The 59,274-nt window shown below is 37.7% G+C and overlaps 1 protein-coding gene across 1 annotated transcript; it reads left to right on the forward strand.

The window, feature by feature from the left end:
* The first annotated feature begins 2,783 nt into the window (after positions 1 to 2,783).
* FRRS1 (ferric chelate reductase 1) lies at positions 2,784 to 54,919 on the forward strand. Its single transcript, XM_070364185.1, has 16 exons — positions 2,784 to 2,941; positions 15,761 to 15,956; positions 17,188 to 17,324; positions 18,587 to 18,681; positions 20,731 to 20,878; positions 24,164 to 24,346; positions 29,683 to 29,781; positions 30,915 to 31,062; positions 42,726 to 42,839; positions 44,401 to 44,513; positions 47,274 to 47,360; positions 51,828 to 51,925; positions 52,173 to 52,231; positions 53,364 to 53,505; positions 54,632 to 54,695; positions 54,779 to 54,919. Exons 2-16 carry the CDS (start codon positions 15,761 to 15,763, stop codon positions 54,869 to 54,871), a joined length of 1,776 nt encoding a protein of 591 aa, XP_070220286.1. The 5' UTR covers positions 2,784 to 2,941; the 3' UTR covers positions 54,872 to 54,919.
* The last annotated feature ends 4,355 nt before the right edge of the window (positions 54,920 to 59,274 follow it).

Here is a 59,274-nt window from a genome sequence, read left to right on the forward strand (position 1 = left end):
CCCTTCTCCAGGGGATCTTCCCAACCCAGGGATCGAACCCAGGTTTCCTGCATTGCAGGCAGATTCTTTACCAACTGACCTGTCAGGGAAACCCTTTATGGAATTGAGGCAGGGTCTAATCAATTGGAGATATTGTACCTGAATGTAATTTTTAATGACATGCTGACTGCAATAGGAAGATTTATATGTTTGGCCCATCCACCCTCATTCATACTTGGCAGTGGGACTCAGTATATGGAGAGTCAGTAGCTCTGGCTTAGATCCCTGTCGGCCACTTCTATCTGCCTGACTTTGGGCTATTTACTTAACCAGGCACAGCCTTAGCCTTCTCAGCTGCAGTATGTCCATGACAAATACCTTTTGCCTAGAGTCCTTGTGAGACTTAGATATAATTCATGTGCTTGTTCAAAATGGAAGCCTAATAGATGGTTATTATTGCTCATGCTATACTTTATTTGCCTTATTCATTCTCATATGAGTGTGCAGTGGGTTTTTCCAGTGATTGCACGATGTGTTGTATTGGGTTGCAACAGACTGAATGGAGAAGCAGGTATGAGAATCCAGCTGTCTTTTATTAACCCAGGCACAGAAGAAGTTTGTAAAAATTTAAACAATACTACTCTTCTCACTGAATTCTTATATTTGAAAAACACTTATAACAGCAAGAGGAAAAAATATTAAGAGTAAAAAAAAAATTGTATGTTATGAGTTCATTATTGTCATTTGTCCATAAATAAATATGTGGAATTTGTGAATAAGTATTTAAATATATCTCATTAAATTTTTTTAATACAATAGATATTGACAGATATCACCCCCATAACCAAACATCTCTTAGGGGCTGTAATGATTTTTAGGAGTTGCAAAAGGGTCCTGAAACCCCAAAATTTGAGAACTGCTAATTTAGAGACCTGAGAGTGGGATCCAATGGGCTGGTATCTACTTCTCAGAGTCCAGTGTCCATTGAAGACTCTAATAAATAGCGTTTCTTTTCTGGCAGCTGACAAGTAGCTCAAGAGGTGAGCTTCTGGGAGGGAATGATAAAGGGAATTAGGACTGGGGACTTTAAGGGAAATGATAAGCCTGGAAAGGGTGGTTTTAGATAGTGCTAAACCTCTCCATTCAGTTTTTTCTGCCATATCATACTGCTTTCTAAGATTGCTTTAGGATGAAAGATTGATAGCATATTCTAAGAATTATTTGTTTTATAGACTTTTTATCATGCTTTTGGCATGTAAAGTGTTCACTGGGGACTATTCCTGGAAAGAGTCTAATTATAACTAGAGAAAGTTACATCACCACTTGACCCTTAATATGGGAGTACTGAAGTTCAACTGACTCCATTTATGTTCATTCACGTTCCAAGCAGCTTTAGGATAGAAAATCAGAGTCTTCTTTATTTAAAGCTTCTCTCTAAAATCCTGTAGAGGGGGCTTTTGTTAATTTGTGGCAAGTTCCTAAAGATTAAAGTGATGGTGTTCTTTCCCTACTCTTTTCCCTTTTGAAAAAGTTTTAGAAAATTTACTAATGTGATTGCCAACTAGTGATCACAAGTCAAGGCATGTGTGACAGTCTGTTTTTCAGTCTGCACATACTAGTCATCGTCTGAAGTATTTACTATTGTCTTTTCCTAGCCCTGTTTTTTTTTTTTTTTTTTTTTGACAAAAAAATCTTGGCAAAACAAAGCCTAAAGTCTTTAAAAAGAAACAAAAACAAACAAAACTCCTGAATTCCAAGGTGTGCATGCTCAGCCTGAGTCTGTCCAACTCTTTGTGACCCCCATGGACTGTAGCCCACTAGGCAAGTCTGTCCATGGGATTATCCTGGCAAGAATACAGGAGTGGGTTGTCATTTCCACCTCCAGGCGATCTTCCCCCCCACCCAGGGATCCAACCTAGGACTCTTAAGTCTCATGCATTGACAGGTGGATTCTTTACCACTGAGCCTCATGGGAAGCCCCAAAGTAAAATTTGCGTAATAAAAGAATTATTTTGCATTATGTCACTTGCACTTTCAAAGGTGTCATTTTAATGCAGTCTGATTCTATTACACCTTTTGTAGTTAATTGCAATAGTCTGCTAATTATTGTTATTCCCTAGATAAGGTTGCCAGATAAACTAAGCTAAACTAAGCTAAGCTAAGTGAAAGTCGCTCAGTCATGTCCAACCATTTGTGACCCCATGGACTATACAGTCCATGGAATTCTCCAGGCTAGAATAGTGGCCTTCTCCAGGCAGTCTTCCCAACCCAGGGATGGAACCCAGGTCTCCCGCATTGCGCAGGCGGATTCTTTACCAGCTGAGCCACAAAGGAAGCCCAAGAATACTGGGGTGGGTAACCTATCCCTTCACCAGCGGATCTTCCCGACCCAGGAATCAAACCGGGGTCTCCTGCATTGCAGGCGGATTCTTTATCAACTGAGCAATTAGGGAAACTCTGTCAGATAAAATAGAAGGTAAATTTGAATTTTAGGGAAACAATGAATCATTTTTTAATATAAATGTGTCATCAATATTGCATAGGATAATGCTTATATTAATGAATGATTGGTTGTTTATATGAAATTTGAATTTAACATCCTATGCTTTATTTTGCTAAATTTGGCAACCCTTACCTAAGCACAAACAGGTTCTCTGTCTTTACTTAGCATTATACAGAGCAGGTTGTATTTCAAATGGTTTTATAGTTAAAGACAAAAATTTAATTTTCTCAGTGAAACAGTGATTAGTTGGTAATGGTAAAATTGTTTCTTTGTGTAGAACAGAGGGTTAATTCTCAGAAGCAGAGTCCTGAGACTAGTGCCGGTCTTGCAAATCCTGTTTTGCTGCTTAGTTTGGGAAACTCTCTTCTTATGGGTAAGCTGGCTCCACCCAGCTGCTGAGAAAGAGATACGAGTTGTTAACAAAACCGGAAGTTGGATAGGCTGCCTTTGCTTCTCAAGGTAAGTGTCTCCTGTTTTCTTTCTGCCAGAGCTTTTTGCAAGGCGCTTAAGAATTAATTCCAGCTCAGTGACTGTACTGAGAGAGCAGTTGCTTGTGCTGACCGAGGCTGTCGGATAGGCAGGATGGATGTCTTATTAACGAACTGTGTTCTGGAGCTTGTGAGCTTGTGTTGAGCTAATGAGTGTTCACTAGCGAGTTAGGTTAATAATATGTTCCATGACTTTGACTACAGAGCTTTAATCCCATGAGACATGTTTGGGATCATGAAAAGCACTGACTTTATTCATGCATCAGTGTTTTGCCCTTAATTTTTAGCAATGGAAGCTCCCTTTTTACTTAACCTAATGGCATCCTTTATTTGATTTTTAAAGTGTCTTTTAATTTAGCAATCTTAGCTCCCCCACCCCCAGCTCTGGTGTGCCTTTAGAATTTTAGAGAGGCTCTGGGGTGACTAGGTGTTACCTCTGCCTTTAATTTTTTTTTAATATCTTGTCGTGCTGTCCTAGGGGTAAAGGGGGGAGTTTTCAGTTTGTAAATGTATTATCAGAAATAATTCTTTATAAAGCTAAACTTTTACTTCAGATATTTTCTTCTTTCTCTGAATTAGAGAAAAGGTGGGAGAAAGCTTTGAATGTTTACTTGGATAGTGCAGAGGTGGGAGGCTAAAACTTGATCTGTTGATTTACTGAAGACAATGAGCTTGACTTTTTGAAGGACTTTTTTTTTTATTTTTTATTAAGGGGAAGAGTTCTACTAAGTCTTTTAATAAGCCAATATGTTGATTCTTTTTGCTGACCGTACCTTCTGTTTCACACCTGTCCGCTTAGGTAATGTCAGATTCTCTGGAAATCACACTGTTGCATTGCGTTGAATGCTGTTTTCAAGGTTGTCTGCTTAGTCATTGTGAAAGGAAATCAGGGAGTAGGATGCCTTTGCTTCCTTAAGACAAGTCAATCAGTTGTGGCAAAAAAAAAAAAATGCATTAACGTTTTTTATTAGCAAAAAACTACAGCTTATGGAGCCTCCCAGAAGAGACAAGTTATTAAAAGTTGGTGGAATTAGGCAGTATTCCAAGGAAGAAAGGATTTTATGGAAGATCTGGTTTGTGGTAGACACTGTGCTAAATGTTTCACAGATGTTATTATATTTAATCTTCACCAAGGCCCATGATGTTGGTATCATAGTCTAACAAAATAAGAAATTTTGCCCAGTGAGATTAAATAATTTGCCTAAGGTCAGTCACTAAGGAGGTGCCTGCTGGATTCAAACCTAGGTCTATGCGATTTCAGAGTCCTTACTACACACTGTCTCATAGGACAGAGTGGTTGATAGCATTTTAAATGGACCTTGAAAGAGGCGTGGAGGTTTTATGAAAACAAAACAAACAAAAAACAGTAAAAGTAATATAGAATATTTGAAAATTGAAAAAAAATTCTAAACATCTTACAGTTTATTTAATGTTTCTTTACAGTCTTCACATATGCATGTTTGTAGTCTATTTTAAAATTACAAAGCACTGCATGCTTAAAAAAATATACACAATTTAAAAAGGATTAAAAAGAAGTCCACTCCTCTTCCCATATTGAAAACACTTTCCTAGGGGGTAACCGCTATTGAGACTGGTTAAACGATGGTGTTTTTTCTTTTGTATGTAACTTAAGTATCCTTTTGTAGTATGTTTTTCATTCATCACTATGGCATGAGCATGTCTCCACCCAAGTGCATGTAGATTCATGTCTTAGGATTTTGTGAAAAAAGTTTATATTTGCAAAGCATTTAAAAGAATTCCTGCCTCCTAGAAAGCAGTCAGTAATTATTAGCTGTTATTCCTGTAATTATTTACTCTATTTCATTCTTTTAAATGGATACACAGTATTTTATTTTATATTTTATTAAAGTATAGTTGATTTACAATGATATGTTAATTTAAGTGTACAGGAAAGTGATTCAGTTATATTTATACACATATATATGTTTATATGTATCTATTCTTTTTCCTTATAGGTTATTACAAAAAATTGAGTATAGTTCTCTATGCTATATAGATATCCTTGTTGATTACTTAAGTTATACATAGTCGTAGGTACACATTATTTTAGAGTTTGGGGATAGCATAGAATAAGGGGCATCCCAGGTGACTCAGTGGTAAAGAATTCACCTGCCAATGCAGGAGACACAGAAGACACAGTTTCAATCCCTGGGTTGGGAAGATTCCCTGGAGAAGGAAATGGCAACCCACTCCAGTATTCTTGCCTGGGAAATCCTGTAGACAGAGGATGGGCCACAGTCCATGGGGTGGCAAATAGTTGGACATGACTGAGAGACCGAGCATGAGCATGCATAGCATAGAATATTTTTGTAAACACCTAAATTGTCTTAAATTTTTGTTATTACAAATAATCCTTGCATAACTGTGTGGACTTTTCTTTTTTAAAAATTGAAGTATAGTTGGCCTACAATATTATATTAGTTTCAAGTATACAACAGAGTAATTAGAATTTATATAAACTATACTCCATACAAAGTTTTAAAAAAAATATTGACTGTATTTCCTGTGCTGTTTGTTGTGTGGGGTTTTTTTGGTAGGATAAATTCCTAGAAGTGAAATTCCTCAAAGGTTAAACATATTCTAGTTCAGTAGGAGATTGTTACATTTCCTCCAAAACTATTGCAGTGATGTACACTCTTCACTGTATGAGAGCACTTACTTCTCCACATCCTTGCTTATATTGGATATTACTAGTCTTTTGCATTTTACATGAAATGATAGGCAACTTACTTTTTTTTTTTTTTTAACAGTGTTCAGATATTTTTGTATTTTTTTTTTTTTTTTTCCATTTAATGTATTTCTGTTTTTACATGGGTAGGAATTGGATGTGTAGCATAATGGAGGTCCCAGTTAGAAGACAGAACAAGTGTAGAAAGAAAGTGAAGTACTTGCTCCAGAATGGTACATTGTTGCTGGAGCATGGATTGGGTTAAATACACATTAAATGCATAGTGCTTTTGTCCTTAATTGAATAAGTCCTGAGAAGCTGTAGAAGGTTTTTGGAGAGAGGAGTGATGTAATGAGAATTGTGCCTTGGGGAAATGATCTTGTGGTGTTTTGTAGGACAGATTAGAATGGAGATGCAAAAACAAGGAGGCAATGGAAAGGATTTCACTAATCTGGGTGACAGGTAATGAAAGCTTTATGCTTGAAGGTGTTGTTGGAATGGAAAGCAGCAGACAGATATAATAGAATGAAAGGTAGAAGAGAGAAGCTGAAGGGATAAGTAGGCGAATGGAAGAGCAGAGGTGGAATCTGCTGAGCTTGTTTGGAAATTGGGGTCTCAAAGAGTGCTTGGAGTCAGATCTTGAGAATTTGGGGTTTCAAATCTGTTGACTAGAAATGTTTATAGGCCATCATCAAAATAGGAAAGTCAGATGCAAAAGCTAGTTTGGAGGAAAAAATAATGAATTTCATTTCAGAAAAAAATGAGCTTATGGTCATCCAAACAGAAATCTATAGATACTAGGAAATCTGAGTTGAAGCATTATGGAAATGTGGGATGGGGGCAATTGAAAGATTTGGGAATTATTCAGGGGTAATAACTGAGGCTATGGAAGGGATAGCCTGTAGAGAAATGCAGGGGTCAAGGGAAAAAGTCTTGGGGTGGATATCTTCCCAAGTGGCTTAGTGGTAAAGAATCTGCGTGCCAATGCAGGAACTACAGAGGACGTGGGTTCAATCCCTGGGTCAGGAAGATCCCCTGGAGAAGGAAATGGCAACCACTCCAGTATTTTTGCCTGAAAAATTCTAGGGACAGAGGAGCCTGGTGGGCTACAGTCCATGGGGTCGCAAAGAGTCGGACACGACTGAGCAGTCACACACTGTGTGTCCAATGACGATGACATCTTCATGTAAGAGAAAAAGCCTTCTGATGATGCTGTGATTAGGGGAATCAGAATTAGACTGGAGAGCTTCCGGTTCTTTTTCTTCAGTGGTTTTCCTTTGCCTTTTCTTTTACTTAAACTCTAAATTCTTTTTGACCATTTTAGGTTGTCATCACACCTGACAAATCTCAAATTGACTGTTAATGTGTCATTTTTTAAAATGCTCTTTGTTTTTTAGAACCTTTACTGAAAATGTCATAACTCCAATTGTTAATTTTAAAAAATTGTTTTTCTCTGTACTTCCTGCTGTGAAAATGGAGTCTGAAACATTTTTATCTGGGGAATTGGAAATACTTGACCTGGTTTTCAATTTCTCTAAAATTTGAGATTCAGTTATCAAAGTCAGTTTAACTCTTGATATGGAAGCTTTCTATGAAGGTGAAGTTAAATTACTAGCAAGAAGGGGAACACATTTTCTGAAATATTTCAAAAGGCTTGAACAAATTAAATGCAGATGAAAGAAACACATGGAAATCTCAATTGTTTAACCACAATGGTGTTCATCAGAAACTTAGCACATAATGGCAATATGGAAAGTGACTAGTGATAATAAATGATGACAATTATCATTTATTGATGGTGTTTTTAAGCATTAAACTAGTTGTTTTTATATCCATTGTTTCAGGGGCTTTTGTTTTATGAGAGACATCTCTACATTGCTTCTTAGACTCATATAGTAGACCCAACATTCTGAATAAAGTAGGCTAATTTCGATTTCTCATTTGTCATAATATGCCCCCACTCACATTGTTTGTTGTGAAATTTGGATTCTCACTGCACCTTCCAGATCCTCTCTCTCCAAGGAGGGAGCAAAGATTTGAAGTGAAGAGAATGCAAATGTTGGAGTTAGATTTGGATTCTAATCTTAAAAGTGTACAGGATTTTGTGTACATTTCCTGGTCTCAGTTTCTTCATCTCTAAACTGATGCTTGTTGTAAGGATTATATTAGATGTAGTCTCTACTAGTTTATCACCAAATATATGTTTCTTTGTCTTCTTTTTCACACTATGTCCCCTTTCTTCCCCCCTCTATAGTAAAACTAATCCTTTCCTTTCTTATTGCTATAGAAATTTCATTGCTTTCTGTGTATCTCTTGCGCTTAGTCTTATCTGATTTTGTCAGTCTCCTTATCCTTCTCTGGTTCTACCTACTTTTCTAAAACTCTTCATGCCTAGCTCTGCCACTGTAAGGTGAACACCTATGGGTATCTTTAACCCCGGTCCCTCTAGCTTTTGGTCATAGGCTTAACAGTTTTGCCCTAGCTCCTAGATGAAATCCTGAAATTACACATACTGTGTCCCAAAATTAATTTATCATTCACCTTGGAATTTCAATTTCATTTTTTAATGGAAGCATTATTAAAAAATGGTGCTTCTGTTTCTAGGCTAAAACATAAACAAAAACATGTTTAACTTATAAGCAAATTGAAAAATTTTATACTTATAACAAAGTAAAAGAAAATGATGCCATTGTAATTTTAATTAGTAAAATAAAAGCAATTTTGAATAAAAAGTAGTTATTAATTTTAAACATTATGGAATGTGCTTGATGGAAATTCTGAAAGGAGCATTCAAGTGCTTTAGGGATTGCAATGTCTTTATATTATGGTTACGATGAAATAAATATTCATATTTTATGCCAGAGAAGTGAAAGTGAAAATGTTAGTCACTCAGTCATGTCTAACTCTTTGTGACCCTATGGACAGTAGCCTGCCAGGCCCCTCTGTCCATGGAATTCTCCAGGCAAGAATACTGGAGTGAGTTGCCAGACAAGGAACATTTAAACATAAACTTTTTCTCTGCCCCTTTTGGCCACCTATCTCACCTCTAGTGTGCACTGTGCATTTGTATTATGGGTTAACCAGACAAATACCTCCTCAACAATAAAGATTGATTTTTCTTCTGGCACCAGTCATGCTACTCTTTTAAAGATAACATTCCTTTCTCAATCCAGTCAGGAGTTGATTACCCAAGGTTGATTACCTTGTACATGCAGACATCTTTAGTGAACTCAGACGATGAAGAATTCACCTGCAATGCAGGAGACCCAGGTTTGACCCCTGGGTTGGGAAAATCACCTGGAGAAGGGAATGGCTATCCACTCCAGTATTGCCTGGAGAATTCCATGGACAGAGGAGCCTGGTGGGCTATGGTCCATGGGGTCGCAAAGACACAACTGAGTGACTAACACTTTCACTTTTGTGTATGAAGCCAGTATATTATTTCTCCTAAAGACAGCGATTGATGTAAAACAAACTGGTCAGATGACCTGGGGAAATACTGGGTTGCACCTGATGAAAGTCTTTAGCTTAAATACTCACTGATGTCCTTATTTATGTTACTAGCTATATTATTTGTATTCTGCCTATTTTACATGATTATTGTTTTTTGCACTACCAAATGTGTCACTGACCTCAGGTAAATTCAGTGATGATTAGGAAACCTGAAATGATTGACCAACTATGTAGTACTATAAGCTCAACGATTATAACTAGTAGTGGGAAGAAGCAATGAAAAGGAACCATTTCTTGGACCATAACAGACTAGTAAGACAGGTGGTCTGGAGACTTTTGGCTACTGTTAACTGGGCTTAGTTCAGTAATAGCACATTGAGAGCCTATCAGTGAAATCTTTGCTGATCTGGGAATGAGCCTTCCTACTACTGGGGGGCAAATTTGTCACAAAATGCTTACTAAACCCTGGTTGAAGTTAAGATAGAAAGGGAAGGGATTGTAAAGAATGTTGCTCAACCTCGGAATCAAGTCATCAGCTGCTTCAGTCGCTGACCCATGGTATACCCTGAAAGAAGTTCACAGTGAAGATCAGCAGGAGGCACTCTGTGCTCTGGGGAAACTGGCAGGACAGGCCTGCAGACAGATTTTTCTAGGGGAGAATTTTATGAACCCAGTTTCTTTCATCTTCCCATACTTAGAGGAACACTAAAACCATTCACTAAGATATCTCCTCCTTGAGAAAAACAGTACATTTTACCAAGATGTGTACTTGATTGCACATACCCTCCTCTCTAAAAATCATGTAATACTGATCTCTCCCTTTACCTCTTTGGAACAGTTTTCAGATATCTAAGGAAAGCTAATTTACTAGCCATATTTATAGTTTTTGTTCAGGTTTACAAATGATATAATACAGAATCAGACTTTTTTTTCCATTGAATAAGTCCATCTCTATCTCCAAAATCCTCCTTGTGGCTTGGCTTATATACTTATATACTCTTCTATAGTTCTGAGAACTCTCCTTTTTTTTTTTTTTTTTAACTGAAATCCCTGATCCTCCTAAATTAGAACTTTCAAGACTGAACTTTAATGGTCTGGTCTTTATGTGCCGTGAAATAATGTTTTCAAATTGCAGGTTAGAGTCATTGGTAGATTATGAAATAACAATTCAGTTGGATGTAACCAGGGCTTCCCTGGTGGCTCAGTGGTAAAGAGCCTGCCTGCCAATGAGGAAACATGGATTCAATCCCTGGGTCAGGAAGATCCTCTGGAGAAAGAAATGGCAACCCACTCCAATATTCTTGCCTGGGAAATCTCATGGGCAGAGGAGCATGCAGGGCTATAGTCCATGGGGTTGCAAAAGAGTCGGACATGACTTAATGACTAAACAACAACAACAACAACAAGGATGTAACAGGACAAAAAAAAGGAAGGAATAGAAAATATATGAGTTTATCATGTGTGATACAAGTAAATGATGGCTCTTGAAATGTTTGTAAGGTCATAAAGATATTAACCTTGGGTGTGGTAAAAATATTAAAAATACCCACAAGATATAGCAAAAAATATATTTCCCCAAATTTTATATTTTTTATAGTAAACTCTTCTGGTTCGGTTTTTACTTTTTTGTGACTTTTCATAATTGAGAAAACCTTTTTACTTCACACCTATGCTTTAATTAAGACTCTCAGTGCCTGCACTTATTTCCTATTTGATGTGGAGTAGGTGTTACTGGCGACTTCCCACAGTTTTTTGTGTCTGGGTTAACTTTTGAACTCCTTTGATGCTTTCATTGAAAATAAATGACTGGTAATAAAAGCTAGAGCTTTAATGAAATATAACTAGGCTTGATTAGTTATTTGCTAGCTTACTCATCTCACATGGTTTTCAAAGACGTGCTTTCCTCCGTATTTATTTTTCTCACATGTTCTTAGAGTAACACAATTAAAAGATGTTTAATGACTGCTTTATTTAAAAGTATCCTTAATTAACACATAATAATTCTTCTTACATGTATTTTCAATTGATTTCTTCTCATTTTACCTGAATTTTACTTTGTTGTAATAAATATGTTGTCTTGATTAATCTCTGTAGTTCACAGTCACAATAATAATAATTACATATTCATCAGGTACAAGAGCTTAGTATTTAAATAATAAAGTTTATTTTCACGTGAGACGTATGTAGAGTGTGGTAAGTGTTAGCCGCTCTTTGCAACCCCATGAACTGTAGCCTGCTGGGCTCCTCTGTTCATGGAATTCTCCAGGCAGAAATGCTAGAGTGGGTAGCCAGTCCCTTCTCCAGGGGATCTTCCCGACCCAGGGATCAAACCCAGGTTTCCTGCACTCTAGACAGATTCTTTACTGCTGAGCCAACTGAGAAGCCCAGAGTATGTAAAGGCAGTCATTATACCTTTTTACTAAGTACCTGTCTTCCAGGCAAGAAAGAAAACTGTGTAAATCTCATCAGGTTTGGTAATTTTTCAGTTAGAGAATCAGGATAATCTCTCTTTTAAAGGAAGAGGTCTGTCGTCCTGGGATGACAAAATCCAAGCTCTGGTATCTTTTCTTTTGTTCTCTATATCATACTCATGGTAGAATGTGAATATTAAAAACCTGCAAAAATCATACAAAATTGGTGGGAGTTTTTCCAGTGCTTGAAGGGTGGTCTTGTAATATAATAGCTCATTATCCGCCTTCCACACTTTTAGCTTAAATGTTTCCATGTATAACTCTTTATTCTCTTTCATAACTATGCAGTCTTGTTAGCGTAGATTGGTTAATGAATTAACATTATTTTTAAAAAGTTGTTACTTAAATCATTAATTGGAAAATTGTCATCGCCCATTGGAATGAAAATAGACTTTACCTTGAATGGTCAGTATCTGACCAAGGACAAAGAAATTGCTGTTTTCTATTTCTCTGTCTGACCTTGTTATATTTTCCTAATGAATGACAGTAGTGAATGGTGTCTTAGTCACTTCCCTTTCTCATCTTGTACAGTGAGCTCTGATAATTCCCAGTATGCTTTTCCACTTTGCTTTCCTAAAATTGTAATGTTAGGATTGGACCTGGATTTATTCCAGTTCACTTATTGTGTTTTGCAAATGAAGAAACTGGAACAGAGATTAAATGAACTGATTGATGTTACTCAGCTACTAAATGCACGTGTGCTGTTGCTCAGTCATGTCTGACTCTTTGCGACCCCAGGGACTGTAGCCTGCCAGACTCCTCTGTCCATGGAATTTTCCAGGCAAGAATACTGGAGTGGGTTGCCATTTCCTCTTCCAGGAGATCTTCTCCACCAAGGGATCAAACCTGAGTCTCTTGGGTCTCCTGCACTGACAGGTGGATTCATAGCAGAGACTAAAAAATCTTGTTTCCACTTTCATCTGACACAAAATCAGTGACAAATAAATATTAGTTAAATCAAACTAACTATTCACTATAGTGAATATATTCACAATATTCACTGTATTCACAAACTTTTCATTGTACTATTCTTTAGGTGAGGCACATTTGTGCATTTAATTTTCATAATAACTTGGCCAAGATCACATGGTTAATATAATGACCTTGATCCTCTCCAGGAAATCTTGTATGGCCTTAAAAGCTGGTCTGTCCTAAAAAAGGATCTGGAAGCCATGTTTGAACATAAAATTTTTCTACTGCTCTAGCAGTTGTTTTCTTAAATATTGTTTCCTATAGTAATTAACTATTTTCAGAGTTACTGCAGAAGATGACCGTAGCCATGAAATTAACAGACTCTTGCTCCTTGGAAGGAAAGCTATGACCAACCTAGAGAGCATATTAAAAAGCAGAGACATTACTTTGCCAAAAAAGGTCCGTCTAGTCAAAGCTGTGGTTTTTCCAGTAGTCATGTATGGATGTGAGAGTTGGACCATAAAGAAAGCTGAGTGCCAAAGAATTGATGCTTTTGAACTGTGGTGTTGGAGAAGACTCTTGAGCATCCCTTGGACTGCAAGGAGATCAAACCAGTCAATTCTAAAGGAAATCAATCCTGAATATTCATTGGAAGGCCTGACGCTAAAGCTGAAACTCCAATACTTTGGCTACCTGATATGAAAAACTGACTCATAAGAAAAGACCCTGATGCTGGGAAAGATTGAAGACAGGAGGAGAAGGGGATGAGAGAAGATGAGGTGGCTCGATGGCATCACTGACTTGATGGACATCAAGTTTGAACTTGATGTCCATCCGAACATGTGAGTTTGAACAAGCTCTGGGAGTTGGTGATGGACAGAAAAGCCTGGTGTGCTGCAGTCCATGGGGTCGCAGAGTCGAACATGACTGAGCGACTGAACTGAACTGATTTTCAGAGTTATGCTTTTCCTCTGAGTCTACAGAGAAATCTTTGCTGTTGTTGTTTAGGTGCTAAGTCGTGTCTGACTCTTTGCAACCCCATGGACTGCAGCGCTTCAGGCTTCTCTGTCCTTCATTATCTCCCAGAGTTTGCTCAAATTCATATCCATTGAGTCAGTGATGCTACCTAACCATCTCATACTTTGCTGTCCCCTTCCCCTTTTGGCTTCAATCCTTCCCAGCGTCAGTGTCTTTTCCAGTGAGTCAGCTTGTCACTTCAGGTGGCCAAAGTATTGGAGCTTCAGCATCAGTCCTTCCAATGAATATTCAGGGATGATTTTCTTTAAGATTGACTGGGTTGCTCTCCTTGTGGTCCAAGAAGCTCTCAAGTGTCTTCTCCAGTGCCACAATTCCAAAGCGTAGATTCTTCAGCACTCAGGCTTCTTTATGGTCCAGCTCTCACATCTGTGCATGCCTATGGGAAAAACCATAGCTTTGTCTATTTGGACCTTTGTGGGCAAAGTGGTGTCTCTGCTTTTTAATATGCGGTCTAGGTATATGCTTCTCTTATGATACAGAATTTTTCAGAAGCTTTTGATTGGTTCATTTGTCCTTTTAGCTTATCTTCAAGTGAGAATAATTCTATCTAGCTTCAATGTGTGTAAAGGATAGGGGTATAGAATTGGTTGCCAGGCTACCTAGTTGGTTACCACTGGTGTAACATGTAGGGCCAGTTAAAGAGTGTAGCTCCACCACAATTTCTTGTGTCTAGTAGGAATTTCTGTAGCTTAGCTCTGGTCCAGTGTGTGGTTATAATTTACATGATTATAAAAGGATAATTTGTTCTAGTGATTGTAAGGGTGCTTTTATTTTATGACCAAAGTTACAGTATAGAAAGCTCCCATTTCTATGGAGAATGCACTGCCTCTTGAGCTCTTTTCATCTGTAGCCTGTCTACTCTGTGAACTTTGCTGCCCTATAACATTTCCTACCCATTTACCTCTGCTGTGCTGTGCTGTGCTTAGTCACTGAGTCATGTCTGACTCATTGGGATCCCATGGACTGCAGTCTGCCAGGCTCCTTTGTCCATGGGGATTCTGCAAGTAAGAATACTAGAGTGGGTTGCCATGCCCTCCTCTAGGGGATTTTCCCAATCCAGGGATTGACGCAGGACTCCCACATTACAGGCGGTTTCTTTTACTGACTGAGCCATCCAGGGAAGCCTAAGAATACTGGAGTGGGTAGCCTATCCCTTCTCCAGAGGATCTTCCTGACCCAGGAATCGAACAGGGTCTCCTGCATTGCAGGTGGATTCTTTACCAGCTGGGCTACCAGAGAAGCCCGCCTGTCTACCTCTAGTCTTATTAAATACTGTGATTTGCAGGTTCTGAATATATGCACAAAGTGACTGGTTGATGTGGACTAGACAAGGGTGGGACTAGTTTTCTGTTAAGCAGGTGGTAAGAGGCAGATAAATTGGATGAGAAAAGAAAATTTCGTTGGCTAAGGATTCAGAAGTACCTGGACTATTGTTTAGTTGCTAAGCTGTTTACTGCTCTTTTGCGACCCCATGGACTGTAGCCTGCCAGGCTCCTCTGTCCGTGGAATTTCCAAGGCAAGAATACTGGAGTGGGTTGCCATTTCCTTCTCCAGGAGATCTTCCCAACCCAGGGATTAGACCTGAGTCTCCTGCATTGGCAGGTGGATTCTTTCCCACTGAGTCACCAGGGAAGCCCATTTGAGCGATAGGTAATGGAAATACTGTCTCTTACAATTGTTGTTATCCTCAGTTTTCAGTGCTACAAATAAAACTGTCATTATGAGTAGCTTAATGGGAAGCTAGGAGAATTCATATCAAAGATTTATTCAGATTATGATATTTAAATTCAGAAGAAACAGTTCTTATTTGTTTAAATTTTCTAGTATGAAATGGAGCAAAACCTTTTGCTTTTACTGGATTATTTTATTATTTCCCGATCATGCTAACGAAAGCTTAACATTATCTTCCTTTTCAGACTTTTGGTTGCAGCTATTGTAGATTTTATTTAAATAGTTTTGAAAGGAGAGTTTTCGTTTCCTTATTTTTCAGGTAAGAAAGGAGGCTTAAGTGATTTACCTAAAGTTTCACAGTTAGTAATAAGAAAAGCTGAGATTCAAATCCAGGTCAAGCTTCATACATCACATTCTTTATATTATATACTTTTGAGAATGTGGTTAAATGATTATTGAAAGCAAATAGTTGTCTAGAACTTACTGTCCTGTGATATGAAAGCTCTTATATTTTAGTTACCTTTGAAAATAGTGTACTTTTAATCTTCTTTTTAAGATGACAGCTCCTGGATTTACCGTCAGTGCCTTCATCCTTCTGTTGCATGTTAGTTTTGTGGCTAATTATCCCAGTGGAAAAGTAACAAAGTCATGCGGTGGAATGATTCCTGAGCATGGTCATACCCCACAGTCTCATCCCGCTCACAACATTTCAGTGAGTCAGAAGACATTCAGGCCAGGAGATCGAATCAAAGGTATTGTGCTGCTATTAACAGTTTGCATTTTTCATTTTGCTTTTTTTTACTATACACTGAATCTTTATTACTGTTGGATTGATATAGTTTCATTTAATTTGTTCATCTGTTTCATAAGATACCATAATCTTACACTTCTCATTTTTGTGTTTAACTACTACTGAGGACTATATTATGTAAGCAGTATATTTACCATCCATTCAGACCGGGTTTTTTTTTTTTTGACCACACTATGAAACTTGCAGGGTCTTAGTTCCCCAACCAGCAATTGAACCCAGCCCTGCAGTGAAAGTGCTAGATGCTAACCACTGGACCTCTGGGGAATTCTGCAGAATAGGTTTTAAAATATTTTTGTCATTATTTAATATCTCTTCATTAACAGTACTATTTACTCAGTAGAAGAGGAAAATAACGCTGAAACTCCAGTACTTTGGCCACCTCATGCGAAGAGTTGACTCATTGGAAAAGACTCTGATGCTGGGAGGGATTGGGGGCAGGAGGAGAAGGGGATGACAGAGGATGAGATAGCTGGATGGCATCACTGACTCGACAGACATGAGTCTCAGTGAACTCCAGGAGTTGGTGATGGACAGCGAGGCCTGGCGTGCTGCGATTCATGGGGTCGCAAAGAGTTGGACACAACTGAGCGACTGATCTGATCTGATCTGATTAAACCCTTATCCTACTTAATATTGTATAGTTTCATATGTTTCCCTAATTCTTCTGGCACAAAGTAGGCTGAAACTTAAGGATGTATCTATAAGAGCATTTTACAAACTCCATTTTCTGCAATATTAGAAATGCAAAATATTAATAGATATTTTCTAACAAAAAGAGTTTATGGAAAAAATAAATTTAGAACACTTTATGGGTTACATGGATTCTATTTCTTAGAGCTTTATAGGATATAGTAGGTTGTTAAAACCCTGAGGGATCTGCAGTCAAGACACAAGTGTACTTTAAACCAGCATTTTTCAAGCTACTTTGGCCCCGTGAACCACACTCTGACCATAACCAACCTTTTCTTCCCTGTGGAATAGCTATTACACCTCATGGAATAATGTCCTGTGGAACATGGTTTAGAATTTCTTTGACTATGAGATGATTTCTACTGTTTTCTCTCCTAGAGTAGTTTTGTATATGTACACCTGATTTTGTGACATGTTTCCTCTAACAGTCTTTTTGGGGGATGTTGCTAAACTCCTAACTTACCTTTTTATTTGTTTCTCAGTTACTTTGTCAGGGCCACCATTTAAAGGCTTTCTCTTAGAAGCGCGTGACGCTGAGAATTTGAGTGGCCCTCCTGTTGGCTCCTTCACACTGATTGACAGTCATGTGTCACAGCTTCTGACCTGTGAAGACGTACAGGTTTGTGTTTAGTTTGAAACTGATTTCTATCAGTTTCCATGGGTCTTTTCACTGGAGTGGTGTTTGCAAGATAAACGATGACATTACCTATGTATTGCAGACATCTGAATAGAGTCACAATGAGCAAAGTTTCCACTTAATTTTTCTACTGGCAATATATTTTTATACATCAATATCCTAGAAAAGGTAGGCTCATAGTTTTGTTTATAGCTTTTGCTATTTTATCAAAATATTGTTTCTTACTGTACTGAATTTTGAAGGATGTTGATATTGAAGATAGAGTTCTAGAGTGAAACAGAGGTCTGGCTTTTGTAATTAATTAATTAATTAAATGAACATTTACTATACCAGGAACTTTCCTGCAAGGGATATGGTGATGAACAAGATTTGTTATTTGATGAGTTCAGAGCCTTACACATAAGCAAAGCATATGGACATATGCTATGTGACACATAAGCAGAACATATGGATATAGGACAGACACATTAGTAGAATAGTATGATGACTCAGATTAGAACCATACACAGGGTGGGTGAGAAGCATGGCAGAAGTGCCACACTGACTGTAGGGAATTGAGTGAGTGCATTTCAGAAGAGCTTATCTAAGCTAGACCTCAAAGGATGAGTATCCAGATAAATGAAAGTGGGAAATAAGATTGTTCAAGGGAAAGGAATTACTAGAAGATAATGCTACATATTTAGAGGCAGGAATTTTTCTTTTGGTGAATATTCTGCATTCTATTTGTATATATTAATAGAAAACCAGAAGCTTACAGTATAAATGAAATAATGCTTCTGCTGCTGCTTAGTCGCTTCAGTCATGTCCTACTCTGTGCAACCCTATGGGCTGCAGCCTGCCAGGCTCCTCTGTCCATGGGATTCTCTAGGCATGAGCACTGGAGTGGGTTGCCATGTCCTCCTTCAGGGAATCTTCCCGATCCAGAGATTGAACCCAGGTCTCCTGTATTGCAGGCAGATTCTTTACCACTAAGCCACCAGAAAAGCCCCAAATAAATGAAATAACCAGCAGACTCTATACAGCATCAACACACCCAATGTTTGTAACTCTCTTCAGTTCTTACATTTCAGCTGACTCTACAGCCAGCTACTAATTTGGTGTCAACCAATCAACATGTTTTTATTGAGCACCTGAGTCCTTGTGTTTAACAGAATACCAGAGTTGTCCAGTGATAAATGGTTGTAGTTCCAGCTATATTGAGCTATTGAGTAACTGAATGGTAGTTCTTTTCCATTTTCTTTCAGGGATCAGCTGTAAGTCATAGAAGTCCATCAAAGAAAACAGAAATCAAGGTCTTTTGGGATGCTCCAAGCGGTGCCCCAAATCACATAACCTTCCTGTGAGTAGAAGAATTTGCAACTCTATAACTAGTATAATTGAAATAATGAGAGTCTGCATCATTTTTTATAACTACTGAACATTCACCAGTATGTCAGAGGTTTAGTATAGTAATGACACCAGTTTACTGATATAAGTAGTTGTTTTGTTTATTTTTTTCCAGCAGTATATACTGAGTACCTAGCACAGGACCCAGGACCTAATAGACACTTAATGGACATTTGTTGAGTGAATGAAGTGTGGTAGTGCCTTCAAACTAGTAAGAGCCATCAGTTAATAACTTGAGTCTGTATGGTGTATGGATGAATACTTTTAAAAGTTTTGTTCCTGTATTAGTACGAGAATATGAAAAAAAGCAGTCCTGAAATTTGAATGACTTTTTTCTCATTGTTACTACTTGCAGATTAGATTGTCAGAAAAGTAAGATTCTGTGTGTTCCTCAGAATTATGAAATTCAGTAGAATTAGAACAATACTTCTCTCTTAATCTTACATGCAAAGAGGAAATGGACTGTCATAAAGGGGGATGTCATGAATGTCATTTAAGGGAAGAATTGCTCTCCTACCCTGTCTCTATTTTCTGCTTCACTTTGTACACAGAGTACACTTTGTACACTGATCTGTGTACACCTGTGTGTTGAGTGGAATGTGAAAAAGGAGATTTGACCCCAGTAAGAGCTGATGGTTGCTTGTGCAGCCTCTGTATAGCTTCTTTCTTAAGCTGCTTATTGCCGTTGCTAAGTCACTTCAGTTGTGTCTGACATTGTGTGACCCCATAGACGGCAGGCCACCAGGCTCTCCCGTCCCTGGGATTCTCCAGGCAAGAACACTGGAGTGGGTTGCCATTTCCTTCTCCAATGCATGAAAGTGAAAAGTGAAAGTGAAGTCGCTCAGTCGTGTCCGATTCTTAGCGACCCCATGGACTGCAGCCTACCAGGCTCCTCTGTCCATGGAATTTTCCAGGCAAGAATACTGGAGTGGGTTGCCATTGCCTTCTCCATAAGCTGCTTATTACACATGCCTTTTGGAATAATTTGAATGACCACTGTGAAAAGTGTAATAGTAGTATGTCATGTATATGTCAGGAGTAGAAGTCTGTGCACTTCAGTCCCTGGGTCTGGCATTCATAGCTGCTGTGAATATGCCCAAAGAACAGATAAGACAAGAGAGAGAGAACAATCAAAGTTGAAGAGAGGTTGAAGAGAGTCATTAGAGATTTGCCTCCTACAAAACTCTGTCAGGTAGTATAGGCATTGTTGTTTTATTGCGCTTTGCTTTATTTAACTTTACAGATAGTTTGTTTTGTACAAATTGGTTTGTGGCAGCCCTGCATTAAATGAGTCTTTGGGAGCCATTTTTCAAACACATTTGCTCAATTTGTTTCTCTGTGCCTCATTTTGTTAATTGTTATAACATTTCAAGCTGTTCCATCAATATTATGTTTGTTATGGTGATCATTCATCAGTGGTCAGTGATCATTGATGTTACTACCATAATTTGCTGACGTCTTCGATGATGGTTAGTGTTTTTTAGCCAGAAGGTATTTTAAAATTGGGCTTCCCTGGTGGTTCAGTGGTAAAGAATCTGCCTGCCAATGCAGGAGACAGGAGTTTGGTCCCTGGGTCAGGAAGATCCCCTGGAGAAGGAAATGGCAACCCATTCCAGTATTCTTGTCTAGGAAATCCCATGGACAGAGGAGCCTGGTGGGTTAGAATCCATTGGGTCGCAAAAGAGTGAGACACAACTTAGCAAATAAAACAATTTTAAAATTAAGGTATAGATATTGTTTTTTAGATATAGTGCTATTGCACACTTAATAGACTACAGTGTAGTATAAACACAACTTTTATATGCATTTGGAAAGCCCATAATTCTGTGACTCACTGTATCATAATATGTGCTTTGTTGTGGTGGTCTGGAACTGAACCCTCAATATATCCAGGAAATACCTGTATTAGGTTGTATGTTCCTAGTTAGTTACCTTTTTTTGGTTCGCTTTATGATGAGCCACAATCATGGTTCTTTCTAATCTCTCTGGAACTGCATTTCAGAGCCACAGTCGTTGAGAAGTACAAAATCTACTGGGTGAAGATTCCTGGTCCTGTAATTTCACAACCAAATGTACCTCCTTTTACAACACCTGAAGCTACAATAGCACCAATGCCAACGGTACCGTCAGTCTCCCATTTAACAAGATCAGTAAGTAGAGTTTTTATAGTTTCATGAAATACAGTCTAAAGGAACAGCTTCCTTAGAAATTGTGGTTCTGTGCTTGCGGATGTTTGTAAAGGAGTGGCTGTCCTGGGTTATGGAAGCAGGTTTTTGAGTGCCTGTCAGGAAATCAGGAGGGAGTCTTCACTGCAACTTTACGACTTATAGGTTAGAATAAGAGGAGTGCAGGACCCTAGATGTTCAAGGTGTGGTTGTGACGTTCACGTGTAGTCTATACTAGCAGTGCATATGTTTTCATTTGAAAATAAATCTGAAGCAGCAGGGTTTATTTTCTTTTTTGAAATATAGCCAAACAGCAAACCTGAAGAGGGAACTTAAAGCTGAAGCTAAATTTAGGTTTCAGCTAAACTGGGAGGGGGTGTGGGGGTAGAATCCTGAAATGGTGATATAGTTCTTCACTCTTATTTCAGCTAAGGCCAGTGAGTACTGCAGGATTCTACAGGTTGAACTCTTGCAAGCTAATCAGCTAGAATTCTATTTAGGCCCTCTGATTCAAAAGAAGTACAGTTAAAAAAACACATCTTGCAAAGGGTTATTCATGTTACAAACATTGGAAAGGCTTTACTGAAAGCAATTCGGATGAATTAGACTTCTCAATTCAGAAGTGACGATAACAAAAAATGTCTTAAGGAAGGTTATTACAGTTAGAAGAACAAATTTGGGCCTGAATTCTGATTCGTCTAATTTCTGTTTGAGTTTGGACAAATTACTTAAATCTTAAAGTCTCAGTTTCTTCACCTATAAATGAGAAATAATAATATCTAATTCTTATAGAACCATATATATTACTGTGAGAACCAAATAGAATGAATATAAGATTTCTGATTGATTTGTACTTAATAGGTATTTAGTAAACATTCGTTCATTTTTTCTCTTCCTTCCACTTTCTTGTCTCTTTATAGCTCTTTTTTCTCGTAGGGAAGGCTAAATCTCCTATGCCCCTATACAGTGTCATGTTTTGTTTACCTTCTTTTCCACATTATGCAATATGTGATGAGCCATTTGATTACATTATTATGAACTTTTGTTTGACCAAACAATTCGATTTGTTGTTTGCAGTAATTCTCAGGTTGTTTAGTCTCAATGTTTATGTATTTTAAAGTTGCTTTGGGGGATTCCCAGTCATTTTGGATCTGAGCTTCCCAGGAGGACTCTATTAACAATCTAAGAAAAGATTGTTATCTTTTCTTATATTCGTATAAAAGGCATTAGCTCTTGTTGGAGATTTTTTATTGTATCTCTGTACCAAGTTTATAATCTCCAATTATGGAGAGATTCATTCAGAGTCACAGGATGTTGGCACTTGTAGAGAGCTAGAGGAGGCCTCAGGGTCCCTGTTGCATAGTTAAAGATAAACAGACCCTGAGAGAGAAATTCTGCAGCAAACACGATGCAACGGTGGAGTAAAGGGGAGAACAGAGACAGACCAGACCCATGTTTCCAGGCTTCTAGTGGCTTATTCTCTCCGTTCAACTATACTTTCTCTTTAAGTTCCTGTGAAATAATAAAAAAAAATATTATATATATATATATATATATATATATATATATATATTGGTCTCTGCTTGGTTTCTGTCAATAGTTGGCCTTTTGACCCCAGTTCCTAATACAGAGTTGCTAAATCCCTTGGAATTTCCTGAATGATGGGGTATCTTTTGTTCTAATGAGGTGACTCTTGGTGGACTCCTGTATGGGGGCTGGTCCCCCAAAACACTGAGCCATGATTAGAAGCTTGCAGCTTTCAGCCCACTGACCCCATTCTCCAGAGAAGGGAGAGAGGCTGAAAACTGAGCTAATAATCCTTCATCTCACATGATAGTGGTGGTGGTTTAGTCGCTAACTTGTGTTCGACTCTTGCAACCCCATGGACTGTAGCCTGTCAGGCTCCTCTGTCCATGAGATTCTCCAGGCAAGAATACTGGAGTGGGTTGCCATTTCCTTCTCCATCCCACATGATGGAGCCTCCATAAAAGTTCCAAAAGTGTAGGTTTCGGAGAGCTCCTGGGTTGCTGACCACATGGAGGTGTGGGGAGGCTGGTGCCTCAGAGGGGTCATGGGAGCTCTGCACCTGCCCCTTCCTGCATACTTTACGCAGCTCTTCCATCTGGCCGTTTGTGGGTTGTTATCCTTTTATAATATCCTGGTAATCTAGTAAGTTCTGTGAGCCATCTTTATAAATCACCTAACTCAAGGAGAAGGTGCTGAGAACCTCCAGTTTATGGCCAACGATTCAGAAGTACAGGTGGCAACCTGGGGCTTGTGATTGGCATCTGTGATGGGCATCTGAAGTGGGTGCAGTTTTGTGGGACTGAGCCCTTAGCCTGTGGGATCTGACACCAATTTCAGGTAGATAGTGTCAGAGAAGAGTTGACTTGTAGCACACTCAGTTATGTCTGCAGAGAATTTCAGAATTGCTTATTGTGGAACATGCCCACACCTGTTTGGTGCCCAGAAATATTGGTAGAGTAGGAGAAGAAATGAGAGTTTTTCTGTACAGTTCCCATTAAATCCTGTTACTTAAACTCATGTTTAGCTTTCTTCTGAAATGTGGTGTCACACCTCATTCTAACTCAGTATGACTGCTTGTTTGCTCTGTCAAATTGTAGAGCTGACATTTTTCAATAGTCTTTCTTATTTGCAATACCAAGAAGCTCTGAATTAAATAATCATAGATTGTTTTTGCTTCTTCTCCACTAAATTGTTATTACTATTATTTGGAGCAGTGGTATATATGGGAGTAACCATTTTTTTCTTACATTATTTTAATGTCAAACTTGAATTCTAGAGGCAGAGTCCAGGATCTAAATATAAAAACTTGCTAAAGGTTTGTTTGTTTGGTTTTAAAAATTCCATCTCTGAAAGCTAGAGGATATCCTTTAGGCAAGAATGTCAATGTGGACTTAAATATTCCCTAAGAAATTTCTCAAAGTTTACTCGAAACTTTGCTCCAGAACATAATTAATGTGAAGTATTCTGTGTATTAAAGGGATCTTAATACTCGTGTGTAATTATAGTTCAAGTAATGTTGTGTCTTCCAAATTTTAATTAATATTAATTAAATTTAAAAGTTTACAACCTAACTACTGCTTTGATAATTTTTAATTTGGGATGTGGTCTTTTTCCTGTCGTTTGAATCCTTATTATGAAAATGTATTCTTGTTAAAACCCATACTTCAAGGTAGAAGCTCTTCTGTTATTGGAGATGAATTGCCTGTTTGATAATTAAGTCTTTCCCCCCTGTCATTTTTCTAGTTCAATGCTTCAGACTGTGGGAACAAGAAGTTCTGTATCAGGAGTCCTTTGAACTGTGACCCAGAGAAGGAGCGTGCCTGTGTCTTCTTGTCCTTCACACGAGATGACCAATCAGTGATGGTTGAAATGAGCGGTCCCAGTAAAGGCTATTTATCCGTGGCATTTTCTCATGACCGATGGATGGTTTGTACCTCTCACTTACATCAGTGGTGATGAAAGGAGAGTCACTGGAGTGAGTGATAATCAACAGCAATTTAGCGTTTGTTCCAGAGTCAGATTCTCATACTTAGGGAGGAATGGGAAGGGAGAGCAGAGAAACTAACTTGGATTCTCAGTTAAGCAGCATTGAGTTGAGCCATTCCATATTAATATCTCTAAGGACAAGGCTGTCCTGAGGAAAGTTAGGAAAAGCATTTTGTTTCCAGTGGATTTGCTACTTTATCTGTCTACCTCTGTCTCTGTGATAAAGCAGGGAGTGCAGTTAAGAAAAAGTTGCTCTTCATAAAATCTCATGTTGTTTTTGATGCTCTTCAACTCCTGGTTTTCTCAAGTGACTACAGCCTGGATTGCTGCTCTTGTTGTCCCCATTTTGATGGTCATGGCACATTTCCCCAACAGGGAATTAAACCTAGTGTCTCCAGGCATAAGTGGCTTCTTTACCGGGTCTACAAAATGTCTCACTCTCCTTGGGTAGTGCTGAATGGATTAAGAGATTCTGTAGGTGGCAGCCTTGTGCTGTGGTGCGGAAGAACAGAGTCCTGCATTAGCATTCTGATTTCCCAGGAGAGGAAGAAGGCTATTAAGGCCAGGACATGTGTCTATCCTGTTCCAGCGGAGCTGACTGTGGAGGGGGTTGGCTACAAATGGAGAAAGCCTCTCATTTCCACATTAACAAATGCAAGAAGTCTTTTCTTGAGAGTTTTCTTCCTGTTAGGCTTTAAACATCACTTTTTAAGGAAATCATTATTTTTTTAAAAAGAAAAGGAACTCTGAGATTCTGTGATAGAAGAACAAATATTTTCCTTCAAAGTGCATGCTAATTGCAGTAATCCTTGTTATGCTGGCTGCAAATATTTCAGGGAGCCAGGTGTGACTTTTTTGGGGGTGGATGACATTGCAATATGTGATATGACCTGTATATTTTAAAATGTAGTTTCACAATGCACTCATTATCTTTTTTCATTCAACACAGGGTATACCTTAAACCTATGAGATAGAAGATATTTAATAGGCTTCTAAAAATACCATAAAAGAAATTGTGACTCTTTCCCTTTTAAAGTTGCTTTTATGGGAAATTTTATACTTGATCAAATGATGTTGCAATTCTTCAAAACATTTTCCCCATTTTTCCTTTTGTGATTACCATTATACTTACAGCATATCCTTTTGTTCTCAATTTTGGCAAAAATGAACCTTATTCATACGGTGCATGAGGAAGCTGGGTTAAAAATAAGTGTGACTGTAAAGCCATAAGGAAAGATGGTGGTAGTGCCTGTTATATGAGTGGAACTGGCTATGAAGGAAACTGATGAGTCCAGCAGGGGTTAACAATGATAGCCTTATTGGAATAAGTGTAGGTTTATTAAGGTGCATGTGTAAGGTAGAGTACACATTTAGATATGTACTCTAGTCACTTAAATAAAAGAATTCTAGCCAAACTCCCTGCAGTAGTACACTAACATGTTTCCTTTCCTGGTCACATAAAATCTGTCAGCCAAAGGAAAAGACTATTGTTACACAGAGTGTTGTGATGAGGAGCCTGCAAGTACCACAATTAATTCTGTTCTAAGTTGTAGGCATAGATGACACAAAAATGTTTACCTCTAATTCAAGATATATTTATCTTACTTAGAAATCTTATGTTTCTAGTATAGTACTCATCAAACATGTTTATAAAAAGACTTAATTATACAGGTGCAGTTAATTTATGGAGCAAGCCTATTTGATGATTAAAATCATCTGTACACCTGTTTGCCTAAATTGAGGGAAATAAATCATCACCAAAAATATTTGTAAAGTGGTTGTTTCTATTTGTGATTATTTTTAAATTCTTAGGATATTTTTATGACCTGTAATTTCTTATTAGTATGTCATGTAAGTTCAAATACCAAAGGTATCTGATGTTATGAATACTGATTAGATAAGCTAAATTATACCTTTTTTCAATTTGGTTTGTACATGAATGATAGCAGTTCTGTTTTGCTATTAGACTTCATTACTAAAATTGAAAGTACAACTTTCCATATTTTTCCTAACAGTATTTGCTAATATCTGAATTTTAACTGAAACTCAGAATATGCACGTCTCCCTCATCTTAGATATTTTTTTGTTCTCTGAGATAAAGTATTCAAGTATACACACTGTATTAGCTGCTGTTCTCTGTTTCCCCGCCCAGTGTTGTCTTATTCTGTACATAATTTCTTAACACTCAAATTCCAGAGTGCTCCCAGTGCTGGCCTCTCTTGTATGTCCAGTGTGAAATTTCCAGCTTCTGGGTGGTTACTTCCAGATGAGTGTTCTGGACAACACAGGCCATCATCTATCAACTGAATTTATTATCTACCCTTCTAACATCCTTTTGTGTTTCCCATTCTTGGTGATCAGCAACAATAGGAAAAAAGTAACTACTGTTATTGATCTCTTGCTTCTTTTCAGATACTGTCTGGGAAGCCTATGGACTGATTATCTCATTCATTGCTGCCACCATCTTCTCTGGTGTTCAAGAAAACTTTGTGACTTAGATTCCTCTCTTTTAGTCACCTCTCAGGTTCTTCTTTTACCCACCCTAACTTTTTGTTTTGAAAAGTTTTAAACCTATGTGAAAGTTGAGAGACTAGTATAATGAACACCAGTAAACCCTTCACCTGCATTTGTCACTGTCTCTCTCTCTTTCCTTGTGTGCATATGTGTAGATTAACTTTTTCACTGTATATTAACACACATTTTTTTCCCTGCACTATTTGAAAATTAAGTTACAGCTATCATGACCTTTTATGTTTCCTTTTCAGCATGTTATTTCCTAAGAAGGATATTCTCCTACAATTATCATAATATCACCATCAAATATATAATACAATAATTTTATTCAGTGTAGTGTATATTCAAATTTCCCTAATTGTCCCAATAAAGTCATGTATAAAATCTCTGATCCAGACTAATCAGTTATCACTCAGTGCATTTAATTGTTATATCTCTTTAATCTCCTTTTCTTTAGAATGCTTACTCTTACCTTTTTTCTTGATTTTTTTCTGGCTGGTTGTTTTGTAGAATGCCCTGAAATTTTTACAATAGATTCAGGTTATGATTTTAGACCACATTTGAGATAACCTCAATGCTAGCCCCCAAAGCATTGGTGAACCTTTAGTAGTTACAGGGAAATATTTTTTTCTTTAACATATTTTTGAAACTTTTCAAAGTCCTTGTTGGTATTTCTGGCCTTGTCCTGTATATGTTTTAGCTTTGTGCCACCCGTTTCCTAAAGTTTCCATATACTTTTTATGTTTCTATATCTTTGGCCCTAGAAGTTCCTCAGTTTGAAAAACCTTTCCCTTTATTGCAGCTCTACCTTATCCACATGTATTTTTTATTCTCTGAGGCACAGTTAATGCTATCTTTTCTGATAAGCCTTTTTCAATCCTTTGACCCTACCTAATTTGTCTTTCTATAGCACTTTGTTTAAATCTCTATTTTATACATACTATTTTAATTGTCTCCTCTATTAAAACATAGTCTTTGATCACAAGAACTATGTTGTCATCTTTGTTTCTCCCTCTTGATATTTTCTTATAGAGTGCGTTCTAAATGCTGGAACTGAGAGGAGCAAACAGGGGCAGGAGGTTCTGTCTAATTCTGGGGTTTGGTTGGAACTTCTCATGTGTGTTCTACCATGCTCAAAACTTGGGGTGTCTACAGCTGCCTGAAGCATAAGGTCGTCATAGCACCTTCTCTTTCCCTCACTGTAGAGCCATGAAAACTGAGTGTTACCTCTCCTTCATCCTCATCACCTCACCAGTATTTGAGAGGTTTGCCTTAATGACTTAGTTGACTTACCATCAGTTTGCCTCAAATCAACCATTTTGCTATATTAAATTTTGTTTGAAATAACAAGAAAATTCTATCGTTTCATTGATGATAAACATTCTAGAAGATACACATTGTTTGTTTAAATCAGAGATCAGCCAACTTTTTCTGCAGAAGGTTAGATAGCAACGACTTCAGAATCTGTGGGCCGCCTGGTCTCTTTGCAGCTACTCAGCTCTTTTATAGTGCTAAAGCAGGCACAGACTGCTGTAAATTAGTATGTGTGGCCGTGTTCCAGTCAAACTTTATTTATAGGCACTGAAATTTGGATTTAATGTATTTTCACTATCATGAATTATCATTCTTAAAAAACCATTTAGATATGTAAACACCATCCTCAGCTTGTAGCCTGTATAAGAACAGGCATCAGACTAAAGTTGGTCTGTGTGCCACAGTGTGTGGTGATTTAAATTATGATAACTCCAAGTTTCTTGAGTTGCACTAATTCTGATTTGAGCACAAGATGTGTAACAGGGAACTTCTTTGCTAATGTTATGTACTTGAGAGTTAAAACTGGAACTTTTTACAAGAAATTTAAAATTTTTTGCAAATTTTACAAATGTTAGAAAATCATATTGGTATTTTTAACAAGACTTTAATTATAGCTTGTTAGTCTTGGGTCTTGTTTAAGGAATTTAGTGACAAGAGCTGGTTAAAGACCTTGTTAGATAGTTTATGGAAAACAGTTTAGAATAGATGAAAGAACCAAAACTGTACACAATAACTTAAAATCCATATTATTTATTTGGTGGTGGTAGTGTTGTTTCGGAGAAGGCAATAGCACCCCACTCCAGTACTCTTGCCTGGAAAATCCATGGATGGAGGAGCCTGGTGGGCTGCAGTCCATGGGGTCTCTAAGAGTCGGATATGACTGAGCAACTTCACTTTCACTTTTCACTTTCATGCATTGAGAAGGAAATGGCAACCCACTCCAGTGTTCTTGCCTGGAGAATCCCAGGGACAGGGAAGCCTGGTGGGCTGCCATCTCTGGGGTCGCACAGAGTCGGACACGACTGAAGCGACTTAGCAGCAGCAGCAGTGTTGTTTATCGCTAAGTCATGTCCAACTCTTTGTGACCCCATGGACTGTAGCCCACCAGTCTCCTCGTCCATGGGATTCTCCAGGCAAGAATACTGGAGTGGGTTGCTATTTCATTCTCCAGGGGATCTTCCCGACCCAGGGATTGAACCCACGTCTCCTGCATTGGGAGGTGGATTCCTTAACCGCTGAATCACCAGGGAAGCCCTGTCATTCATTTGTACCATAACTTAAATGTGCTTTAAGGATACAGTCTGCTGTCTGATAATCACTGTAAATAAGATTTAATTTTTAGAGCTAAGGAATATTGGAGATTAAAGGAGAGATAAGAATTAGACTGACAAACAATGCTCCCTTGTTGAAATTCCCTTGACCTTTTTTCATTTGTCATTGTTTTTCAGGGTGATGATGATGCTTATGTGTGTATTCTTGAAGATCAGATTGTTCACATACAACCTTCCCATTTGACAGGGCGAAGTCATCCTATAATGGATTTTGGGGTAGGTGTGAAGATTCTGGAATTGCCACCTGGCTGGTCCATCTTCTGGCTATACGACCAACAGTGCCATGGCTGTGGTGCAAAATAGCTTCCAAACCTGCAGCTAGCAGCAAAGACCAAACAGGGTCCTGGGAGCAGAGTTCCTATCTTACAGTCTGGGAGAAACCTTTCTGCATTTTATTATATATGTGTGTAAATTGTATGTACTTAAGTTGTATAGCATGATGTTTTTATATCCCTCTCCATAGTGAAATGATTGCTAAAATCAGGCTAATCAATATATCCATTGCCTCAGTTACTTTTTTCTTTTTTTGTGATGAGAACAGCTGAAATCTACTCTCTTAGCAAATTTCCAGTATACAGTCCAGTAATATAAACTACAGTTACCATGCCCCTTTTCTATGCTTTAGCAAGCACAGGAAAGTTTTCTTTTTTAGTAAAAGATGAATTCTTGTTTGTTTCACTTAAATTCTTTTTTATTGCATCTGTTAAAAATATTTTATAATTTGTTAAGATGGTCAAAAAAGCTTGCAGACAGATTTTTAAGAGGTTTGTTAGTGACACAGAATTTCTTGATTGATGGGAAAGAGGTGGATATATGGTAGGTGCTGGTTCAGTGCCTTGGGCAATTGTCTTAAGTGCCCGATGTTGACATCTGTGCCAAATGTGGCCTATTTCTGGTAGAGAAGTGTCATTTTCACATGGCAATTGACATGAAAATGAATTCCGAAGGGGCAGTAGCTACCACCTCGTGACATGTTCTCTGCATAGCTTTCTTGTGAGGTTAGAGCTTCTCACAAGTTGCATTTTGGCTACTAGTGTATTACTTGCTAAGTATTTCTTTAGTGTTGTTGATTGTATATTAGGGGCCAGATGGAGTTAGTGCATCTGCCAAAGTTTCTAGCCTAGGTAGTAAAAATACTATTTTTGCCAAGTGGGATAAACACAAATAAACTGGGAGAATGTGTTTCTTGTCCTCTTCAAAGAGGAAGTGGAAAAACAATGACACTGCAGACAAAACATGCACAGAGGATCTTAGAGAAAGGAAATTGAACAGGTCCAGGATTTTGATCACATCTTATTTTTAGCAAATATTTGGAATGTGCTGAGAAGACCCATTGTGTGTGTTTGCAGGATCCTCTTGAGGACATGGCTTGGAGGTTGGTGGATGGTGTTATGCAGTGTTCTTTCAGAAGAAACATTACCCTTCCTGGGGTTAAGAATAGATTTGATCTAAATGCAAGCTACTACATATTTGTAGCAGATGGTGCAGCTGTTGATGGTAAGTATATTGAAAGAAAACTATCTTTTTAAGGTTTGTCTCTTATTTTTTTCCTTTCCCTCATTTTTTTGGAGAGACTATGGTAATTGCTCTTTTTTTGAGATATGCATTTGTGAATAAAGAGTTATCAAATTCTTTTCCATCTTTGCCTGACAGTTTGACCTCGGTTGACCTTCTAGCTTTGTTTCCCTGGAAACTAGGTAAAGGTAGTGTCAACTATGTTATCAGGCAGCACAATAAATGTGATTTCTGGCTGGCAAACTGCATTTGGACCAGGAAAAACTGTAAATACCTGATTGGATATAGTGACTTTGGCAGTTTCCTTGCAGGGACCCTAAAGGCAGGACTGTGTGGGGTTTTTGCAGGACATATCGGCTCTTGTGGATGACCTGTCCAATATGAATCTCATCTCGTTGGACCTGAGCTTTCTCCAGGGTGGAAGAGAGGGGTAAAGGGAATAACCCTTAACAGCTGAGTAAGCTTCTACAGGACCTCCCTTTGAAAAAGGATACCTCGTGGTGCCCTGCAGGTGAACTGTGTTTCCTGTCTCACAGCCTTCTAAGTCAGTCGGATGCTAGGTATAGCTCAAGGAAGTTTTATGAGTTTGAATGTTTAGTTTATCTTTAATACAGCCCTGGTAGGTACTGAAACACATTAAAAAGAATAAAGAGATTTTGTTTAAGGTCTTAGCTAATGATATTCCGAAGAATTGCAGGAAATGCCAAGGTAATGTTGTAGTTAGTGACTCATCTCCCAAACTTAATATCCTCAAACTTGGAGCATATGGCCTACTCTGAAAGTCGTGAGGCACTGGGCACACAGAATGGAAGAATGGGGGTAAGAGAGGAGGAGGAGAAATGTGGTGTGGGCAAAATTGTGAAAGCCTTGCATAGTCTATCATGTGGTTTATTTATTTTTAATTGAAGTACAGTTGATTTACAATGTTGTGTTAGTTTCTAGTGTACAGCAAAGTGATTCAGATATAGATTTGAAACTATACATGTATTTCTGAAAAAAAAATTCTTTTTTAGATTCTTTCCACTATAGTTTATTTTTATTTTTTTAGTGTTTTTATTTTTTAAATTTTTTAAAATTTAAATTTATTTATTTTAACTGGAGGCTAATTACTTTACAATATTCTATTGGTTTTTCCATACATTAACATGAATCCGCCATGGGTGTACACATGTTCCCAATCCTGAACCTATTATAAGATATTAAATATAGTTCCCTGTGCTATACAGTTGGATCTTGTTAATTATCTGTTTTGTATATAGTAGTTTATATTCTATTATGTTGTTTAGATTTTATCCTATAGGTAAAGTAGAGGTTCAAAAGGTTTTAAAGAGGATGAAATATCTACTCAGTGTTAGAGAAAATTTAGGAATATTTACAGGTTTAGTTGTGGGTGATATGTTTGGTTATCTTAGGCAAATCGTGTATTCTTACTTGCACCAACAACAGCAAATGTAGCTTGAAAATAACTTTGGTTAAGTGATAATAATGGGTAAAATTACTTAGTACATAATGAGGCCAATTGTTGGCTCAGCACTATCATTAAGGTTTTCATTTTATCTTCATAGAAACCTACACAAAATATGCATTATTATTATCCCTATTTTACCTGGAAGGAGACAGGCTTCGAGAGGTTAGGTCATTTGCCCAGATAAGTAAACAGTGGAGTTGGAATATGAACCTAAACTCTTTGAGCTCACAGCCTCAGTGTTTAATACCTTCTAACATGGGAAATGTAGGAAATGAATTTTTAATGAGGAAAAACTCAAACATTTGCATTTTAAAACATATTACTAAAGTGCAGGTAATTGTATTATTGTTATCTGCAGCTGTCACTTACAATAAATTGTATGTATCTCATTATTTCTTACAGAAGTTTTTTTTTTAAACTATACAGTTTAAGAAATACAATTTATTAAACTTTCTTTTAAGGTTTCTCTATATATGTTTTTAAATTTTTATTTATTTATTTACTGACTGTGCTGGTCTTCCTTGCTGCGTGGGCTTTTCTCTAGCTGTGATGAGCAGCGGCTACTTTCCAGTTGTGGTGTGCAGAGTTCTCACTGGGGTGCCTTCTTGTGTTGCAGAGCTTGGGCTCAAGGGTGTGAAGGCTTCAGTAGTTGCAGCACAAGGGCTCAGTAGTTGTGGTTCCTGGGCTCTAGAGCACAGGCTCAACAGTTGTGGTGCACAGGCTTAACTGCCGTGCAGCATGTGAAATCTGGGATTGAAGCCTGCATTGGCAGGTGGATTCTTTACTACTGAGCCACCAGGGAAGCCCTCATAGAGATCTTATGAATAGATATTATATTGCCCGTTTGTAGAGATAAGAGAACTAGAGCCTAGAAAGGTGAAGCAACTTGTTCAAAATCACACAAGTAGCAGACTCAGGAGTTAAACTCAAGTTGATTCCAGTTACAAATGCTGTGCCCTTTTCATCATATCCAGCTACTTCCTTTGGTGCCCAGAATGTCATAGGTACTCCAAAAATGATTATCAACTTGAATGGATGACTTAAATTGCTAGAATATTTAACAGTTTGCATTTATACTTTTAAAAGTTCATACTTTAAAAGAAAAAGTGTCATTTATTTTTAAAAATTTCTTTATTTTTAATTGAATAATTGCTTTACAATACTGTGTTGGTTTCTGCCATACATCAGCATGAATCAGTCATAGGTATACATATTTCCCCTTCCTCTTGAATTTTCCTCCCACCTCCCACCCCTTTAGGTTGTCACAGAGCACCATTTTGAACTTCTTGAGTCATACAACTAAGTCTCACTGGCTATTTTACATCCATGGCACCCCACTCCAGTACTCTTGCCTGGAAACTTCCATGGGTAGAGGAGCCTGGTAGGCTGCAGTCCATGGGGATCGCGAAGAGTCAGACATGACTGAGCGACTTCACTTTCACTTTTCACTCTCCTGCATTGGAGAAGGCAATGGCAACCCACTCCAGTGTTCTTGCCTGGAGAATCCCAGGGACGGGGGAGCCTGGTGGGCTGCCGTCTATGGGGTCGTGCAGAGTCAGACATGACTGAAGCGACTTAGCAGCAGCGGCAGCAGTGTATATGTTTCCCTGCTACTCTCTCCATTTGTCCCATCCTCTCTTTCCTCCCTGCATCCCCTGTGTCCATAAATCTGTTCTCTATGTCTGCATCTCCATTGTTGCCCTGAAAATAGATTCATCAGTACAATATTTCTAGATTTCATGTATATGCATTAATATATGATATATGTTTTTCTCTTTCTGACTTACTTCACTCTGTATAATAGGCTCTAAGTTCATCACCTCATTAGAACTGACTCAAATGCATTCCTTTTTATGGCTGAGTAATATTCCATTGTGCACATGTACCACAGTGTCATTTAAATAGGTGAATTCCATTGTACTATAAGTTATGTGTGTTTTTGGGTGTATGGTGATGACATCTGTTTCTTCTTAGTCCAGCATTGTAGTAATTAGAATGCATTTTCTGATAGAAACAATATTTTAATTAATTAGTATTTTCCTGGAAAAACCGAGTTTGTGGATGATACATGTGCAGAACAGAGCATTGTTTTATCTCCCTCTTCTGCTGGTGTTGCTATGCTCATGGCATGGTAGGGAGAGTCTCTATCATGTTTTGTGGTATTTTCCAAAGTGTGGGGATCAAATAACTTGCTTCAGAACCACCTGGAATGACTGCTGAAATGCACGTTCCTGAGCTCCATCCCAGACTCACTGAATCTCTGTTGTTTATGCTTGGAATCTGCATTTTAACAAGCATTTCAGGGGATTGTTCTGTATACTGTGGTTTGATAACTTAGTGCTCTAGGACAGTGTTCTTCCAACGAAGGTGTACATATTGTAAGACAGTCCAGGGGATACAGAAAACAAGCTAGAACTTTCTATTTAGATTTATTTTATCTCACTAAAAGTTTCTATTTTAATAGTGTTAAACAGATTAAAATAATAGTACATGAATATGTTTATTAACAAACATATACATAAATCATAGACTTTTTTTTTTAACTGGTAGAGTGCAAAGCAACAAAACCAAACTGCAAAACAAAACAAGCCAACCTGGACATTATCAGTTCAGGGAATTTATTTTTTAGTTCCTTTGTTCAGTTCAGTTCAGTCGCTCAGTGGTGTCTGACTCTTTGTGACCCCATGAATCGCAGCACGCCAGGCCTCCCTGTCCATCACCAACTCCCGGAGTTCACCCAAACTCATGTCCATTGAGTCGGTGATGCCATCCAGCCATCTCATCCTCTGTCATCCCCTTCTCCTCCTGCCCCTAATCCCTCCCAACATCAGATTCTTTTGCAATGAGTCAACACTTTGCATGAGGTGGCCAAGATATTGGAGTTTCAGCTTTAGCATCATTCCTTCCAAAGAAATCCCAGGGCTGATCTCCTTCAGAATGGACTGGTTGGATCTCCTTGCAGTCCAAAGGACTCTCAAGAGTCTTCTCCAATACCACAGTTTAAAAGCATCAATTCTTCATCATTCAGCTTTCTTCACAGTCTCTCACATCCATACATGACCACTGGAAAAACCATAGCCTTGACTAGACGGACCTTTGTTGGCAAAGTAATGTCTTTGATTTTGAATATGTTATCTAGGTTGGTCATAACTTCCCTTCCAAGGAGTAAGCGTCTTTTCATTTCCTGGCTGCAGTTACCATCTGCAGTGATTTTGGAGCCCAGAAAAATAAAATCTGACACTGTTTCCACTGTTTCCCCATCTATTTCCCATGAAGTGATGGGACCAGATGCCATGATCTTTGTTTTCTGAATGTTGAGCTTTAAGCCAACTTTTTCACTCTCCTCTTTCATTTTCATCAAGAATCTTTCTAGTTCCTCTTCACTTTCTGCCATAAGGGTGGTGTCATCTGTATATCTGAGGTTATTGATATTTCTCCCAGCAATCTTGATTCCAGCTTGTGCTTCTTCCAGCCCAGTGTTTCTCATGATGTACTCTGCATATAAGTTAAATAAGCAGGGTGACAATATACAGCCTTGACATATTCCTTTTCCTATTTGGAACCAGTCTGTTGTTCCATGTCCAGTTCTAACTGTTGCTTCCTGATCTGCATATAGGTTTCTCAAGAAGCAGGTCAGGTGGTCTGGTATTCCCATCTCTTCCAGAATTTTCCACAGTTTATTGTGATCCACACAGTCAAAGGCTTTGGCATAGTGAATAAAGCAGAAATAGATGTTTTTCTGGAACTCTCTTCCTTTTCCATGATCCAGCGGATGTTGGCAATTTGATCTGTGGTTCCTCTGCCTTTTCTAAAACCAGCTTGAACATCTGGAAGTTCACAGTTCACGTATTGCTGAAGCCTGGCTTGGAGAATTTTGAGCATTACTTTACTAGCGTGTGAGATGAGTGCAATTGTGTGGTAGTTTGAGCATTCTTTGGCATTGCCTTTCTTTGGGATTGGAATGAAAACTGACCTTTTCCAGTCCTGTGGCCACTGCTGAGTTTTCCAAATTTGCTGGCATATTGAGTGCAGCACTTTCACAGCATCATCTTTCAGGATTTGCAATAGCTCAACTGGAATTCCATCATCTCCACTGGCTTTGTTCGTAGTGATGCTTCTTAAGGCCCACTGGACTTCACATTCCATGATGTCTGGCTCTAGATGAGTGATCACACCATCGTGGTTATCTTGGTCATGAAGATCTTTTTTGCACAGTTCTTCTGTGTCTTCTTGCCACCTCTTCTTAATATCTTCTGCTTCTGTTAGGTCATACCATTTCTGTCCTTTATCGAGTCCATCTTTGCATGAAATATTCCCTTGGTATCTATAATCTTCTTGAAGAGATCTCTAGTCTTTCCCATTCTGTTGTTTTCCTCTATTTCTTTGCATTGATCGCTGAGGGAGGCTTTCTTATCTCTCCTTGCTATTCTTTGGAACCCTGCATTCAGATGCTTATATCTTTCCTTTTCTCCTTTGCTTTTTGCTTCTCTTCTTTTCGCAGCTATTTGTAAGGCCTCCCCAGACAGCCATTTTGCTTTTTTGCATTTCTTTTCCATGGGGATGGTCTTGATCCCTATCTCCTGTACAATGTCACGAACCTCTGTCCATAGTTGATCAGGCACTCTGTCTATCAGATCTAGGCCCTTAAATCTATTTCTCACTTCCCCTGAACAAAATACAGTTCCCCCACAGATCACTGTTGCTTTCGTTGTTTTTGTTGTTGTTTAGTAGCTCAGTTGTGTCCGACTCCGTGACCCCATGGACTGCAGCACTCCAGACTTCCCGGTCCTTCACCATCTCCTGGAATTTGCTCAAACTCATGTCCATTGAGTCAGTGATGCTATCCAACCATCTCATCCTCCGCCTCCCCCTTCTCCTGCCCTTAATCTTTCCCAGCATCAGGGTCTTTTTCATGAATCAGCTCTTTGCATTAGGTGGCCAAAGTATTGGAGCTTCAGCTTCAGCATCAGTCCTTCCAATCAATATTCAGGGTTGGTTTTCTTCGGAACTGACTGGTTTGATCTCCATGCTGTCAGGGGACTCTCAGGAGTTTTCTCCAATACCACAATTCGAAAGCATCGGTTCTTCAATGCTCAGCTTTCTTTATGGTCCATCTCTCACCTCCATACATGACTACTGAAAAAACCATAGCTTTGACTATGTGGACCTTTGTTGGCTAAGTTTCTGCTTTTTAATATGCTGTCTAGCTTTATCATAGCTTTCCTCCAACAAACAAGCGTCTTTTAATTTCATGGCTGCAGTCACCGTCCTCAGTGATTCTGGAGCCCAAGAAAGTAAAGTCTATCTCTGTTTCCACTTTTTCTCTATCTGCTTGCCATGAAGTGATGGGAGCAGATGCCATAATCTTAGTTTTTTGAATGTTAAGTTTTAAGCCAGCTTTTTCACTCTCCTCTTTCACCCTTATCAAGAGGCTCTTTAGTTCCTCTTTACTTTCTGCCATTGGAGTGGTATCATCTGCATATCGGAGGCCATTGATATGTCTGATGGCAATCTTGATTCCAGCTGGTGATTCATCCAGCCTGGCATTTCACATAATGTACTCTGTATATAAGTTAAATAATAACCAGGGTGACAACATACAGCCTTGATGTTCTCCTTTCCTAATTTTGAACCAGTCCATTGTTTCAGTCCATTTGTTGTCTGGTCATATATGTGTGGATCACTTATATGCTGCACTCTGCTTAAAAACAGTGAGACTTTATGAGGCTGAAACCCTTTTTCAGAGCAATAATATCTCTGTAACCCATGTAAACATAAATAGAACAAAGGTCATCCTGGGCAAATTTGACAAGCTCAGGAGACATTGTTTAGTAATGCAGACTGAAGGTCAGAGGGACTGTGATGCTGAATCAGAAGCTTCTGATGATTCTTACAGACTATGCTAAGCTCCAAAGGACACTACATTATTAGCAAAAACAAAAATTAACCAGTTTCTTCATCCAAATATATCACTTCATCCAAAAGTGATTCAGCAAAAGTGATCAATATTAATATACAGATGAAATTGCTTAATGTTTTCAGATTTCAGATAACTTTTCAGATTTTCATTTTCTACTAATTTTTCTTGTTATCCTCATATTTGGTGTTAAGCTGGCATATAGCTATCTTTCTGTTCTTTTTCTAACTGCTGAGGTGTTTTATTTTTCTTACCTTTTCACAGGAAATTTAATTCTCTTCTCTGGGTATCAACAGTGATTGTAGATTACAATTTGAAACATTCAGAAAGCAGATACCTAAATATTGTCACATTTCTTTACATCATGATGTTCAGTAACTAAGTCAAACCATAGCTTCGACTATACGGACTTTTGTCGGCCAAGTGATGTCTTTGCTTTTTAATACCTTGTCTAGGTTTGTCATAGCTATTCTTCCAAGTTACTAAATCATGATGATTACATGACTATTAAACATTCATGTCTACTAAATGCAGTGAATAAAATGGTATAAATGTTTACCCAATTCCCTTGTAAACAAGGTTGTTTTGCATAGTATTAACAAATGGAGTTAATGTATAACACAATGTCAGTGAGGAAAAAAACCTTCTCTGTAAATAAATTATTCTATTTATATAAATATATTCTGATTTTTTTCAGCACACATTTACAAACTGGATCAATGAAAAGAAACAAGATATATATTTTACTATAAGAAGAAAAACTTGAGAAATGACCCACAATGGGAGAAATCACCTAGGAAAAGGGGTCAGAAGCAAACAAAAGATAATTGAGAGTTAAAAGTATTGTCATATTTAGTAAAACCCATTTAAAACCTTGTTCTAACTGCTATTTTACCCTCAGAAAGCTTTGTCTTATCGTGAAATAAGCCATCATGTGAAATGCTGAGTCTGAACTGAAAGACAGAACTCATCTGTGTGAATAAATTATTCACAATGAGAAAATCTACCAATTTAAATAATTAATGTAGAGACCCCATTATCACATGACCTGGTATTTTGGCAATTTAGGAATAATACTGCAGGAAGTGAAGAGAAAGCATTGTATGCATATGCTAGGTTCTGTCTGCCTCTTTGTGACCCTATGGACTGTAGACTGCCAGGCTCCTCTGTCCATGGGATTATCCAGGCAAGAATTCTGAAGTGAGTTGCCATTTCCTTCTCCAGGGGATCTTCCTGACCCAGGGATTGAACTTGCATCCTCTGCATTGCAGGCAGATTCTTAACCGTTGAGCCATCAGGATGCTAAACATGAACTCAATGTCCCTTAAGGCAAAACACCAAATTTATAATGGAGCCATGCAATGGAATACCAAAATTATATGGATTTCTGCTTTAATGAAGGTTACGTTCATGTTAGTCCATGGCTCCATGGTACTTCAGTTTTAAAACACTTTTCTTCCAACTTGATTCTCACGCTGTTAAGAATGTGGTCTGGTTTTTAATACTACCACTGTACTAATCCAATATTTTTAGGTTCTTCAAAGCCTTCCTTGTCATTTTCAATAGGTTTTTTTTTTCATTATCTTCTATTTGACATTTTTGTAGCTTCTGATAGCTATTGTCTCCTTTTTCTTGACACTAGTCTATAGGTATTCATTATAAAAACGTCTCATTTTTTGTTTTATCTCTGATCTTCTCTGGTATAACAAGACATGATATAATTGTATTCACCAAATGAATAACCAGGTGTCCAAACACTAGTTTTTGAACAGTCCATTTTTCCTCTGTTTCTAAAGGCTCTTTATCATACACTAAAAACCTGTCAGTAAATCACATTATTTCTAATTTATTCTTCCACCGATCTATTTGTCTATTACTGTACTGTTTGAATAATAGGTTGTAAGTTTTGATAAAGCATGATTCCCCTCCTAGCTTTCTTTTTTCAGGAATTCTTGCCTCCTCTTTGTGTATCTGCTCTTCTAGATAGAGTTTAGAAATGATTTGTCAAGTTTCATTAAAAATCTTATTGGGTTTATGATTGGAATTGAAATTTTAGATTAATTTGTGGGATAATCAACATCTTTGAGTCTTCCTATCCAGGAATATATTGGGAAATTGCATTGATTCAGATCCTGAAGTATTCTTCATGTCTTCCTATAGGGCTTATTTATTTTTGTTACCTTGTTCCTAGGTATTTTATAAGTTTCTAATACATACTATTGTGAATGGAATTTTTTTTCTGACATTTTCTCAATTTGTTGATGTTTAGGAAAGTTATTGATTTTTGAATGCTTATCTTGAAAGTAGCCAGCTAGTTTTCCAAATTAATATCTTGGATTTTCTAGATAAAACATTGTGTTTTGTGCAAATAATGATATTAGCAGCCCTCGTTTTCTTTCTTTTCTTGTTTCACTGCATTTCTTACTTCTCCCAGAGTAGTGTGGAATGATAGTGTAATATGGCAAATATTCTTGTCTTATTCCTGATTTTTATGGGATTGCTTCTAATATTCAGTGTTGTCTCATGTTTATTGTATTTTTCTGGGGGATATATTTTATTGTGTTTAGGATGTATTCTGTTCCTACCTTTACAAAGAGTTCTTGTCATGGGTGTGTGCTGAATTTCATCTACTGTCTTTCAGGCAGCAACTGACATGACAGTTTATCATTACTTATGTATATTTCTGAACAGTGAACAATTCTCACTTTCCTGGGATGAAAGTGCTCGGTCATGTCTTGTTATTCCCTTAATGCAGATTAATATAATTCACTAATATTTTATTTAAGCTTTTTGCATCTATATTCATAAGTGTTTTTGGTGTATGGTTATGGGATTGTGTGTGTTTTTGTGTGTGTGCATGCCTGCCTCATGTTGGTTTCAGTGTTATGCTAATCTTATAGAAAGAACTCAAGAAGAGTTTAAATAAACATGAATTTTTGAAGTTAAAAAAATTTTAAAGTTGTATGATAGAACTCATTCACATAACAGCCTGACTTAGGGATGGAAATATTTGACTAATTATATAAAATTTTATTGTTATTATTCTCCAGATTTGCTACTACTTTGATCAATTTTTGTAATTCTAGATTTTCTCAGAAAGTCATCTACTTCAGTTAGATTTTGAAATATTTTTGGCTGACTTAAATTTGTATATACCATTTTTATATAATTTTAAGGAATATCTTCATATCAGCAGCTATGTCATTGTTTTCATTTCTAATATTGTTTGTGATTTTTTTTTAATCTTGTGGTCAGATTTATCAAAAACAATTTTATTGGCTTTTACAGAATTAATTTTTCTCATTTTTAGACTTATTAGTTTGTTAATTTCATTCATTTATTTTTAATCCACCTTCTTTTCTGGTTTCCTAGGTTATGTTTTGTAATTTTAAATGCATCTTTAATTAAATTATTTACTTCAAAGTCTTCTTAAATTTTTTTAAGAGAATGCTTTAGAATGATTAAAAACTTTTGAATAGTACCTTGATTATATCACCTGTGTTTTGATATAAAGTGCCTTCATTGTTATTTGTTTAAAAAGGTTTTTAATTTTAGTTTTGACTCCTATGTATCCTAAGGATTATTTAGAAGAGCTTTATAAGTATCTAGCTGGACCACTTTTTCCTAGCTTTCTTTTGTTAATTTTTATTTTGCTTAATTTTAGTTAGATAAATAACTTGTAAACATATTTCTTTTTGGAAGTCATTGAAGTGTAGTCTGTGGTCTAATACTTACTTGAGACAAAGATTCATACCATATCAAATTTCTTAATTATTTTAATTCTTTTTGACACTTGTATTCTAAAAATTATGTATGTTCCATAATTTGTATACTCATTCTTCTAATGATGGACATTTAGCTTGATTGAATTTGTATGGCCAGTGTAAAGAAATGTTTCTATGAACATTCTTGTGTATATATCTTTGGTTAAAAAGGGAATATTTCTGAAGGATTGATTCCCAGAATGGACACACATCCATTCATAGCAACATAAACAAACTAGCTGGAATAATTCTATACATTACAGATTTTATTTTATAAATAATGAATATTATTATAATATATTAAGGCTATATATATTAATATTATATTAATACACATTGCATATTAATATAATATCAGTATATAATAGTATATATCATCTCTACTGAAATTTATTTTTATTACCTTAAGAAATTTTGTTTTCAAGCCATGTCATTGTCTCTCCATTCCTTCTCTCCTGAGAAAGTAATTCATCTTCATTTTCTTAAAAAATTTCAGGTCGAATTCATAAGCATTCTCAGCAACCTTTGATTACATATGAAAAATACAATGTGACAGGCGATCCAAAGAACATAGGAGGATCCCATTCTTTACTCCTTCTGAAGGTTCATGGTAAGTTACATGTATATTATTACTACTTTGTGGAATAAACTTAACTTTGTGGGATAAATTTAATGCTGGCTAGATTGAGAAGGATAACAGGCACAATTTAGCAAATATCCATAAATCTTCTAAGTTTAGGCAACAACATTTGCAGGTAGCATTATCTATCTTAATGTTTACTATTTTTTCACAAAAAGAGAGTAGGGCTATTTCAGTGGTTTTAACCCTGACTTATATTAAAATCACCAGTGGAGCTTTTAAGGCATTTATCAATAGAATTTTTAAAAAGTACACTAGTTTCTAATTGCAGCCAGGATTGAGTATTATTGGGTGAATTAACTTTTATGAGACTTTAATTATGCCATTTATTAAAATAAATGGTAATAAATTAGTAGTTTGCGATTGTGATTGTTTAATTATAATAGTAGTTTGGTTTCAAAGCTTCCCTGGTGGCTTATATGGTAAATAATCTGCCTGCAATACTGGAGACCTGAGTTTGATTCCTGAGTTGGCAAGATCCCCTGGAGAAGGGAATGGCAACCCACTCCAGTATTCTTGCCTGGAGAATCCCATGGACTGAGGAGCCTGGTAGGTTATAGACCATGGGGTCGCAAAGAGTCAGACACAACTGAGCAACTAACACTTTCACTTGGTTTCAAAGATGTAATTTTTGTTGTTGTTGTTGAAGAACTGGTCAATGTACAAGAATTTGAGGGTATACAAAGTAACTCAGTGCTATCATTATGTATCACATACTTAAAATGAAGGGAATCAAGTTGGAAGAGCAGTAGCCTAGAAATAAGGCTCTGATGTACTCTGGTTGTACAAGTAAAAATTGATTTCATTTGAAAAGCAGTCCAGTTATTGTTGAAAAATGAGGTTAAAAATAGGAGAATAGTGTAAGTGTATACTGTACTATACTCTACTTTTATAAAATATTAATACTGGCAGGGGACTTTCCTTAATTGGTATATTACCTTTATATACTCAGAATTATCCATTCTAGTGGGAGTTTCAGTAAAACTTGAAAATATCTTTATTGTTGTTATTTCACTTCTACTAGTAGCTCTAGTTGAGCAGTAATTGGATTCAGAAATAATGTGCCTATTTGTTTTCCATTATTTTTAGGAGTAAAATGTGAGACGATTCTGAGAAAACTATAGATAGGTTGTATTAGTGTAATGATTAAGAGCACAATTAATTAAAAAAAGACTGGATTCAAATTCTGACTTATAACCTTGGGCAAGTTACTTAACTTCTCTATGCTTTCCTTCCCCATATAGCAGAACTGGAATAATAATTGTAAATATTTTATAGGAATTGTTGTTAGGATCAGTTAGATTAATATGCATAAAGTACTTGGAGACAGTGCCTGGCATGATATAAGAGCTTTGAAAGTGTTGGCTATTAGAAGTAGTAGTGGTGGTAAAAGCATTGATCTTTAGGTTGTATTTATTATGTCAGCTGAATGTCTTGTTGATTGTTTACATTTTCTAAGCATTTGGATTGGTCATTTAAGAAATAGCTTGATTAGATTGTGTTGTCAACCATTGCATTTTCTTACCTATAGGTGCCTTAATGTTTGTGGCATGGATGACCACTGTTAGTGTAGGTGTACTGATTGCCCGGTTCTTCAAACCTGTTTGGTCAAAGGCTTTATTTGGTGATGCAGCTTGGTTTCAGGTAGGTGGAGAAATAGTTTAATGCAATTTCCATATTACTTGAATGTTGCAACATGAAAACACATGAATTAAGTGGATTTTTGGATGGTTATAGTTGTAATTTTGGAATCCTTATAATCTCTCTTTGCCCTTTGGTTTCCTAACCAACTGAGAATAGACATAAGATACTTGATGGAGATAAAAATAAAGACAGCTTTATGAAGGATCAGGCTGAGTTGGAGAATGTATCATTACCATGTGTGTTTTTTTGGAACACAGACCTTGAGTGCATGTAACGTGATCTTGAGTTACATGTCTAGTTGCAAAAGAAGATTAGAAGAGCATTCACCCACTGCACTGAGTACAGATGGGTCCAAGAAGGCAGTGCATGCATGCTCAGTTGTGTCTGACTTTCTGCGACCCCATAGACTGGTATCCCACCAGGCTCTTCTGTCCATGGGGATTCTCCAGGCAAGAAAATTGGAGCGGGTTATCATTTCCTTCTCCAGGGGATCTTCCTGACCCAGGGATCAAACCTGCATCTCTTGCATCTCCTGCATTGACAGGTGGGTTCTTTACCAGCTGAACAATCAGGAAAGCCCAGGAAGGCAGCAAAGCAGAAGAAAGAAACTGGTTGCTCACTATGCTGCAAAGCAGCGGTCCGTCCTCTGGTTGATGGGCTAGTGAAGGTTAGGCAATCCCTCACTCATCAGTCAGTTCAGCTCAGTCACTTAGTCTGTCCGACTCTTTGTGACCTCATGGACTGCAGCACGCCAGGCCTCCCTGTCCGTCACCAACTCCCGGAGTTTACTCAAACTCATGTCCATCAAGTCGGTGATGCCATCCAACCATCTCATCCTCTGTCATCCCCTTCTCCTCCCGCCTTCAATCTTTCCCAGCATCAGGGTCTTTTCCAATGAGTCAGCTCTTAGCATCAGGTGGGCAAAGTACTGGAGTTTCAGCTTCAATGTCAGTCCTTCCAATGAACACCCAGAACGGATCTTTAGGATGGACTGGTTGAATCTCCTTGAAGTCCAAGGGACTCTCAAGAGTCTTCTCCAACACCACAGTTCAAAAGCATCAATTCTTCAGCGCTCAGCTTTCTTTATAGTCCAACACTCACATCCATACCTGACTATTGGAAAAACCATAGCTTTGACTAGATGGGCCTTTGTTGGCAAAGTAATGCCTCTGCTTTTTAATATGCTATCTAGGTTGGTCATAACTTTTCTTCCAAGGAGCAAGCGTCTTTTAATTTCATGGCTGCAGTCACCATCTGCAGTGATTTTGGAGCCCCCAAAAATAAAGTCTGACACTGTTTCTACTGTTTCCCCATCTATTTCCCATGAAGTGATGGGACCAGATGCCATGATCTTAGTTTTCTGAATGTTGAGTTTTAAGCCAACTTTCTCGCTCTTCTCTTTCACTTTCATCAAGAGGCTCTTTAGTTCATCTTCACTTTCTGCCATAAGGGTGGTGTCATCTGCATGTCTGAGGTTATTGATACTTCTCTCAGCAATCTTGATGCCAGCTTGTGCTTCATCTGGCCCAGCATTTCTCATGATGTACTCTGCATGTTAAATAAGCAGGGTGACAATATACAGCCTTGACTCATCAGTCAAGATTATGTATTTCCTGTGTAGGTGGGAAAAGAAATTGAAAGTGTCCTTTTTCATGCTGTCCCTTCCCTGGGGGATGAGGAAGCAGTCTTTTAATAGAAACATGGGCAAGGGTCAATAACTGACCCTCAAAACAAAATAAAACAAACCTTACCTTTCATTTGTCATGTAGGACGGATATTTGCGTATACAGTGAAAGATCAACAGATATGTGTTGAGATAGAATGTGCATGTCTGCTTGTAGAAAAAAAATATTGCTTATTGTAACAGTTTTGACTTTAGAAGAAGGTATTATTGAAACTTCATATAAATTTGTAGCTTTTAAGATTTACCTTGTCTAATATCATTTCTCAGTTTTGGCTGGCAGTGTTAATCTGTTTTATTTGTTCTCACTACTGATTGTCGTATGTCTTGCTCCTGTCTGTCTCTGCCTTTGATTGTTCGCTCTCTCTTTTTCCTCTTCTCACGTGGATATTCCCAACTGGAAAACTCTTTGTCTCCCTTTCAACCAGTTCAAGTCCTCCACTGTCTTCAAAGCTATAATATCTGCGCACATTGCCTGACTATAGGTCCTACTTTCTGGTGACTATATATGTGTGTATATTTACACTATATTTAGTGACCATAGGTCCTGCATTCTCTGGGGTAGTTTTGGTTTGCACCAGTTATCCTGGAATAATCCAGTATCAGTGCCCATTTTCACTCTCAGTATTCTCCTTGTTTGAATGATGAATTATACATTTCAAATATGTTTCTCTTATCTGCGGAATTAAATCCCAACCTCCCCAGGAAACAGTACTTTCTGTTTCCTTGGAGTTTCATTGTATGTAACCATTTTGCTTGGTGGTGGAACTTAATAAATGTGTTTGGAAGGAAATGAGTTTGGCAGGTAGGTGCTCTCTGTGTGTGAAAATATCCATTCCTGCTGTTCTGTGCAGGTGAAGTCTTGGCAGATGCTTTTGAGTGATGAGGTTGGCAGCTTAGACTTTTCTTTAAAGTTCAATGGTATAGTAAGATTTTTTTTTTAAACTGACAATGAACTGTGGTTAGATGTCAACTGAATGGGTACCTTCTGTGGATCTCAGCCCGTGATCTTCATGGTTACACCAGCTTCTTTCTCTTTTGTGTTCGCTCTCTTCTCATTTGTCATTTCACTCTTGCAGGTGCATCGAACTCTCATGCTCACTACTTCTGCCCTCACCTTTATTGCTTTCCTTCTGCCTTTTATTTACAGAGGAGGCTGGAACTGGGTAAGTAGATCTTACACAGAATGTTTTTTATTATATTCATATGTTTAAAATTCATTTTGATGCCAAAGGAGATTGCTGCTTTTTTTCTCAAATGATGCATGAAAAGATATATCTTCATGTCCCTCTTTCTCTCCTTTTTGAATCATCTGATGAGTGTTTCACATGGCTGGTGTCAGGGATGGAGTTAGAATATTAGTGCAGATTACTTGGTAGTGGAATGTGTTTTTAGACAGTCTCAAATTTTAACTATATACTATGTAGCTTTAATGAGTTTTCTCACTATAGAACGGTGAAAGTTGAAAGCATGATATCTAAGGAACACGAACACTTTAAGTGGTTTTCTCTAATACTGTGACTATCACTGTTAACATTAGTTGTATTCCTACTATGTGAGCAGCTGTGCTAAGTGCTTTACATGTGCTATCAAAGTTAAACTTCAAATAAAGTCGTTACTGATGATAATCCCATGTCATTAAAGAAGAAATGGAGGCTTATTCTCAAATGTGGATCTCAAGTTTAGACCTTTACCCTGACTTGGAGACTCACACATCCAGCTGGCTACTCAGAAACTCAACTTGTGTGTCCAAGACATCTCAAGCAGTTCCCTTCTTGGGCCAAAACCTTGGAATTATTCTTAACTCTGCTCTCTTGCACACCCTGTGTCAATTCCATCAGGGAATCCCATTGGCAATACATGTCAAATAAAAGCACTTTTAACCATCACTGGCTACTCTGTGGATTTGAGCCAACATCATCTTTTTGCCTGAATTGTTACAACAGGTACCTAATTGGTCTCTTTACTTCAACCCTTGCCCATGTGCAATCTGTTTTCAATCAAGAAGCAGAGTGATTTTTTAAAAATGTAAATCAGATTATATCATTCCTATGTCCCAGACTGGTTTCTCTAATGTCTCAGTTTTACCCCAAGTTAAAGCTAAAGTCCTCTATCACTGGTTCCCAGTTACTCTCTGGATTGGTCTCCTCTTCCTTTGCTCAACCTTAGCTCATTTAATTTCATATTTGGCTAATTCTCAGCATGTTACTGATTTGTAGTCTTTACAAAGATTCTTTCTTTTTCCTAGGTCATGTGTCCTCTACTCCCTTACCTTCTGCAAGTCTTTGCTTAAATCATAGTTTCTCAAAGAGCCCTGCTCAGCTCTATTTTTTTTTTCTAAAGAAATGTTTACCTTATGTAATTTAATATAATTTACTTAAATAATGTATTTTTTCTTTTGTCTTCTCACACTAGTATGTGAACTCTGTGAGAGATGGGATATTTATGGGTATGTTTGTTAGTGTATCTATAACACTCAGATCAGATTCTGGTATGTGACATGTCAGTAAATATTTATCAAATGAATGAATGAGGCTTACTGAGAATCAGAGATGTACCTAAGGTCAGAGTCTGAGTTTCCAGTATACTCTTCTAGTTTAACAGCCAGTTAAATTTTGATATCAAAATTTGATATTTCAATTTGGGCTGTTGCCAAAAGGGTAAATATGGATGAATCTTGGGTCATAGATATTACTAGGAAACCTCCTTTCTGCTTTTTAAGTATTTTTAGACTGGTCAACCTATTTTTTAAAGGAAATTATGAAGATTTTCTGATATGACTTGAGACATTGGGACTTTATTTTCTCCAGGTACTTGTGACAAGTGTAATGCTTACTTTATAAACTTCGTAGCTTGTAGTCTTCATAGTTGTGACAAGGGTGGTAAAAAGGTAAAAAGCATAATTCTATAGCTGGACCCTTGGATTTGAATCCTCGTGTCATCACTGATCGGAGAAGGCAATGGCACCCCACTCCAGTACTCTTGCCTGGAATGTCCCATGGGTGGAGGAGCCTGGTGGGCTGCAGTCCAAGGAGTTGCTAAGAGTCTGATACGACTGAGCGACTTCACTTTCACTTTTCCCTTTCATGCATTGGAGAAGGAAACGGCAACCCACTCCAGTGTTCTTGCCTGGAGAATCCCAGGAATGGGGGAGCCTGGTGGGCTGCCCTCTATGGGGTCGCACAGAGTCGGACACGACTGAAGTGACTTAGCAGCAGTCATCACTGATTACCTGAGACATCTTGGGCAAGTTGCTTAACTTCTCTGTCCCTCAGTTTACTCAAATGAAGATAATAGAGTATCTATCTCATAGGCTTTCTGAGGGTTGATATTTAATTAACTGAATGCACTTAAAAGAGTTCCGGGCACATTCTAAACAAAATAATTTTGTCACTGCTATTACTATTTTTTATTCAGTTGAGTTCAGTTGCTCAGTCGTGTCCGACTCTTTGCGACCCCATGAATCACAGCATGCCAGGCCTCCCTGTCCATCACCAACTCCCAGAGTTCACTCAGACTCATGTCCATTGAGTCGGTGATGCCAGCCAGCCATCTCATCCTCTGTCATCCCCTTCTCCTCTTACCCCCAATCCCTCCCAGCATCAGAGTCTTTTCCAATGAGTCAACTCTTCGCATGAGGTGGCCAAAGTACTGGAGGTTCAGCTTTAGCATCATTCCTTCCAAAGGAATCCCAGGGCTGATCTCCTTCAGAATGGACTGGTTGGATCTCCTTGCAGTCCAAGGGACTCTCAAGAGTCTTCTCCAACACCACAGTTCAAAAGTATCAATACTTCAGCACTCAGCTTTCTTCACAGTCCAACTTTTACATCCATACATGACCACTGGAAAAACCAAAGCCTTGACTAGACAGACCTTTGTTGGCAAAATAGTGTCTCTGCTTTTGAATATGCTATCTAGGTTGGTTATAACTTTCCTTCCAAGGAGTAAGCGTCTTTTAATTTCATGGCTACACTCACCATCTGCAGTGATTTTGGAGCCCCCAAAAATAAAGTCTGACACTGTTTCCACTGTTTCCCCATCTATTTCCCATGAAGTGATGGGACCAGATGCCATGATCTTCGTTTTCTGAATGTGGAGGTTTAAGCCAACTTTCTCACTCTCCACTTTCACTTTCATCAAGAGGCTTTTGAGTTCCTCTTCACTTTCTGCCTTAAGGGTGGTGTCATCTGCATATCTGAGGTTATTGATATTCCTCCTGGAAATCTTGATTCCAGTTTGTGTTTCTTCCAGTCCAGCGTTTCTCATGATGTACTCTGCATAGAAGTTAAATAAACAGGGTGACAATATATAGCCTTGACGTACTCCTTTTCCTATTTGGAACCAGTCTGTTGTTCCATGTCCAGTTCTAACTGTTGCTTCCTGACCTGCATACAAATTTCTCAAGAGGCAGATCAGGTGGTCTGGTATTCCCATCTCTTCCAGAATTTTCCACAGTTTATTGTGATCCACACAGTAAAAGGCTTTGGCATAGTCAATAAAGTCTGCCATAAGGGTGGTGTTATCTGCATATCTGAGGTTATTGATATTTCTCCCGGCAATCTTGATTCCAGCTTGTGCTTCTTCCAGCCCAGCGTTTCTCATGATGTACTCTGCATAGAAGTTAAATAAACAGGGTGACAATATACAGCCTTGATGTACTCTTTCCTGATTTGGAACCAGTCTGTTGTTCCATGTACAATTATAATTGTTGCTTCCTGACCTGCATATAGGTTTCTCAAGAGGCAGGTCAGGTGGTCTGGTATTCCCATCTCTTCCAGAATTTTCCACAGTTTCTTATGATCCACACAGTCAAAGGCTTTGGTATAGTCAATAAAGCAGAAATAGATGTTTTTCTGGAACTCTCTTGCTTTTTCGATGATCCAGCAGATGTTGGCAATTTGATCTCTGGTTCCTCTGCCTTTTCTAAAACCAGCTTGAACATCTGGAAGTTCACGGTTCACATATTGCTGAAGCCTGGCTTGGAGAATTTTGAGCATTACTTTACTAATGTGTGAGATGAGTGCAGTTGTGCAGTAGTTTGAGCACTCTTTGGCATTGCCTTTCTTTGGTATTAAAATGAAAACTAGTCTTTGGTGGGCTTCAAATGGCTGTGCTGGTGTTGCTGCTACTGCTGCTGCTTTTGCTGCTGCTAAGTCGCTTCAGTTGTGTCTGACTCTGTGCAATCCCATAGACGGCAGCCCACCAGGCTCCCCCGTCCGTGGGACTCTCCAGGCAAGAGTACTGGAGTCGGGTGCCATTGCCTTCTCCGGTGCTGGTGTTAGCGGTCATCTAAGGTACTGGTGGAAGGGTGCAGCATTCCGTGATTGGATTCCATCACAACCATTTATGCACTATGTGGACCTGGGTACATTACTCACCATCTTAAGCCTCAGTTCCCTTGTTTGTGGAAGTGGGATATTGATAACTAACCATTAGGCATCAGAGTGAGCGTTAGTGATAATGTATATAAAGTATGTGCCTGACATAGACACTCAGTGAACAGTGTTTATTATTATTATTAAATGTTTATGGCTAGAGAAAAGCCCTAAGAAACTGCTTCTGTGTGTATTATTTTTAATTTGCAGATTTGATGGGCAGGATTAATACCATTAAAATGATGTATCTTTGTTCAGCATGCAGGTTATCACCCATACCTTGGTTTTATAGTGATGGTTTTAGCAGTTCTTCAGCTTCTTTTGGCAGCTTTCAGACCACCTTTACATGACCCAAGGTACTTGTAGTCTTTATTTATTAATGCCCTTAAGGTAGATATCCTTAATTGGCAAGCCAATTTTTTTTTTTTTTTTTTGCATTTTATAAAATTCAGTGATAAATTATATTTACTTAAAAAGGTTTTAAAATGTATTTCAGATAGCTGATGCCTAAGCAATAAGGGAAATTACATGCTTTTTATTCTCTTGGGAATTTATTGTAGTTCCATCACTTTAAAGAATACTGACTGGTTCTTTATTTGGTAGAAGGCAAATGTTTAACTGGACTCATTGGAGTATGGGAACAGCTGCTAGAATAATAGCAGGTAAGTAATTGTGATGCCACTTATTCATATATAATTGAAAATTGTTTATACTGCAAGTTGTAATTTGGCTTAAATGATTTTTAGATACATTAGTAACTGGAGTAATTGGTTGTTGAGGAGAAATCAGTCTTAAGCATTGAAATCCAGAAAGCAATTTCTAGAGGTAACTATTTAAGCTATTATTTCAGTTTCAAGGTTTTAAAAATGACTTTAAAACCCTCCTTTTAAGACTTCTTTTTAGTGTTTGCCTTTGCCAGCAGAATAAGTTATGCTGATGACCAAATATATAAGCAGCTCAGCTTGAGAGTCTGTCATGGATTGGGCTGAATCAGGCTTGGGGACCCAGCCCTCTGTCACCAGGTTTTCTCCTTGGGAATGGTACCTTCCAGGGCAAGGTGTTTTTTAAACGTCAAGTATGATTTTGTAGTATTTTTTAAATGAATTAATTAATTTTAATGGAGGATAATTATTTTACAATATTATGATGGTTTTTACCATACATCAACATGAATTGGCCACTGGTATATATGTGTTCCCCCCCCCCATCCTGAACCCCTCTCCCAGGTCCCTCCCCACTCTATTCTTCTGGGTTGTCTCAGAGCACTGGCTTTGGGTACCCTGCTTCAGCCATCAAACTTGCTTGCACTGGCCATCTATTTTGCATATGACAATGTATATATTTTAATGCTATTCTCTCAAATCATCCCACCCTCCCCTTCTCCCACTGAGTCCAGAAGTCTGTTCTTTACATCTATGTCTCCTTGTGATGCTTTATGTGATAAATACCTAAGCTGATCTCCTGCCCTCACATTTCTATGTTCTATAGAAATCGTGGAAGAGGAGGTATAGTCAGAAGTGGCTTCCATACTTCTCCCCTCTCCTTCATTGTAGACTTAAAACTTTGGGCACCTCTTTCTTAACATTTGGTGGATTGTAATTATAATTTCCCATCTTAGCCTTTCTAGTCTTACAATAAAGACTAAATTAACTACTTGGTCTTAATTATTAATCTAATTCATCTCATAAACTCTTTTAGTATATTTCACTTGATATAATTCACACATGTATGCACACACATACATAGTTACCTCTTGAATTGTATTTTAACATGTGTATTTTCTTATAAATGTAGTGGCAGCAATGTTCCTGGGAATGGATTTGCCAGGACTGAATCTTCCTGGCCCATGGAAAACCTATGCAATGATTGGATTTGTAGCCTGGCATGTTGGGACAGAGATTATTCTGGAGATACATGCTTACCGACTCTCTAGAAAGGTAACCTGCTCAAAGAGCAGTGTTGTAGAATCACTTTTATACAAACTGTTGGAATATAATTAGTTTCTCAACACTAATGGTTGACTCTTACATAGTATCTTACTAAAAATTTATTTCCATCATTCAGTCTATGATAAAAATAGTGGAAATTTTCTGCCTTTGTTTTTTATATTCATTAGTATTAGAATTTGTGAGTAAAATGCAAGGAAAAGATGGAAGCTTTTAGGGAAGATGCCTTCTTTGTAAGTACTTTTTTACTTTGCATGCTGCTCTGACGTGGGGCTAGAATGAACTGAGAGCCCTAAATAACTGGAGCTGAGAGATCCCTGAGATGGAGGAGGATGAGATGCTCATCCATAGTCAACACAGGGCAAAGCTGCAGATGAATTTTACCTATTCAACAGACTTCCTGAGTGCTATCACTTAAGTTGCCATCTGCATTATATATAGCTAGCTAACCAGCGTGCTACATGAGAAGGACTTAATACTTTGCCAGTGCTCTCTAGTGGCAAGGTCCATTTTGGCCCCAGTGCCAGGCAGGGTAAGATACCTGTAGCCATTAGTAGTGGAGAGATTAGCAGAGAATCAGTGACATGTTAGCCTGGTTTCTAGGCTAACTTCCTCTGTGTCCTAAGGTGGCCTCCTAAAAACAAAACCTCTTTGTTGTCTAGTGTGTGTGCTCAGCAGCTTTCTTGGAACTGAGTAGTAAAAACTGTCCTACCGTTTTCTGGGTCTTGATAGGGTAACATACATAGGATTTGAGTCCTTTTTTTTTTTTTTTTTTTGATTGGTATAGTTGATTTACAATGTTGTGTAGGGTTTGACCCCTAAAGGGACTTTTGATAACCACTAGATTATGGCTTGCTATTTAAAAAATATATATGTATTTAACACTTGGATTGTTAGAACTCTGACTAGAAAAAAGTCCTTTCACATGTATGCTGTAGCCAGCTTGACCTGATTTGTAAGAGCCTTAAATATGCAAGAAGTTTGCAACATTTGGTCACTTGAAATGCAAGAATGTACATCTTGGAAAATTGCCAATGCTCCAAATCAGAGCTTTCTTTGAGAATGAGTTTACCTGCATACCCACTGGCCTTACAAACTTTTGTTCTCATTCTTGACAGTTGAAATACTGGATGATGATAGAATTCAGATCCTCCAGTCGTTTACCGCAGCTGAAGCAGAAGTAAGTTCTTTCTTCTTGTTTATTGGCACAAACCTTAGTGATCGGAGTTTCCTTTTTTCATATCTCATTTTTTTTTCTTTTAGGGTTATGTTTTTAAAAAGGTGGTGTTAGCAATTTATGTTTGTGGGAATTTGACTTTTCTCACTATGTTCTTATCTGCAATCAATCGTCTATGAGTGAGTGAAGACCTTGGCTTTTGCAGACCAGGCGATAATCACCATCAAGCCAAAAAACGTGATGCCTGTCCTGACTGCCTGGAATGTATTCATGAATTCTAATTAGGGAAGATCAGATCATGTCTATAGAGAAATTCTGAAATCTGGTCTTTAGAGATCAACATTCAGTAGGGTCCCATGGACTATAAACTGATGTCAAGGTTTATATATTATTCTGAGTCTTAATGGGAAGGTTGTGTTTGAGGAGAAGTAACTCAAATATTTTTTATGCTGAAATTTTAAGAATGTTAGCATTTAAGAAAAGAACTGTTTTAGAAAAACAAAAGGATGTCATTAGGACAAAATGGAGACTGTATTAAGGTAAATATCTTTTGGACTTAATGGTGCTGTTGTACTTTAAAGAAAACATTTATTTTTTACTAGTTTCTATGAATGGTCTTTCTTAGGACTTTTTCCCTTTCCCCTTTCCTTAAGAATTTTTGAGAAACATATTTTTCAGTCCAGTTTTTTAGACATGTCCTTTGTTTCATGTATTTTGTTACTTCCCTGATAAAGGTAAAAGTGGGGTTAACACCATTTCATTAACATTTGAATATATTATTAATATTATAATTTCTTTCTTAGCAGTGAAATGCACGTGTGCATCTTTTGATTGCGTGTCTTCATATATTTAGCTACATAGCTAAAATGACATTTTATATGTTAATTGTTTTGACTATGAGATAAAGTCTTAGTATTTGGAGATTGTAGACTGGCATTTCAAAATTAATAAAATTCTTGTTAGCATTTTAAGAGTTACTCTCTTTCTTTGTGCTACTAAAATAATACGGATGATTCTGTTTTGTTAGAAGTTTCTGATACTAACCATGAATTAGAATCATCAATATTATTTTCCTTCCTATTTCAATAATTTCTCTTTTATGATTGGCTCTCATATTTGCTATGGGGATTTCTAGCCAGTGGGTGGCACCGTAACACTACTGCTTTGTTCCTGTTTCCTTGTGCTGATTCATTTTCAGTACTTAATATCTCGGGGTGGCATACCCCTTAAAATTCACTAGCTTTTAATATTTATTTGAAAAATTTCTTCCTTTGAGGGAATGATCACAGTTATAGGTTAGAATTGAAATTAGGGACCAATGTTGTTATTTTCTGGTTCTAATTTGTTTTCTAACCATGTTATTTAATAAACCATTGTTTGATACTTCTGTTTACATTTCTGTGACCTGGTAACAAATGAACACAACTATGTTAGATAGATAAAACAAGCAAAACTCTATATTCTTAAAATAAAAAGTTTAGGGAAGCATAGTTTAAACTTTTTTATGTTAAAAAAAAAATACGATTGGTCCAAGGACCTAAATTCTATCTGGTATAAATAATAGCCTCAGTGATGTATCTTACACCTTTTTCTGGGTAAAATGATATGTTTTTGTCCTTTATGTAGGTGTTTATCATAAGTAGCTTAGGGTTTGAGATGTGATGTTTATGTATTCATGTTCTATAAGTGCCAGGCTACTTACAGTCTACGCTTTCTTTTTGAATGTCTTTATATAAAAGCATAGGGCTTCCCAGGTGGCTCAGTGGTAAAGAATCTGCATGCAGTGCAGGAGATGCAAGAGACTTGCATCTGATCCCTGGGTTGGAAGATCCCCTGGAGTTAAAAAAAAATGGCAATCCACTCCAGTATTCTTGCCTAGAGAATTCCGTGGTCAGAAGAGCCTGGTGGACTACAGTCCATGGAACCGCAAAGAGTTGGACACGAGTGAGTGAGCATCCCTTTTTATTGGCTCAGTGGTAAAGAATTCGCCTGTAATGCAGGAGACTTAGGTTCGATTCCTGGGTCAGGAAGATCCTCAGGAGGAGGTATGGCAACCCACTCCAATATTCTTGTCTGGGAAATCCCATGGACAGAAGAGCCTGGTGGGCTACTGTCCCTATGGTTGCAGAATTGGACATGACTAAAGTGACTGAACACGCATGCATACACATTTAAAGCATTTAAAAAAATATATAGATCACAGAGTTGGACACGACTGAGCAACTGAGCACACACACATAGAAATTTAAATGTATACTAAAATGTTTTTCTCTAATTTTCAATTATGAGGGGCTTAAAGGTTAATAAATTACATTTGACAAGGAAAGATTTAAGGAAAAGATGAACCTTGGTGTGTTTGGTTTTCAACTACATAATCTTACTGGATTTCCATTGCTGAGGCTAACCTGTTTTACTTTTCTTTTTACTAATTTTGTCTGTTGACACTGGAGATATCAATTGACAAACAGAGTTGTCCAAAGAAGTCTTTACCATTTAATTTTAGTAGACCAACAAACCTTTTCATTAATATCAAATTTATGATTCTTCTGCTTATGAATGGTTGATCTCTACAAATCGAAAATGCCTATTTTTTTTTTTTTTTTAAAGTAAGTATGGCATCTCTGTGCTCCAATAGTCTAATACATATTATTTTTTATTTATTTATTTATTTGGCTGCACAGGGTCTTTGTTGTAGCACACAGGATTTTCGATCTTCATTTGTGGAATGAGGGACTTTTTTTTTTTTAGTTGTGGCATGAGGGATATAGCTCCCTGACCAGGGATTGAACCTGGGGCCCCTGCTTCAGGAGCATAAAGTCTTAGCCACCAAGGAAGTCTCCAAAATGCCTAATCTTTACTCCTCTCAATTTTCCTTCATGTTTTTGTAATAAACAACCTATTTTTTGAAAAAAGGTATCTTTTAATAGGAGTGATTATTAAACTAAATGCCTTTATATTTTAAACCATGTTGCCCCTAATAGCAAAGCCATGGATTTTGTTCTTCAAGATGGATTCTTCTATAAGATAAAAATAAGTTTTTTTCTGGAATTGAGCTGTAGGAGTTGCTTGTATATTTTTGAGATTAGTTGTTTGTCAGTTGCTTCATTTGCTATTATTTTCTCCCATTCTGAAGGCTGCCTTTTCACCTTGCTTATAGTTTCCTTTGTTGTGCAGAAGCTTTTAAGTTTAATTAGGTCCCATTTGTTTATTTTTTGCTTTTATTTCCAATATTCTGGGAGGTGGGTCATAGAGGATCCTGCTGTGATGTATGTCGGAGAGTGTTTTGCCTATGTTCTCCTCTAGGAGTTTTATAGTTTCTGGTCTTACGTTTAGATCTTTAATCCATTTTGAGTTTATTTTTGTGTATGGTGTTAGAAAGTGTTCTAGTTTCATTCTTTTACAAGTGGTTGACCAGTTTTCCCAGCACCACTTGTTAAAGAGATTGTCTTTTCTCCATTGTATATTCTTGCCTCCTTTGTCAAAGATAAGGTGTCCATATGTGCGTGGATTTATCTCTGGGCTTTCTATTTTGTTCCATTGATCAATATTTCTGTCTTTGTGCCAGTACCATACTGTCTTGATGACTGTGGCTTTGTAGTAGAGCCTGAAGTCAGGCAGGTTGATTCCTCCAAAATGACCCAATCAAAAAATGAGCCAAAGAACTAAATAGACATTTCTCCAAAGAAGACATACAAATGGCTAACAAACACATGAAAAGATGCTCAACATCACTCATTATCAGAGAAATGCAAATCAAAACCACTATGAGGTACCATTTCACACCAGTCAGAATGGCTGCGATCCAAAAGTCTACAAGCAATGAATGCTGGGGAGGGTGTGGAGAAAAGGGAACCCTCTTACACTGTTGGTGGGAATGCAAACTAGTACAGCCACTGTGGAGAACAGTGTGGAGATTCCTTAAAAAACTGGAAATAGAACTGCCTTATGACCCAGCAATCCCACTGCTGGGCATACACACTGAGGAAACCAGAAGGGAAAGAGACACGTGTACCCCAATGTTCATCGCAGCACTGTTTATAATAGCCAGGCCATGGAAGCAACCTAGATGTCCATTAGCAGATGAATGGATAAGAAAGCTATGGTACATATACACAATGGAGTATTACTCAGCCATTAAAAAGAATACATTTGAATCAGTCCTAATGAGGTGGATGAAACTGGAGCCTATTATACAGAGTGAAGTAAGCCAGAAAGAAAAACACCAATACAGTATACTAACGCATATATATGAAATTTAGAAAGATGGTAACAATAACCCTGTATATGAGACAGCAAAAGAGACACTGATGTATAGAACAGTCTTTTGGACTCTGTGGGAGAGGGAGAAGGTGGGTTGATTTGGGAGAATGGCATTGAAACATGTATAATATCATATATGAAACGAGTCGCCAGTCCAGGTTCGATAAACGATACTGGATGCTTGGGGCTGGTGCATTGGGATGACCCAGTGGGATGGTATGGGGAGGGAGGAGGGAGGAGGGTTCAGGATGGGGAACACATGTATACCTGTGGCGGATTCATTTTGATATAAGGCAAAACCAATACAATATTGTAAAGTTAA

Source organism: Bos mutus, chromosome 3 (assembly GCF_027580195.1).
Source record: "Bos mutus isolate GX-2022 chromosome 3, NWIPB_WYAK_1.1, whole genome shotgun sequence".
In the NCBI taxonomy this organism is placed as follows: Eukaryota; Metazoa; Chordata; class Mammalia; order Artiodactyla; family Bovidae; genus Bos; species Bos mutus.

Bases quoted from the DNA above. Each gene is read 5' to 3' on its own strand.
- FRRS1 (XM_070364185.1), top strand. From the start codon at position 15,761: ATGACAGCTCCTGGATTTACCGTCAGTGCCTTCATCCTTCTGTTGCAT. The intron at 44,514-47,273 runs GTAGGTGGAGAA...TCACTCTTGCAG, and splicing joins GTGATGCAGCTTGGTTTCAG to GTGCATCGAACTCTCATGCT. The intron at 51,926-52,172 runs GTACTTGTAGTC...TTTATTTGGTAG, and splicing joins CCACCTTTACATGACCCAAG to AAGGCAAATGTTTAACTGGA.